The 62,568-nt window shown below is 40.8% G+C and overlaps 4 protein-coding genes across 4 annotated transcripts; 3 read left to right on the top strand and 1 right to left on the bottom strand.

The window, feature by feature from the left end:
* Positions 1-22,808: 22,808 nt before the first annotated feature.
* On the top strand, positions 22,809-27,698 carry MIS12 (minichromosome instability 12 (mis12)-like protein). The gene is made up of 8 exons (XM_087321951.1): positions 22,809-22,969; positions 23,105-23,145; positions 23,267-23,324; positions 23,849-23,965; positions 24,089-24,181; positions 24,606-24,744; positions 26,976-27,080; positions 27,488-27,698. The coding sequence occupies exons 1-8, from the start codon at positions 22,922-22,924 to the stop codon at positions 27,535-27,537; spliced, it is 651 nt and encodes a 216-aa protein (XP_087178077.1). The 5' UTR covers positions 22,809-22,921; the 3' UTR covers positions 27,538-27,698.
* Positions 27,699-30,704: 3,006 nt separating this feature from the next.
* On the top strand, positions 30,705-39,917 carry LOC147861660 (tRNA (guanine(26)-N(2))-dimethyltransferase 2-like). The gene is made up of 12 exons (XM_087322544.1): positions 30,705-30,863; positions 33,015-33,260; positions 33,341-33,428; positions 33,798-33,919; positions 34,182-34,321; positions 34,397-34,469; positions 35,487-35,575; positions 35,718-35,823; positions 35,899-36,111; positions 36,645-36,839; positions 37,178-37,255; positions 39,311-39,917. Exons 1-12 carry the CDS (start codon positions 30,780-30,782, stop codon positions 39,650-39,652), a joined length of 1,776 nt encoding a protein of 591 aa, XP_087178670.1. The 5' UTR covers positions 30,705-30,779; the 3' UTR covers positions 39,653-39,917.
* A 2,322-nt stretch (positions 39,918-42,239) lies between these two features.
* LOC147861659 (amino acid permease 3-like) lies at positions 42,240-46,050 on the bottom strand. The gene is made up of 6 exons (XM_087322529.1): positions 45,602-46,050; positions 44,460-44,553; positions 44,158-44,378; positions 43,936-44,078; positions 43,522-43,749; positions 42,240-42,941 (listed from the first exon to the last, which is right to left on the bottom strand). Exons 1-6 carry the CDS (start codon positions 45,939-45,941, stop codon positions 42,519-42,521), a joined length of 1,449 nt encoding a protein of 482 aa, XP_087178655.1. The 5' UTR covers positions 45,942-46,050; the 3' UTR covers positions 42,240-42,518.
* A 10,462-nt stretch (positions 46,051-56,512) lies between these two features.
* Positions 56,513-58,240, top strand: LOC147861658 (uncharacterized). Its single transcript, XM_087321968.1, has 4 exons — positions 56,513-56,657; positions 56,747-56,848; positions 56,938-57,059; positions 57,834-58,240. The coding sequence occupies exons 1-4, from the start codon at positions 56,524-56,526 to the stop codon at positions 57,944-57,946; spliced, it is 471 nt and encodes a 156-aa protein (XP_087178094.1). The 5' UTR covers positions 56,513-56,523; the 3' UTR covers positions 57,947-58,240.
* Positions 58,241-62,568: the final 4,328 nt, after the last annotated feature.

Below are 62,568 nucleotides of genomic sequence, written 5' to 3'. Positions count from 1 at the left end.
AAATGTGGTTTTCTAGATAGTTTACAATGGAGTAACTTTTTCCACTAAAGAGTCCTTATAGTTCGAGATAGAAACCAACAAAGGGTTCACTAGAAATATTATTTTTATGTACACAAACAACCTATATTAAGTAATGATCAAGAGTCAATCACATATTCTTCTCATTGATTGATCAACTACTTCATGGGAGCGATCAAGGTATAGACTTCATTGGGGTCTCCAACTAAGCTAGCAACTTGCAAATCAGAGAGAGAAACTTGAATACCATCTCCTTGCACGTGTAGGAAGTAACCACGACACGTGCACCTTGGTTGCCACAAGTTACTGCAAGGGTAACATACTCCATAAAAAGATATCTTCCTCGAAGCTCATAATAAACCACTTTCCAATGAAGTGTGTGAGTAGCATTGATTGAGCGTAAACATGGCTCAAAACAATAAAAAATGACTCTAATATTGTATTTGCGTGTATGTAGGGGCCACATGAATGCAACTCCAAGGGATCCCGCGATCTATAACTTTGAGCATCCCTTGAACACCCCAAGAGGCAACACAACTTCCTTAAACATATGAGTGTTAACATGTATGCACACAACACACATCATTTGTGCGTGATATGCGAGTGCACTGAAACAAAGAAGTGACACACACACACACACACACAGTCCAAAGAAAACACACAAACAAACACAAATACAAACATGAGACAAATGCAAAGAGGAGTGATATCAACCCCTAAGCAGTTCAAGAGGCAACACAATTTCCTTGAAACAAATGATTGTTGACATGTATGCACACAACCATGCCATTCATGTGTGATATGTGAATGTGTCTAAAGCAAAGAAGCGAGACACGCACACAAAATGAGCCCAAAGAAAAAATGCACACACAAGAGACGCACAAAGTTTGGAGAGGAGAGAGAGAGAGAGAGAGAGAGAGAGAGAGAGAGAGAGAGAGAGAGAGAGAGAGAGAGAGAGAGAGAGAGAGAGAGAGCAACCCCGAAACACTCTAAGATGCAACAAACTTCCTTGACACACCTAAGCACACTACACACACCATTCGTGCATGATATTCTAGTGTGATCGAAACAAAGAAGTAACACACACACATAGAGAGAGAGAGAGAGAGAGAGAGATTAACGTCTTCTAAGACAAATTTTGGCCTATGAGACAATTGCTTACAACAAAATGGGATGTGTACCCAATCATTGAAATATAAATAAAATAAAACTTAGACAAAGAATTATAGTATCGTAGAAAAGGTGTTATCATGTAACATATTCTATAAAGAAAATGACATTGTGCTAGGCTTAGTTTCATTTCTATCCAAGTCTCTCGAAAAGGAGAGGGAGGTCAAGGGTTTCGACGTGGGTGTGGCTCGTGGTCCTAATGTAAAAGGTGCCATGATCATAGGTTCTAGGTAGTGTAACTCACATTCCCTTATCATCTTTATTGCTCTACACGACGAGTGACATTGAGGCCCCTAATCTGAGGGTGTTTGGGTGTTCTTTGTTTTTATGCTTCAACGAAGGAGAGGTTGAGTGGTGCAAGTGTGTCCATGCTCATTGTCCTCTCCTTCCCTTGAAAAATTTCATTGATTACATGTTGGTGAATATTAGAAAATGGGTAACATTTTGTAGCTTAGTCTCTCTCTCTTGTTTTAGCTCTAAGATATCTAGTAAATAGACGAACTTCCAAGGGTGTCCTGGTACTTTTCCCTACAAAATACAAGTTGAAAAAGTGCTTTTACTAGCATCGAGTGTAAAGTCAAACTCTACTCACGTGGCTCCGTCGATTTGCTTCAGAGTTGACGTGACATCATCATCACTCGTGATCTCTCTAATTGTGCCCACATGAAAGGTGGTAGTCTTGGAGCCCAAACCATTTATGCATACATGACAGAGAGGGTCACTAATAAGTCGAAGAGCAACCCCTTTGTTCGTGGCTCTCGAAAGTATGCATGGTGGCATTGTCTCTCTATGATTGAGAGGGATGCATATCCCCTTGTTAGTCTATCTTTAGGGCTACCTTTGTCATCGAAAATTGACTTGAGCGAGCACTTAAAGTGACTCCAATATATTGTGGTGTCCCTTGGATGCAAATGCATGCCTTCATGTTGGGCGTGCATGTGTTCCTTTGTGCCCCTTTTAGCATACCCTTGTTTAGCATGCATGCCTTCATGCTATGGTGTACATGTGTTCCGTTGAGCCACCCTTTTAGAATACCCTTGTTAGGACGCATGTAGCTAAGTAAAGCCAACCCAAATGGTACCTTTGTACGACTATAAATTGAATAGGAAGTAAGAAGCTAAGCAAGCTGGTTTGGATTCCATTTATGTGCATTTCACATAATTGGTGGAGAAGCGGGGTAAAATTTTAGCCACTATCACCTCGTTCATGGCGTCCCAATTCCTTCCCGTCATCGTTGAAGTCGATACCCCTATGCAATCTGAGTTCCCACAACCTCCTGAGCGGCCACCCCCCTTCCAAATGGAACAAGTTCTACAAGACCTCTCCAATGCCATGCTTCAAATCAACCACACGAACCAAGCTATGCTCTCCTTCCTCTTCGCTACCAATGATCGGTCTCCATATCAGCTAGATTCCAAGGTTCGCCCAAAGTCCTTCTCCGGCTTGCCCTCTGACGACGTCTTAGCATGGTTGGATCACTTTGAGATGATCTCAAGTTACCACAAATGGTTTGACGAGCGCAAGGCTTTGGAAGTTTGCACCTTGGTCAAAAATGTCGTCGCCACTTGGTACGTACAACAAGCCAGCGAAGTGACGGAGAACTAGGTGATCCTCCGGGATCTCCTTGTCAGGAACAGTACTAAGACAGAGAAGGAATTAGTACTAAAAGAAGTATTAGTACTAAGAGAGGTGAAGAACTCTCGAGAGAAGGAAAGAGTGAGTGAGAGGGAGGGAGGAGAGAGAGAGAGAGAGAGAGAGAGAGAGAGAGAGAGAGAGAGAGAGAGAGAGAGAGAGAGAGAGAGATGATAAGAAAAGATATATATTATGTGAAGAGAATGTACAATAGTAGCTATGAGGCTTAAGAATGGCGTTAAACCGATTTGGTTCGAAATAATGCCTCGTGCCTCCTTTTATAGTGTTCTAAGGAATACTCCTGAAGTTTCTAGAATGTTCTAGAGAAATCTGGAATATACATCAATTTTCTATTATAAAATATAAATGAAAATAATATTTTACGTATTACAATGTATAGTCTAATGGTCAAGAGCTCGACCCATGTAGCATAAGGTCATGGGTTCGAGTCTTGCCATATCATGACACTATCCCCCTTTTAAAACGACGAGTGTAACGAGTCGTTTTGGATTGAGGACCCGATTTGTCTGGATATTGATGATGGAAGTCTTCAAGAAGTGCACGAGCATTGGTGACATTCTTTATCGGTTCCCAAGTACGCTCACTGGGACTATATCCTAGCCAATCGACTAGATAGTAGAGCTTGTTGCGAACAATCTTGGAATCAAGGATGGCGGCAACCTCGTACTCAGGTCCATCTTCAAGCTCGATCGGGGGTGGAGGCTATGTAATACGTCCTGGGATGGTGCTCTCTTGATAGGGTTCAAGGAGAGAACTATGAAACACCGGATGTATCCGAAGTTGTGGAGGTAGATGGAGACAAAAAACGACATCATTAATCTTTCCTATGATACCGAAAGGACCTAATCGCTGATAATCCAACTTCTCGCATGGGCGAGTAGTCTTGATGTGTCGTCGGAGTAGCCATACCCGATCTCCAATGTTAAAACTAGATGGGAGTCGATGACGATCCGCATAAACCTTGTGTGTTTGTTGAGCTTGTTGGAGATGAGTAGATAAATCCGCTTGTATCTTGCGTAACCACTCCAAACGATCCTCCACACAAGGATTTGTGAACACCTCTAGGGTTTCAAGTACACACCACCGGGGGTGACATCCCGTATAAGCATAAAATGGCGTAACTTTAGTCGATGCGTGGATAGAGTTATTATAGGCAAATTCGGCGAAGTGGAGAATATCTGCCCAGTCATCCTGATGATAGATGAGAAAGAACCGCAGGTATTGCTCCAGCGTTTGATTTGTTCGTTCGGCTTGGCCGTCGGTTTGTGGGTGGTAGCCGGAGGAGAGGTTACAAGTGACCTTGAGCATTTTAAAAAGGTGCTTTCAGAATTTTGACATGAACTGGGGTCCACGGTCGCTGACGATACTATCGGGAAGTCCATGATGTCGACATACTTCACGCATGACAATTTCGGCGGTGTCTTCACTGGAGATTTCCTTAGTACATGGCAAAAAATGAGCCATCTTCGTATATCGATCTACCACTGTTAGAATCGCATTGAACCCCTTAGAGACTGGAAGATCTGTGATGAAGTCTAGAGCAATGGATTGCCACGGCTTGCTTGGAATTGGTAATGGTTCTAATAAACCATATGGATGATGCCTTGGCATTTTCGCTCTGCAACATGTGTCACAAGTCCGAACAAAATCTTCGACAAATTGTCGCATACGGGGCCACCAGAATGATCGTTGTACTAAATCTAATGTTTTAGTACTACCAAAATGCCCAGATGTATATGTGTCATGATAGTTTTCTACTACTTGAAGGCGGGAAGAACCATTAGGAACATACAAAAGTTCTTTAAAGAAGAGTAATCCATCATGGTATCTGAATTGCCGATAGTCCGTACCTGGTGGTTGCGACTATGAACACGACGCTCGAGAGGGATCAATTTGTGCTAGTATAGCTTGGGCGAAAGCATCTGTCTTTAGGTCCGTACGTATGATATCGATAACGTGGGAATCCATGGGCATGCCAAAGACTTGTGTTGCTTGCAGTCATGCCGGTCCCAAGATTACTTGCTTTTGGTTATCGAAAGTTGGCTCGTCGGGACGCCGTGCTAGGTACGAACGTCGTGATAATGCATCTGCTTTCCCTTGATGTTTCCCAGGTCGATATGTAATCTTGAAGTCGAAACGCGTGAGAAAATGGGCCCACCGAGCTTGACGTCGATTTAATACACGAGCGTCTTGAAAATAGGCGAGGTTTTTGTGGTCACTGAATGCAGTGACTTGATGAGAAGATCCCTCTAGAAAATGCCTCCATTGCATAAAAGAGTCCACTATAGCCAATAGCTCTTTATCATGAATTTCGTAGTTGATTTCGGCGGCGTCAAACTTGCGTGAGTGAAAAGCCACAGGATGTAGCTTTTCATCATTACCTCGTTGTGATAGAATGCTTCCCAATGCAAAATCCGATGCGTCCGCTTCGATGATGAATGGTTTTTCTGGATCAATGTGAGCTAGAATCGGAGCTGATGTAAATGCTTGTTTAAGATTCTCAAAAGCCATGTCTGCTTCTTCAGACCAAACGAACGATTGTCCCTTCCTAGTAAGTTGTGTAAGAGGCAAAACGAGCTTTGAGTAATCCTTTATAAACTTCCGGTAAAAATTGGTAAAGCCTAGAAAGCATTGCACATCCCGCACCGAACGCGGAGTCTGCCATTCTACCACCGTTTTGACCTTAGCTGGGTTCATGGAGATGCCTTCTGAGGAAATGACATAGCCGAGAAATTCCACCTGGTTGCACCCGAAACTACATTTTTCCAGCTTTGCATAGAGACCATGTTCTTGAAGTCATTTTAGTACTAATAGTACATGAGAATCATGCTCTTCTTGGGTCTTCGAGTAAACCAGTAGATCATCCAAATAGATGATTAGACACACATCCAGGAGATCTCGGAAAATATCATTTGCCATGTGGTGGAAGACTGCTGGCGCATTAGTGAGGCCGAACGACATGACCGTATACTCGAAGTGCCCATATCTGGTGCGGAACGCGGTCTTCCATTCATCTCCTGGTCGGATCCGTACGAGGTTATAGGCTCCCCGTAAGTCGATATTCGTGAAGAACCTGGCACCATTGATCCGTTCTAAAAGACTTGAGATAAGGGGGAGTTCATACCTATTTCGGATTGTAACCTTATTCAAGCCACGATAATCTACAACGAGCCGAAGTGAGCCATCCTTTTTCTTGACTAAGAAAATGGGTGCGCCGGCTGGAGATTTCGAATGTCGTATGAAACCATTCTCCAAATTCTCCTCTATATAGGCTCAAAGGACTTCCAGTTCGGTTGGTGACAAATTGTAGATCGGTCCCCAAGGTGGCTCTTTCCCCGGTTGTAAATCGATGGGGCAATCATATGGTCGATGGTGAGGAAGCGTACTGGCTTGTACTTTATCAAACACATCGGCATACTGATGATACTTCTCTGGAAGTTGAACAGTGGAATCCTCTTTAGTGGTGCTGGAGGGGTTTACTGATATTGCGAAGAGGAACATTTCTTCCTTGCATCCTTCCTCACGCAACTGATGTAGTGAAATCGTTGCAATCTCATGAGTAGACCCTCGGGCTTTTCGATGCCGGATTTCTCTTGTCCGCCAATCTATGGCTGGGTTATGTAATTCGAACCATGGTAATCCTAAGACAGTGGGGTGTTCTGGGATGCTAATTATATTAAATGATATGACACATGCTAGATTATCTAGGACAACATTAACGGGCTCCGACTCTTCTATGATATTTCCTGAGGCAATGGGATGACCATCGACGACTACTACAAGGGCATGACACGGGAGTTTTCTGAGAGATATCTGATGAGCTTGGGCAAATTTCCTATCCATGAAGCAAGAATTAGCTCCGGAATCTAGAAGTACTAACTATTACTTGGGCTATGAACACATCACTAACTTGCTTAGAGGGAATGGAACCACTAATGGGCTGCACAGATCTAGGGTTGTCCAACCAAACGACTCGTATTTTGGCTGGACTTAGTCGTTTAACTCTTCTTCTAACTGACTAAGGACATCAAATTTGTTCGCTAGATTTGGGCTATTAGTACTATTAGGACTATCAGATATCCCTACTGAACAAGACTCGGGTTTAGTACAATTAGAACTAGCAACTATTTGGTTTACCTGCCTTCTTGGCCTATGGGGACAGTTTACCGCGATATGCCCTGGTCCACCGCAATAAAGACATGGTCGGTTTGCTCAACGTCGTTGCTTTTCTTCTTTCGATAGCGGTCCATGACGACATGTGGTGTCAATTTCCATCGGAGTTGGAGTACTTGCTGGGGGCGCATTATATGACTCCCTTGGAAAAGGTTTCGCTACCACTGAGGCATAGGTAGGCTCTGATCTTGCCCTCGAAATCTGGAATTGTCCTTCCGAACGTCGTTCGAAGAGGCGGTTGTCGCATCTCACCGCGCGACTAATTGCTTCTGTTAATGACTTTGGCTCTTCGGGGAAGGTCAAGAGTAAATCCTTGACATTGTTGCGTAAGCCATAATGGAATTGCTCCATCAATGCGTTGTTGAGGTATTCCTCGCGGATGCGTGGAATGAGGCGGGACCTCGGGGGTCTTGTACCGAAGAGCAAGAGAGAAAGGAGAAGGGAAGAGACCCACTAGGTGCGAGCGTAGATCCACAGGGACACGACCCTTCGACATGAAGACGCGAGCGGGAAACCAACACAGAGAGACACGAAGGTATGTATGTATATATTAACAGAGACAAACAACAAGAAGCACGAAGTTGGTTACAACCGAACAGGCCGGCGAACAGATGCCGATGCCTGTTCGTAAACGCACAGAAAGGAAAGAGTAGGTTGGAGGTGCTGCCGGAAGCACTCGGGCATTCCTCAGAGCAGCGCGAGCCTCCCGAAACCTGCACAACAAGAAGCTACGGAGTTTGCGAGCGAGAGAGAGAGAGAGAGAGAAGCCTCCGACCCACAAAACCGACAGCACTTCGTCCTCGACTCTCCGCGATCCCCTTCCTCCTCCTCGTCTCCCTCCTTTTATAGGCAAGAAGGGAGCCGTTTCCTATTAACTTCCTACCTACCGAGGATCTTCCATGTCCCTAATTCTCTCTTATGTATATCACAAGGCGTACGTGCATGAAGAGCCGGTTCCTATGCTCCGGCGAACCGATTCCGCTCGTGGACGGTTTTCTTCACGACATCCGCCCCCACCTAACCGCGCATCCACCGGCATGCGCCAAATTGAGTTGGGACGGAGAAAACCGGTCCAGCCTTCATTCCCCGCCCGTCGGTTCTTCCTCGGTTTCGGATCGTTCGTCGTTCCGGTCCAGGTTAACCGGATCCGGCTCATCGTCGTGACGCTTCTTGAACGCTTTGATCCGCTTCCCAGCTACCGGTATTGCCATTCTCGTGCCGTCGAGTTCCGCTAGATGGTACGTCCCGTTGTCGTTGGCGCTTTGGACCACGTAAGGCCCGAACCACCTTCTTGCGAACTTCCGTGTCGCTCGGTGCTGGTTGTCGAGGCTGCTGTCGTAGACTAGCACCCAATCGCCTTCCTTGATCTTCTTTGGTCGGAGCCGGTGCGTTCGGTCGAACCGGGCTTTGTTCCTCGTCCTTGCCACCCGAAGCTTTCCCGCAACCTGCTCCATGTCCTCCAGCCTTCACTCGAGCTGTCATATGCGTGCCGCCAATAGTTCCTCCCGGCTCATCTCGTCTCTCCAGTCCACGGTTGCCCATGAGGAGATCGTACGTTCCATCGGCATGATCGGCTTCTGCCCAAACATGAGCTCTGCCGGCATGAATCCGGTTACCGAACTGTGCGTAGTTCGGTCAGCCCACAACGCGTAAGGCAGCAGCCGCGGCCAGTTCCCGACTTGACCTCCGCATGCCCGAACTAACGCCTTGACGATCGGTCCGTGTCCGCGCTCCACCTTCCCATTCGCCTCCGGATTGTACGCAGTGGTAAGCGAGAGCTTGACTCCTAGCCGGCCGAACAGCTCCTCGGCCTCTTCGGCGTCCAACTCCCCGCGATCAGCCATGATCTTCCCGACGCACCCGTACCAGCATATCATGTCCTGGATCAGGAACCGACATACGGCCGTGGTCGTTTTGTTCTGAAGGGCTCGGCCTTCCACCTGGTTCGTCAGATCTTCCCGAGCCAGGACCAGATACCGCATCTGTCCTACTCCCATCAGCATCGTCACCAGATCTACCATCCATTTGAAGTGGATGGTCGGAGGATACGTAGGGTGAAGCTCGCCCGATGTCGGACTATAGAGTGCATCTGACAGCTCTCGCAAGTTGTCACGAACCGATGCACGTCCCGGTACAGTCCCGGCCACCAGTACTTCCCCTTTATCTTCTCGAACGTGGCCCACGTCCCACGGTGTCCAGCCCAGGGGCTGTCGTGGTAGGCCGTCAGTAGCTCCTCCTGTTTTTCCTTCATCGCCACCACCCGGAGCGGGACGCCGTTCCTCTTCTTCGGGTGCTTCCATAAGTATCCGTCCCAGAGAAAGAATCAGTATGCTTTCTTCCGGATCTGGTTGGCCTCGTCCCTCGTCCATGACGTGTCCGACGTCATTGTCCTCAAAAACCCACCGATCTGTAGCCACTCGCCGTCGTACTTGCTCTCGTCGAAGTCGTTAAGTGTCGGAGTGCTCGTCCCATTGGTCGTCACGTACGCTGCTCCGAAGAAGTCCACGCCGACTTCTTCGTCCTCCGAAACCATGCCGCCCTCGTCATCAAACCTCGCCCTCGAAAGCATGTCGGCCATGGCATTGTCTTTTCCGGAAATGTGTCGTATTTCCGGGTCCAGGGACTTGATGTACGCTATCCACCTGAGCATCGCCAGGTCCGGTGTCGCGCATCCGGAAACCATGCCGAGAATTGGCAGGCAATCCGTCTCGATAATCACTTCTGTCCCAATCAGGTAGTCTTTGTCGGCCTTTACTACCGAAACGATACCCCAGAGTTCGCATTTACCCTGGGCGTACCCTCGCTGTCGCTCACTGAGGACCTTTGCGCCGAATCGGATCGGGAACCGGGTGCCGTCCTCGTCTTCTTGGTTGACGACCCATCCGATCTCGGTCGGGCTCGTATCCACCGTTATGTATATCGGGGTACTCTTCTCGTAGACAGCCTTCCGGAGCGTCGGTGCTGCCACAAGAGCTTCCTTTAGCTTCCGGACCGACTCCGTGTGCTCGTCTCGCCACTCGAATTTTCGCCCCTTTTTCAGCAACCCGTATAGCGGCTCCGCAACGTGGGCGTAATGAGGGATCCATATGTGGTAGAAAGCGCATGCCCCCAGGAACCTCCGAACTTCCGTAACCGAGCTACAGTCGGTCTTCATCGCGGAGATGGCTTCTACCTTTGCCGGAGACGGCTTCCGGCCATATGGTCCACATAGGTGTCCGACCACCAGGATTTCTGATTGCCCGAAGGCTGATTTCTCCTCGGAGAAGGTGAGCCTCGCATCCTCTAGCCTTTGTAGCACCTTCTCGCAGTCGTCGATGTGTGCTGCCATGAATCGCCGACATCCGTCCGGCCCGAGTGTCTCGTCCTTCTCTTCCACCGGGCACCCCTTGATCGGGATGTCGTCTAGAAACGGCATGGTGATGTCCGGGATGCAATCCCTCAGTACCTTGTTCATTGCATTCACCATGTGGGCCACCGAGTTGGTCCCTCCTTGTGGCAGGGTACACATTCGCACTAGGCCGAGGGGAGTTCGCATCGTCGTAATGTCTCTACTCTCCACGGCTAGCTGGAACTGGTCGTACCCCGAGTACAGATCACCGACCGAGTAAATCGACCTTCCGGCGAAGGCCTCCGCGAACTCGTCTATGGTCGGTCCGATTCCTGCGTTCCGAATGGTCACTCTGTTGACCGGCTGCAGGTCTTGAATGAAGCGCAATGTTCCGTTTTTCTTTGGTACGGTAAACCATCGGTTCAAGTATGGGGCACTTGACGGTTCGAGAATGCCCATATCGACTTTCTGCCTCAATAGCTCCATCAATTTCGGGATGTGAGCTCTCGGTACCGGAATCGGCTTGAGATTCCACGGCACATGCGGTACCGTGAATATCACCATCGGCTCCACGATTGTCGGGTCTACGCACCCGATCTCTTCCGGCGAGAATGCGAAGGCTTTCCCGTGCCTTCCGAGCATTCTCCGAAACCGGTCTTCCTCCGCCGGCAGTAGGAACCCGCCCCCATCGATTTTGAGCTCCCGGAGCGTCCCGTCAGTGAAGGTGTGTCCTATGCAGACCGGATCTCGCAAACTGGGGTCCGATGCAACCCCTCTGATTCGGGACTCGCTGCCCTCCGGCAAGGGTGCCGCGACGGGCCTTACCTTCCGGACCACAGACTTGTACTTCGTGCTAACTCGGGCCGTCTGGTCCGACCCGAGCCCCTGACTGAAGCTCGCGATGACTTCGTACATCTCTTCGGAACATACCGGTATCGTCCGGTCTTCGTTAAGGTCTTCTCTGGCTACCTTCCTCAGCATCCCCAAGGTGTCGTCGAAGGAAACCGCCTCCACGGCTCCGCTAATTTCCTCGTCTGGGCCGAGAACTCCGCACGCTCGAAGTCGCTCCTCCGCCCTTGCCTTTTCTCGGCCAACGATGCCGACTATCATACACCCTCCTTTGTTGGAGAAGCAAAATTTTCTTCCTACTGTACAGGGTTTCTTCGGTTTCGGTTCTATCGTACAGCTGTGGGGTCTTTCCCGAGTGTCCGAACTGTCTCGGCCCCACGCCTTGGCAGCCCTCTCTAAAAATCCTCCTGGTTCTCGCCACCAAGGGATTCGCAGTTTCGCTCGTGGTTCGGCTGCACCGTCAAAAATTGGACCGAATGGCGCCCGTCCTGGCTTTTGACCCTCGCGTAGGCCGAACTGTTGTCCAGCACTTTGGTCTCCATTCTCGCCGCCGTGATGTATGGTTCCCCTAAAATGACCGGATGCGAGGACGTCTCCTGTACGAAGAAGTGTTGGTCAATCTCGACGTCGCCGATCTTGACTCGCACATTCGGGCAGGCCCCGTGCAGTTCCTCGGTGGCGCGCGTCGTCGCCCGTATCTTCCACCCGTGCTTGGTGTTGATCGGCCATTTTCCCTTCTTATAGAAGTCCACGGACATCAGGTTTATTTCCGAACCGTGGTCCACCAGTGCTACCACCGGTTCTTGAACCTCTTCGATCTTTATCGGGGTCTCCGTGGTCGCTTGGGCCCAGTGTGGCCTCGAATAGTGGCTCTCCGCCCACTCATCTTCCAGCGCTAAGTCGTCGATGTGTGTCGTCCGCACCTCCACCGGTCTTTCCGGTTCCGTCTCCGTCGACAACCTCTTTCGTTTCACCAAGTCTACAATGGAGTCGTGGAACTCCTTCTTGGCGATCCCTAGCACCTCCCGCAATAACAACTCCACTTTGCTGTCGAGGAGCCGTTCTTCTAGGACCTTTTGTAGGTCCGTGGTTCTTTCTATTTCCGTCCCCAGTCGGTATCCGCCCTTCCTGGGGTTATCTTGCGAGCTGGACCCACCGACATCGTTCCGTCGTTGCCCGAATCGGGTCTCGTACCGCTGTGAGGGCCCGACCGCTCCGGCTTTCCCCACTCATTTGTCTTCTACCAGAGCCTCGTAGTTCCGGTAGGCGACTTCTACGAAGCCCGTCTTCTCCTCGACCGGATCGCTCCACCCGGTTATTTCCCGGACCTGTCTCTCAGCGCAATCCGTTTCATCTTTCCTCAACCGTGCGCCGGCGAGGCCTTTACAGCATTGCCGACCAGAATCCATCTTTGCTCTCCTTTCGGGCCTCGTTGCCCCCGACCCGAATACCGGCCGACGCCGAGTAGTGGATGGCCTCCACGTGTCGGGCCGCTGCCTCTTCCATCAGTCTCTTCATATCTCCTCGCCCGTCGTTTCGGTTTAGGGCCCTTCTGGTATCGCTGGCATGCATCCAGCCTTCCCATAGGTACACCACCTGCTTCGTCAACACCTCTGCGAAATCGCCGCAGTCCTTCCGAATGTGGCCAACCTTGTCGCACCACATGCACCTGTTCCCTGCTTCCGGTCGTCGGTCACGAGTCGGTTTGCCGCCTTCCCTTCAAGTCTGGGCGATCTGGAGATACTTTATCGCCCGCGTCAACTCCTCTTGCGTTGCTCCTCCGGACGAGCCACTGACCATGCCGGTCGAAGCCGGATCGGTTTTGAGCCATTCCCGGGTTTCTTCCCTTCGCCCTTGCGGTGCCGGTTCAAGCCTCTTTGTTGTGACAGAGCCCGCACCAGCCGCCCCGTTGTCAGCCCATTCTCGCCGTTTGTCGAAACGGCCACAGACTCTCTTAACCGCAGCCTAGTCGGTCATCATCCCGTCTTCGGTTTCCAGCAAGGAGCCGACTTGATCCCGGTCCCGCTCGTCCACCGACTTGACGAACAGTAGGACCCGGCTAGTATCCAGAACAGTTCGGTCAAGCGCCGAAAGGCGCACAAAGCGTTCTTCGAACTCCCGGAGGAGTGCCGATGCATTTCTTCCCTTGCCGAGGGACTCCACCCATTCCATGAAGTCTCGTTTCGAAAGCTGAAGTGCGTCGTCCAGCCCGTATTTTTCTAGGAGTCGGCCTTCGAACTCCTCCCAGGTACGGCTCTCCGCCCGCACCTCGAGCACCTCCGCATGGATGCTCGGCATCGCCACTCGAGGAAACCCGGCAAGACGCCTCTCTTCCGGAATGTCCCGCATCATCATTTTTGCCCCGTAGGACGCCAAATACTTCGTGCCATCCTTTCCGCTGAACCGGCCGATCGTACCGACGACCACCTCAATGGCTCTGTCGAGGGCGCCGGTGCCCTCGCGTGCGCTCAATATCCGATCCACGGCCGAAGCCATGGCCTCCGCAAGATCCGACCCCTTCATCTTCTGCTCTTCTGCCACCTCCTTCACGTCGGGTTCACCAAGATGTCGAGTTATTCCTCGCGGATGCGTGGAATGAGGCGGGACCTCGGGGGTCTTGTACCGAAGAGCAAGAGAGAAAGGAGAAGGGAAGAGACCCACTAGGTGCGAGCGTAGATCCACAGGGACACGGCCCTTCGACACGAAGACGCGAGCGGGAAACCAACACAGAGAGACACGAAGGTATGTATGTATATATTAACAGAGACAAACAACAAGAAGCACGAAGTTGGTTACAACCGAACAGGCCGGCGAACAGATGCCGATGCCTGTTCGTAAACGCACAGAAAGGAAAGAGTAGGTTGGAGGTGCTGCCGGAAGCACTCGGGCATTCCTCAGAGCAACGCGAGCCTCCCGAAACCTGCACAGCAAGAAGCTACGGAGTTTGCGAGCGAGAGAGAGAGAGAGAAGCCTCCGACCCACAAAACCGACAGCACTTCGTCCTCAACTCTCCGCGATCCCCTTCCTCCTCCTCTCCCTCCTTTTATAGGCAAGAAGGGAGCCGTTTCCTATTAACTTCCTACCTACCGAGGATCTTCCATGTCCCTAATTCTCTCTTATGTATATCACAAGGCGTACGTGCATGAAGAGCCGATTCCGCTCGTGGACAGTTTTCTTCACGACAGCGTGATCATCCCAAGGGATATCGGCAGCGAGTAGGCGGAAATCTACAACGTATGCGGAAGCTGGACAATCACCTTGGCGTAATCGCCGGATTTTGTTGATTGCAGTCCTTATTCTGTCAGTATCTCCAAAACAGGCCTTAAACTCACTTATAAATTCTTCAAAATTGTTTAATAATGGAGAATCCTTTTCCAACAATGGAGCAAACCATGCTAACGCTGAGCCACTAAGGAGAGTGCCTACTAGTCCCACTCGTGATGCATCGGTGGGATATCGAGAAGGATGCATTTGTATCACTAAACATACCTGATTCAAAAACCCTCTAAACTGTGATCGGGTCCCATCAAATTTTGCAGGAAGACCGATCTTGGGTTCTTTGTGAATCCCTTGAGTGCTTGATCCTTGTTGTTGTGATGATATGATAGTCGCTTCGAGTTGTTGTACACGTAGTGTCAGCTCCCCGTGTTGTTGTTGTTTTTCCAACGCTATTTGTTGAAGATCCCCCAACAAGCGATGATTTTCTTGTTCTAGTGCTACAAATTTCTCTTTTAAGCACTGGAGCTCCGAGAAAACAGATTGGTATTCCTGAGCGCTAACAGTTTCCATTTTACTAGGGAGGATAAAAGGATTAATAAGAAGATAAAAGGAAAAGGAGGAAAGGAAGATCGACCAAAATGGGTTCAAATTGTCAGGAACAGTACTAAGACAGAGAAGGAATTAGTACTAAAAGAAGTATTAGTACTAAGAGAGGTGAAGAACTCTCGAGAGAAGGAAAGAGTGAGTGAGAGGGAGGGGGAGAGAGAGAGAGAGAGAGAGAGAGAGAGAGAGAGAGAGATGATAAGAAAAGATATATATTATGTGAAGAGAATGTACAGTAGTAGCTAGGAGGCTTAAGACTGGCGTTGAACCGATTTGGTTCGAAATAATGCCTCGTGCCTCCTTTTATAGTGTTCTAAGGAATACTCCTGAAGTTTCTAGAATGTTCTAGAGAAATCTGGAATATACATCAATTTTCTATAATAAAACATAAATGAAAATAATATTCTACGTATTACAATGTATAGTCTAATGGTCAAGAGCTCGACCCATGTAGCATAAGGTCATGGGTTCGAGTCTTGCCATATCATGACACTCTTCGTGCAAAACTTCACCCATCAAAATTCAGCCCAAACGGCATTGCAACAACTTGAGACGTTGCAACAGTAAGCACACGAACCAGTACGCCAATTTAGTGTTCGCCTAAATCAGCTCCTCGTCCGTGCCGATCCAACCATGCCCGAGCATGTCAAGCTTTTCTTCGTATGGCCCTGTCTACGCCCTGACATCACACGTCGTGCCCGGGACCAAGGTCCCAAGACCTTCAACGATGTGATCCTCATTGCCCAACATATCGAAGCTTGTATGCTATCTGACTCCCAACCACAATGGCCCCCTCCACCATCGATCGACTTGCGCGCGCAGTACCAAGGAGCGACCCTCATGAACATTGATATCCAAAACGTGCAGATGTAAACTCGTCGAAACCTTCCTAATCGCGATGCCCAAGGACGCCCGAAGTGTTTTTACATCCACAATTATGGACACGTCTGACGTTATTGCCGGAAATTGCAACAACAATCTCATAAGCAAAAAGCCCAGATAACCATGGATGATGCAACATCGTTGGCTGAGCTTCCGGGAAACTAACTTCCGGGGTACTGATGGAAGAGCCAGCCCCCCACGTCCAAGCGTCCGCCTCTTCTAGTTCACAGGTATGCACCGCTCTCACCACCATTAATCACTCCACATACACCATCCTATTAGACGCTGGTAGTAGTATCTCTTCAATTAGCACCGCCTTAGTTCACCAATTAGGCCTCCCCACAACCGCCGCTCCTTCCATCCAAGTCCTTTTTAGCGATCACCAACATCTATACCACTCTCGCACGCAAGCCCACTGCACCGTTACCTTAGGCACTCTCACATTCTCACACCACTTTTATGTCTTGCCCCACCAACTCTTCCCCCTCACCTTAGGTTGCGATTGGCTCCTCAAGCGTCGCGCTATGATTGATTTCGATGCTCACAAACTTATTGTCCCACAAGCTCCCCCTATCCCCCTCCTACACGATAGCCCCCATGTCCCCCACCTCAGCCAAGTCCAGGTGGCCCTCAATCCCAAGGAGCGGTTAATCTCCGTCCGCCAATTGTTAGCTCGTTTTTCGTCACTAGCCCCCCAACCCACGCATGCCGCTACTATCTCTTTCCCGGTACAACATGTCATTCGTACTGGGGACGCCGCTCCCATCCGCATGACTACCCGCAAGCATTCCCCCCTCGACCATGATCACATCGATGCTGCCGTCATTGATATGCTCACCAAATGTATTATCATTCCTTCCACCAACGATTGGGATTCGGAACCCCACCTCATCAAGAAGGATGATGGCACCTTCCGCTTCTGCATCGACTTTAGGCCTCTCAACAAAGTGACGATCCATGACCTCTACCCCCTCCCTCGCGTGGACGACCTCTTGGACGACCTCGGGGGCTCCCGTTATTTCACCTCCCTTGACTTAGCCTCGAGATATTGGTAGATCCCCTTAAAGTCGTCTGAGGCCCACAAGATCGCATTCCGCTCACGACGCGGGTTGTTCCAGTTCACCCGCATGCCATTTGCCCTGTCTGATGCCGACAACACATTCCAATGCATGGCAAACTCCATCTTTTCCAGCCTTATCAGTAAAGGCGTCCTCCTCGTTTATCTCGACGACATCCTTATCCACACTACCACTTCGGAGGATCATCTACAAACGCTTGCTGAAGTCCTCGCTTGCATAACTAAGCATAACTTGCAACTCTAATGGAAGAAGTGTTGATGGGGAAGCACCAACCTCCGTTTTCTTGGCTTCATCATCTCTGGCAATGGAATCCGTATGGACCCTGCAAAGGTAGCTTCCATCACCGACTACCCCCGCCCCACCTCAATAAAAACATTGCAACATTTTTTGGGCATGATCACCTTTTCCCTACGCTTCATCCCGAACCTCGCCTTGGTCACTTTCCCCCTCCGTCATCTCCTGAAGAAAGGTATGTCATTCATTTGGGATCCTACTTGTGAAGACAACTTTCATCGCCTCAAAACAATAGTCCAGGAATCAGGGTTGCTCGCCCATCCTAACTTTGACCAACCGTTTACGTTGCAGACAGATGCCTCTAACCATGGGTTAGGAGCCGTCCTCTTGCAAACCGATTGCCATGGGCAAGAGAAGGCGGTCTCCTTCATTAGCCGAACTCTCACATCGGCTGAACGGAACTACTCAACCACTGAGAAGGAACTACTTGCGATCGTCTGGTCTTTCCAACGATGTCACCCATACCTTCATGGCGGGCAAGTTCCGATTGAGACTGACCACCAACGCTTACTTTCTCTTATTCATTGACCTCACCCCCGGGCCGCTTGTTGCGATGGATGTTGGCACTTCAAGATTATCAGTTTACCCTCTCCTATCGAAAAGGTGTAACCAATTTGGTCGCCGATAGTCTCTCTCGCACCGATTTCCAAGCTGTCCAATTTCTACCCGCGACGTCTGACCTTCCACTGCCACTACCACAACTCGCTACACTTCAGCAACACGACCCCGCCATCCGAGAGATAACCCATCAATTGCGCTCCCTCCAACCATTTCCCTCACAACGACGGTTCATGCTCCGCGATAACTTAATGTTCTTCATTCAGGCACATCACAAGCCGCGTCTCTGCATCCCTCATGCCCTACAACAGACGTATCTCCAATTTTATCACGACCACCCATTGTCGGCGCTCCCTCCAACCATTTCCCTCACAACGACGGTTCATGCTCCGCGATAACTTAATGTTCTTCATTCAGGCACATCACAAGCCGCGTCTCTGCATCCCTCATGCCCTACAACAGACGTATCTCCAATTTTATCACGACCACCCATTGTCGGGTCACTTGGGTTTCCACAAGGCTCTTGAAAAATTACGTCTCAAGTATTATTGGCCGAACATGCGACACTCTGTCTCTACCTACATCAACCAATGTGCTTTGTGTCAACACATCAACACGCTAGCAAGCCCGCTGGAACGCTCCAACCCATCACCGTCACATCGCCTTTCGAGCTCATTGGATGGGATTTCATGGGACCTTTTCCCGAAACCCCTAGTGGCAACAAGTATATCCTAGTCATAACAGAAAACCTCACAAGATGGGCTGAAACTATTGCCATCCTTGACATCATTGCGTTAACAATCGCATCCCAACTTTTGCACAAGTTTATAGAGATAGAGGCTAGTGGATAGTCACATTGACTTCTAGCTAGAGGTGTATGGTTCAAATCTAGTCTTACACTGCAGTGTGATTTAAGGAATTTTATTCCTTTTTCATTGAAGACAAAATTGGCGACCCCCCCTTCTTTTTTTCCTATAAAAGGAGGTCAAGGGGGGCTCATTTGAGGACGACGTTTGGGAGGAGATGGTTCAAATCTAGTCTTACACTGCAGTGTGATTTAAGGAATTTTATTCCTTTTTCATTGAAGACAAAATTGGCGACCCCCCCTTCTTTTTTTCCTATAAAAGGAGGTCAAGGGGGGCTCATTTGAGGACGACGTTTGGGAGGAGATGGTTCAAATCTAGTCTTACACTGCAGTGTGATTTAAGGAATTTTATTCCTTTTTCATTGAAGACAAAATTGGCGACTCCCCCTTCTTTTTTTCCTATAAAAGGAGGTCAAGGGGGGCTCATTTGGGAGACTATTGCTATTTTTCCTTTAGAGCTCTTCATCTTCTTCTTCACCACTTCTCTTCATCTCATACCCCTTCATCCCCCCATCACCTCATGCTCGTCTTCTTCACGTCGGCACTCGAAGTGCTCGTGAGCCCAAGCTTCGTTGGTTCGATGTTGCAAGCCCCGTTCGTCATTGCGAGCCCGTGTGCTCGCCGTTCGGGTGGTCATGGTTCGTTGGGGTTGGCATTTTGGTGGTGCTCGTGTGTTCATCTTCGCCGTGTTCGGATTTGCTCTTGTCTCTAAGGGCATTTAGTATTTATGTTTTGATTGAGCTCGTGGTTAACTATAAGTTGCCATTGTAATCAAACCCTATTTTATAAAGGGTCCTCTTGCATTGGAATCGAACACGTATTTATTTCTTTGGCCGATATCATTCGTGTTTCTTTCTTTCTTTCTTTCTTTGTTCGTGTCTTCCTTGTACGTTTGGCCGTCTTGTGATGAGGGAGCGTTTCGGGCGTGCCCATGCACCTCTCCTCCTCATAAAGATGTACGAGCATTTGTGCATGTGTTTGTGTCTTCCTTGTACGTTCGGCCGTCTTGTGACGAGGGAGCGTTTTGGGCATGCCCATGCACCTCACCTTGTCATAAAGACGTACAAGCATTTGTGCGTGTGTTTGTGTCTTCCTTGTACGTTCGGTCGTCTTGTGATGAGGGAGCGTTTCGGGCGTGCCCATGCACCTCACCTCCTCATTCTCCTTGTCATAAAGACGTACAAGCATTTGTGTGTGTGTTTGTGTCTTCCTTGTACGTTCGGTCGTCTTGTGATGAGGGAGCGTTTCGGGCGTGCCCATGCACCTCACCTCCTCATAAAGACGTACGAGCATTTGTGTCTTCCTTGTACGTTCGGCCGTCTTGTGATGAGGGAGGGTTTCGGGCGTGCCCATGCACCTCTCCTCCTCATAAAGGCGTACAAGCATTTTGTGCGTGTGTTTGTGTCTTCCTTGTACGCTCGGTCGTCTCGTAACGAGGGAGCATTCGGGCTTGCCCATGCACCTCTCCTCCTCATAAAGGCGTACAAACATTTTGTGTGTGTGTTTGTGTCTTCCTTGTACGTTCGGTCATCTCGTGACAAGGGAGCATTTGGGCTTGCCCATGCACCTCTCCTCCTCATAAAGGCGTACGAGCATTTTGTGTGTGTGTTTGTGTCTTCCTTGTACGTTTGGTCATCTTGTGACGAGGGAGCGTTTCGAGCGTGCCCATGCACCTCTCCTCCTCATAAAGACGTACAAGCATTTGTGCGTGTGTTTGTGACTTCCTTGTATGTTCTGTCATCTTGTGACGAGGGAGCGTTCGGGCTTGCCCATGCACCTCTCCTCCTCATAAAGGCGTATGAGCATTTGTGCGTGTGTTTTGTGTCTTCCTCGTATGTTCGACGTCTTGTGATGAGGGAGCGTTCGAGCGTGCCCATGCACCTCTCCTCCTCATAAAGACGTACGGGCATTCGTGTGTTTGGGTTATTTTCCCCTTGTGCGTTCATCTTGCGTGCTCATCTTGCTTGTACCCGCTTGATCACTTGGCTCGTGCGGTGATCTCGAAAGGTCGACGAGTCGTGATCAACGAAAGCCATCGGCCTCACAAAACAAAGGACAACAAGCCCTTGCTCGGGAAGGGGTCGGGAAGTAGTATTGTCATAAAGCAAACCTCGGGTCTTCTCTATCCCTTGAGTACTTCCTAGTCCAAGACCCCCTGTGGTCCCGCCCAAGTAACACACGCACGTGAAACTTCGTGACAACGGTCTCAGCGAATCACTCATGCACTGATGGATCGGCCCATTCACCGTGGTTTGTGCAATCAAATCCATGACTCACTTGCTCCAACGCGATTCCAATGGTCGATTCACCTCCGACCATGTTGCCCGCATCAAGCCCTATGCTACCCCAAGCCCATCTTCTAGTACGACATTTTAGATGGGAGTGGCTCTAGTGGGGTGATCCATTTATACCGAGTATAAATTTGCCATATTTCTTGGCGTATTACTTTATTACGGTCCTCATGAGAGATTAAAGTGTTATCACTTGTGTGGTCGTACTTAAGGGGGGGGGGGGGAGGTTATTAATGTCTAGACCGTTGGCAAGAAGCCAACTCACCATCATGCCATACCATGAGCTAGTATAGCCAGACTCATACAGTGCTCGAGAAGCCTTAAAGGCTTGATGGGATATTCTATCAAGTGGTTGGTTATGTATCCTGTGGATAAAGACTACAAGTTGAAAAAGTGCTTCTACTAACATAGGGGGTAGAGTGAACTCAGCCCTAATAATGTCATGTGGGACCGACGATTTGCTTCGGAGTTGGCGTGATAACATCATCACCAGTGGTCTCTCTAATTGCGTCCACATGAGAGATGGTAGTCCTGGAGCCCAAACCGCTGATGCATACATGAGAGAGGGAGTCACTAATGAGTCAAAGAGCCACCCTTTAGTTCGTGGCTCTTGGAAGTATGCTTGGTGGCATTGTCTCTCGAGGAGTGAGAGGGATGCATGTCCTCTTGTAAGTCTATCCTTCACTGCTTGTGTCATCGAAAATTTACCTGAGCGGGCACTGAAAGTGACTCCGAGACAGACATATGATCCAACCTCCTCAACTGGGCTATGGGAGATAGTTAGGTGACACTTAGCTCTAACTTGGGCCGACGTGCGGAAGATAAGGACTTTAGTTTTCCCTAGATTCAGTACCAATCCTCGTTGTGTGCAAAAGTCATCTAAGGCATTAAGGTGCCTTTGTAGGTCGTGTTCGGATTCAGAGAGCAAAACTATGTCGTCTGCATAGAGCAAGATACGCACCTGCGCATCCCCAAGGACTACTCCATTGCCTCCCTTATGAGCAATAAAATCTGTGATCTCATCAATGTAGATCCCAAAAAGAGTCGAAGATAAGGGGCAACCTTGTTTTACACCAATAGTGCTAGTGAAACTATCGGATATGCCACTTGGGCATCGAACACACCCGGACACTTGTTCATATAGTGCGTAGATGGCCCAAACCATGTCATCTGGTATCCTCAAGCTCTTAAGCCTATCAAACAACCGCTCTCTAGGGACCATGTCAAAGGCTTTGCGGAGGTCCACAAAACAACAATATAGTTTCTTCTTGCGAGCCTTAGTCTGGTCAATTAAGCATCTAAGTGTGAAGATATGATCAATAGTGGAGAAGGCTCGTCTAAAGCCAGCCTGTTCAGGTGCACGAAGATTTAAGGTCTCCATATAATCGCTAAGCTCTGTCTCCATTACTGCACCATATAATTTAGCAAGGGTATGACCTATCATAATGGTCCTATAAGTATTTGGGTCCATGGGGTCCCCCCCTTTATGTATGGGGGCCACTGTGTTCATGGTCCATTGTGGTGGAAAACCCTCTGCAAGGGCGCGATTGAAGATGAGAGAGAGAGAGAGAGAAAGAAGAATTGGTAAGGTTGCCCAATGGAGACCAGGTGGTCATGGGTTCAACCCCTACATTTCACAGTGGCATCTAGTGAAATAGAGATATGAAGTATATATAATAGAGAGGTGAGGAAATTGGGTTTTGAACCCAAGACACAATGCTTGTAGTGTTATCAACATACCACTAGGGTAAGCTAATTACGATAAAAAGGAGAGAAGAATTGGGTCTCATAGTATGAACACGAGGTTCTTCTATTTTATTTTATTTATTAGTTTTTGAAAATTCGGGTAGTAGCGGGAATCGATCCTTCGATCGATCGATTCCACGAAGATTCAAGATACACACACAAATTCAGATAGACAGATAGACAGACAGAAGAGATGGGTTCCTTCGATTCTGATCTCTTCTTCGACCATGTCTATAACGCAGTAAATTTCATCTTGTCCTTTTTCTTTTGTACATTACATTCCTCTCACAAGTTTGAATTCCCTGTTTATGTCTTTATTTCTTTCTTCTCTTCACTATTGCTTCTCCCCTCCACTCGTTTCAATCTGTTTTTGCAGGCCTATGACATATTTGAAGACGCCTTCGACACTCTTGAAGAGTAAGCAAAATAAATAACAAAATATGCATTTTTCTTCATTTTTAGCTTTGATTTTTGCGCTTTTCTTTTTAATTATTTGAATTGAGCTTTTTACTCCTTACATTCGCTTCGATTTCGACAGAAATGTGCCCTTTGTTCTGCGAAATCCTTCTGGAGAGGTTATGAAGGCTACTACCGTGGTTAGTATAAATTTGAAGTTATTTATGTATATATACGTATGATTGTATGTAATGTGTGTAGTATAAGTACTTAATGTATGCATGTGAGTGTAATTGTAATTATAATTGTATGAGATATATATGTATATATATATGTATGTATGTGTGATTGTATGTAGTATATATGCAACATATGCATTGCTGCATTCTTCTAATTGTTTGTTGTTGAAGTTCTTTGTGAATCCATCCTTAACTCAGTACATATATACTGATTGATTGGACATGAAAAGAATGCAAATTCTATAAGCTTAGATCTTCATTATATAATTATAACTGTTGCATATATTACATGAACTTATAACTCATCTCAAAAGGAGTTTTCTTCTTTTTTACACTAGTTATAAACAATATTCTGTGCACTATCATTTGGATTGTTGAAATTTAGGAAATTGTGTCAAATATTAGTTGTATGTGTTTTATGCTCCGTTTGCATGCATATGTATGAGCACTGTGTTAAACTAATATATAAATTACTTGTTTTGAAGGGCTTTGATGCCGTGTTTAACTCTATTCAAGAGAAGCTGGAGAAGAATTTGAACCGATGGGAAGAATATTCTCGCATCAATTGCTTCATTACTAGAGAACCACAAAAGCATGAAGAGGTGAAAAACAACTCTAATAATATAAAAGATTTGCTATTTATGAAAGATTGAAACACAATTCAAAACAAAAAAAATGCTAAATATTAATTGTGTGACTAAGTCTTTAAGTCTTCTTCATAAAAGGATTGTAGTGAAGCGGATTCAGATTTATCACTTCAAATAGAAGAAGATCAGTTGGATGCTGAATTAGAATCGGTCAGGGCTGAACTACATGCAGTAAGTGAATAAGTGCTTCTAAACGTGATACGATGATTGCATTATTATTATTATTATTATTTTCTTGTATTTGCTTTTATATTAGCATTGCCTTAATGGCAATGGAATTGTGGTTTCAACCCTTGGGCTGTGGGTAGTGATTTTGCTGTAAAGTCAGGGTTTTAACAGCAACCAGGTTGTATGCACTGATCTTAGACTTAAAACTATGAAGAAAATTTTAAATACGAACCCTGAAAATCCAACCCCATCGTCCAAGATTTCACCACTTCACAATTACATTTAAGTGTTTATTTTTTTTAAACAATTTTGGTAAGGTAAGCAAGGTCTCATGTTTCTTATATATGCATATGATTAAACATAACATATAAATTGGTGACAATGCTTTTTATTAATTTGTTTATTGCTGTATATATAACGTGGTTAGGCTGGAAAAGAATCAACTAGAATACGAAGAGAGGTACGTAATTTGGAAAGGCGTTTGGCGGTGAAGAAAAAGCATGAGTTGGCTTTGCAAGAGGCAGTGACACAGATTCAAGTTGAAGATCAACAAGGCACGCTTGAAGGTTCGTCTTTCCTTCGTTCTTGTATATCTGACCTTAAAGGACAATGATAAAATGAATCTGTATCATTACCAGTGTATTGTACTAAGCTTTTATTCTATCTTGTTTGATAATCTATCCCACCATAGCCAAAGACACTCTTTTATTTTGAATGTATAAGATCGAATAGATGTTAAAACATCTATGTGGGCACAGATTTTCTTCCTGGTTTTTAAGCTTTAGACAAGTTTTAGGTGTGGAGTTGGATGCTATCCTTGTCAGTATATTTCCTTGCTATTATAATATTTACAATCTAATTTAAGTTTCAAGCCAAGGTAATTAAGCAGTAATAAATGGGTATGAGTGAGAGAACATAATTAAGACAAAGAAGAAAATGGGTTTGAAGATATACCTTTGTATCATAGTTTGGGATTGTATCGTCCATTTACAACAAGAGAAGTCTTGCAATTGCAAGAACTCCCAAAGCTTGAGCATTGATTGGTCCAAAGGTAGAGGAAAATATTCTTTTTGATAAGAAAACATTTTTGCCATTTCATTTGGGAAATTGTCTTCCACTTTTTGCAACAGTCGCATGTCTTTTCAATATACTTAAACATTAACATCTCTAGAAACAAGGTACCCATGTTATGCTATTGCCTCAGTAATGAGATTTTAGAAACCGATCATAGAGAGGCAAATTTAACAATATATTACTATAAATATTGACAAGTACATTTTATAAACATCATGATTCATGTCATCTTCCTAAAGAAAGAGTTATTAGAATAGGAATTGTGAAAGATTACTGCGTTAAATAGCTTTTAGTTTCCCACATTGCATAATACTTTTCAAGCTTGGCTCTAAAACATGATAGATTGTGTTGTTGAGATGCAGTGTCAATAAATACTTATAGACCTCCTTTATGAGTGATCCTAGGTTGAATTTGGTAATTTGGTACAGCTCTGATTGTGGACAAGCCTATTATCACATCTTAAATCTGATAGAAACTTGTTTCTTTTGTTCTCCAGACTTTTCTCATGGGCCTTAAAAAATGATAATTTACTGTGCGTTTTAAAATGTAGGATAGCTTAGCTATTGGGATTATCTTCAAATGCTAAGAAAATGTGCCTGCCTATTCTTTTTGCCACGTGAAAAGATTCTCTATGCTTTTCACATCATGAGGAAAAAACTCTGGTAGTCAAGAGCAATGCCAAATGTCATTGAAAACATCAGGTTATCACTATCTAGTCGAGAAATAGAAGGAAAAATTACGAGGGCTAAGTATTGTCCTAGGGCTATGTTTCAAGAATTTTAAAAAAGCTTTCCAATATTTTTATGATGTAGAATTTTGAATGAATTTTTACAGTAAATGAAAGCAAACGCTAGTAATATTTCCCAAGAAATATTAAATGTTTAAAGATTTGGCCCTCTTTTCTGCACTTGCAGGGCTTTAGAAAATAGAAGCACATGAGCACATGTGAAAAGGTGACCCAGTGAAATTTTGCATATTATAGTGTAAGTTATGCAAAATAACAAGAATTCTGTGGATTTGAACCCAGATGGAAAAAAGTAAGTTGGTTCTGGACCAAGATTTTTAAAACAATCCCAGCACTGAAGTGGAAAGATGTTTTTGCATCTTTCTTTTTCAAACAAAAAGAAAAAGACGGTAATATATCTATGTCCATTATACAGGTATATATACTAGGTTTTGTACAGAATATAAGGCCTACTTTCTTTAAGAAAATCATAAAAGGGTTGTGCAAATTGGTAAAGAAAAGGCTGAAAAATAAATCCCACTGAAGTTATGGCTTAACCTCAGAAACATAAGAAGAAAGAATCATGAAAGTTGTTCTCTGAATTTAGGTCTTTATGGGAATTAATCTTATTTCTTGAGGATTTTTATCACTTCTTTTTATGTAAATTTGTATTGTTTGGATAATTATTTTCTTCTTAGAAAGATATATGTACCTCAATTGAATTTAACAAACTAGCATCCGACTTTTTATCAATTAGATTAGATTAGATCGTTGTTGCTACAATATATTATTTCTGACTACCACTTTGTGAGAGTTTTGGGCATTTTAGATGCCAATCTGATACTTTCCTATGCTGTAAATTCTGCTGTAGAATAATTATTTGTGTTAGAAAGGTTTATATCTTCCCTCATTGTTGTTGAAATAAGTAATCTAATCTATGGCTATATGTTAAGATCATATAGTTTCATGAATTTGATGTAATATAAAAAACATCACCAGAACTTGTGAGAGTTGCGGGTCTACTACAACAAAAGCTGAACAAAGTGAAACGAGAAAGGATGCAAAGCCCAAGAGGCGTTCGTTGGACGGTTTCAACTAGACCAGGTTAAGTCAATCTTTCTATCTGTGTAGGTGTACATTTTGTTTGTGTTTGTGTATATGATTGTATATAATATACATATACGTGTGTATGGGTAAATTTCTGAAATACTCCCAAGTTTTTTCTCTATTTCCGCAAAATGTGCGTAGCTTTTTTATATTTCCCGAAGTGCCTTTGGTCAACCCCTGGAGGAGCAAGTATATGTGCTATCTGAGAAAACATTTTTATGCTCAATTCATGCCCAAGGTGGGAGGTTGACGGAGGGCATTTCTGTTATAGCAAAAACTCAGGGACATTGGGGAAATAAGCAAGAACTCATGTCTCTTGGCATATATTCAGATCATATACCCATATCGCTTGGCATAAGTATTTGACCAAAGAATTTCTCTTTTTTTACCATAATAATGCACAGACCTTGAAATGACCAGCTTGGAGAGCATTGCGAAGACCTTGAATTTGTAGGTATGGAGAGCAGAGCATTTGTTTTCAATGTAATACAAGACATAATTAAGACTTCTTGTAAGGTAAAAAGAAAACACTTCTTATAATGTATAATTATCATTTGTTGAAAACTCAAGAATTTGCTGAAGAGCACCAACTTAAAAGAATGTAATGTTTCTGCATTTGAGTTTGATGCTTGTTAAACCTCATAATTATTTATGTGGCATTTTTTGTTATACCTTCTTTCATTGTAGTGTATTTTTTACTAGGTAAAAGAAATATGTGAAAGAAACTGCATTTCGAAAAGTTTTGCCTGTTAAAACTAGTAAATGTTCTATGTGCTTCTCTACAAATCAAGTACATTTTCTTTCTTAAATTGATGTATATCCAAAATGGGGGGACAAATAGCGCTTTCCTATATATATATATATATAAGAAAGATAAGTGGGATTTATTCATGACTTCTATATCTATGATTTTAGAATTGCAATGTATATCCATGGAATATGTGGATTGCCATAGATATGGGCGAACTAATAAATATAATGTTATAATTGTGGAAATGTGGGAGCATGATAGATTATAGTCGAAGGAATCAAAGTTTGGGTGAATACAACACATGGTCTTTTAGATGGACAAAAAATCCAAGACAATGAGGAGATGTCATTTTTAATTCACTGGGAGTTGGGAATTATGTTTCTATACTTGAATATAATAAGCGTATGATTACTTGTGGCCGAAAGTAATGCCACCAAATGTCTTTCCTCGCATTCAATTTGGAAACTACTTTCCTTCTTCATGATTCCAACTTTTAAGCTTCTATTGATAGAGATCACCATTCCTCAATCTTGAATGCATGTTTAAGGATTTTATGTGCTCCAAAGACAAGGGAAATATTATTGTTTTTTATGACATGAATGCACCTACAATGTTGAAACTAAATGCGCAACAATCCATCATGAAAAATCTCGATGATATGAAAGGATATACACATGTATTATCGAAGTTCTCTACATGAAAAAGAGTTGTGTAGAATATGAAGCTATTTCTACACACAAATGTTATAGAAATGTTCATCACAAATGGTATATTTTTGTCAAGTGATATTGGTGAATGTGCATTTAGAAAACAATATCATGATTGAGGAGATTTCACAAAATATGGTATTCTAGAATCCATTGTCCAAGCAAATATGTAAGACGTGATACAAGATTAAGGGGATTTTAGAAAATATGGTATTCTAAAACCCATAGTTCAAGCAAGTATTTATGGATGCAATACCTTCTAAGAATAACATATAGTCTATTGTAGTATTCCCATGATGTTTTTTACATGTAAAATCATATGTCCCATTCCATAGAATATACCGCTTGTAGTAAGCAGTTTGGTACTATTGCACATTTGTGGAATAACTTTCCGCATTTGTAAATATCTTTTTTATCCATAGAAGAGCAACCATACATGTGTATATCCTCTTGAAGCTTTCAAGTAAGTTAATGACTTATAATGGACAATGATGAATGCATGTCAATGTGTGTATGTGCACCAAGGGGGAGAGTTTGGTTTCCCATATCATGGTTAGCAAAGAAAGGTGTTCTCAACATTTTCCACTTCATAACATAGGACAAACAAGGTTGTCCAAACGAAGCCCATCATTGAGATAGGACTTTGTTTTTTACTGTTTACTGTCAACAATAATTCACCATTCTATGGGTTTGTGGTAGAGCATCTTGGAATCCATAAAGTGGCACCCCCCCATAAAAAAAGGGAAGACATAAACTCTTTGCAATTGAAAGTGTCGAAACATTTTTTCTATTTTCATGGGAGGAACCCTAGTCTTTTCGAGCTTTGTTTCTTTATATACGGCACACTTGGGCTTGATCAACGTACATGATTCCATGTTGAATCTCAAAATAAGAAATGTGACTATTTCAACAACTACGACAAGGTCATGCATTCCTACAAATTACCAAGCTATGTTATTGGTCGCAAGAAATGTGTGTTGCTTGAACATACCAGCAAGTGATAAAACCCTTGTCAAAGTAAAAACAAACAACACATATCACCAAATAATCTGTGAGCACACTTTGATTGTAGCATTGGGGATTGTGGCATTATTGTTGTATATGGAACCTTTTACCGTTGATGCTAAAAACGGGGATTTATTGGTTTTTAATATTTATGTTTGGTCCATGTGATATTCGTTCATCGTAGCTGTACATTTTGTGATTCATACATTGCTATGCAAGAGAAAGAGGTATTTTTAGAGATTCTATAAGTGAGGAGTAATTTCCATGGAGCGTTAAGTAAGGAGGATATATAATTAGTTTAGAAGATGGGGGGTGGACCAAATTTATCGGTGGAGCACATAGGAGGAGGATATATATAGATAGGCGAGATTTTGTTTGGTGTGTCCATGGTGGAGGGCAAATAATGGGGATATGAGGCCAAAAGCAAAGCGAGTTATCGTGTGTAGCATGCATGCATTGTGTGTGTAGATTGTGGGAAAAGGAAAAACAAGATAAGTACGAATCTTTCTCCTAAATGGGCATTTGTTTGCGGCGTGTGCACACACGCATCTTGTTACGGCCCATCTTGACCCACAACTCGTATTGGTCTCGACCCACGACTCATCTTGGTCCGACCCCGGTCATGGCCCGCGATCTGTCTTGGCTTGGTTGGGCCTTGTCTCGGACCACGGGCCACGACTCGTCCTGGTCCTTGGTTTTGGCCTCGTGCCGACCCATTGCGCGTGTCCTAGTTCTCTGTCCATGGTCCGTCTTGGCCCATGGCGCACCCTTGGCCATCCCATGACTCGTCTTGGTTCTTGGTTCGGCCCCTATCCCGGGCCTGAAATGGTCCGCGGCCCGGGCCATCGTGAGCCGAGAGAGAGAGAGAGAGACACACACACACACACACAGGCCATAATATTGTTTGGAGAAGAGAGAGAGGAGAGGGAGCATGAAACCAGAGAGAGAGAGAGAGAGAGAGAGAGAGAGAGAGAGAGAGAGAGGGAAACCCTAGAGAGAGAGATAGAGGGAAACCCTAGAGAGAGAGAGAGAGAGAGAGAGAGAGAGAGAGATAAGAGGGAAACCCTAGAGGGAGAGAGAGAGCAGAAAACCCTAGAGAGAGAGAGAGAGAGAGAGAGAGAGAGAGGAGTAACTCAAACACAGACACATCCACACACACAAGAGTAGCTCAAAAATACACAGAGAAAGAGAGAGAGAGAGAGAGAGAGAGAGAGAGAGAAGAGAGAGAGAGATATGGAGGAAGGCTACAGCATCCTCAGAGAAGGTGATGCCGAGATCCTGATGCGCGGGAATGATGTCTTCTACAACAAAGCTCAGGTAAATGCCCTACCTCTTACCTTACTACACACACATTTCCTTGTTCCTCGTACTCTTTTTTTTTTTTTTTGTATGTATACGTTTCCTGAATTCCTTCTGCTCTTTCATGATTGGCCTCCTCAATTCTTCTTGTTCTTCTTCCCTTTTTCTTCATTCATGCCGGTTCTCGATTCTTTACTCTTCTCTTTAGGTCCATCTTCTCGATTCTTCTTCGAAGGAAAATTTTGAGTTTCATTGTGCTATATAAAATCGATCCTTTTAATCCTTTGTATGAATTTCTCTTTTGGTCTTGAGTTTAGTATGCTCAATTATTTTCGACTTCATTTTCCTTGGTGAGTATTTAGATCATTGTGTAGTTTTGCTTATCTCTCTGCATATATGTACGTTATTCTGCATTTCTTCCCTCTGCATCAACACCAAACCTACATGTAGATATATATTGATTTATATCTGACTTGCTTCATTTCTGTTTATTGAAGTTTCTTTCGCTTTCTTGGTGCAGTAGAAAGAATTCTTTTGTCAATTTCTTCATTTTTTCGATCTGATTTGGGGAAGAAATCATAATTTTCTCGGAATCCTTTTTTCGTACATAAATTCTATAGTCTGTGAATGTGTTCTGCAACAAATGCAGGTAAATACTTACTGCTTTCCTTACTTCTGCCATTTCTTTGAAGCATAAGCCTCTTTCTCCTTCCCATGGGTTGGGTAGAATCCATCTTCTTTGTCAGTATTTCGTTTCACTTTCTGTGCATCTAATTGTATAGATTATGTATCCACAAGAATCTGCCAATTAAGTCTTCATTTATGGTTCCATTCCTCCAAATATAGCCAACGATTTAAGCTTTTTTTGACAACGAAAACCTGTGTGCTGATCTCCTGATTTCCTTTCCTCTGTCAATAATAGACTTGTAATTTCCAAATTGCTAAAATGTCCTACCATTAGCGCTAAAGCTGAATTTTGACTTCTACGTCAAAAGGGGTTTGTTTGAGTAAGTCAAGTGCTTGCTCATGCTGCTAAGTGCTACTTTGTCAAAAATATATCTTAGCCCACTCATTTATCCCCTCAATTGTAGATTTGTTGTAGACTAACGTAAATTGATTTTGTAAGGCTCATCTTTCTCCACACATGTAGGAATGCATAGCTAACTGGGACTGACCACATGCCGATGCTAAGGTCTGTTGGCCTTATTTTGTAGAGCCTAAACTAAAGTAATATTATAAGGGACACCTTTCCACTCACTTATAACTTTTATTTACCAATTGAAATTTCTAACCAAAAGTGACCTTATGAGGCATAACTTTATGATTGGATGCAAGCACTTCCACACACATCAGAACACAATGCAAATTGGATGAACCACATGCTGATTTTGAGGCCTGTGACAGCCTTTTTTTGTTGTGGATCAAAGACATCATGCTCTCTTCTAGACTGTGATTTGTACTGGAATGCTCATGCTTGCTCTAAAAGTCTCACCCGTAGAGAGCTTGTCTGATCAAAGCACAAATCAAGCAAATGAAAAAACTATCATTGCATTAATAAATAGAAGTTCTTACATGGAAGAGGAAAAAATCAAATTATGATAGAAATGTTTAAATTGTAGAGGACAGAGAAAGGTTAGAATGATTAATAGATGGAAAAGATACATTGATATTTGACAAGAAGAATTTCATTTAGAAAAAATGCTGCGCCAACTAATGCACTGCCCCTTGGGCAAGCCAAAAAACAGGAATGATTCTCCCATCCTCATTGTGGTAGTTGTTGGCTGGTTCAAACTGATAATTTGAGAATGCTAGGTGCATTGTCAATGATTTCTAAATGTTTGTCAGAGATTATGAAGTTCTTGATTCTCATGAAGAGTCCAAGTTATTTTATACATGATTTTCCTTTGTTTCTAATCTTTTCTTCAATAGCATATATTCATATATTGGAGACTGTTAAAAAGATCTAAAATCAAGCTGACCAGTGGTCATTAGAGAGAGCCATTCATAAGACATGTGTAAGATCAAGTTCATTTCCATCTGATGGTTTGTGCTGCAATGGACATGTATTTGCATGTTATGATTGATTTTCTCTGAAACGGTCAAGATCTACAAATGACCGGGTGATCCGAATTTCACATATTTTGAAATGGTAAATGATTTGATGTGCAGATTGTTAATAGAGATTTATCTATAGCGGTGTTGAGAGCTTTCCAAAAAAAACGTCAAGAGGAGTTTACAAATGAGAGAAAAAAGAAGATGGAGGACAAACAAAAACCTAAAGCTGATGATGTGCAATCGCCCGTTGAAGATGTTCTGACCAATGAATGTGACCAAGAAAAAGAAAAAAACTCTGAAAATGGTGCAACAGCGGAGATCATCAAACCAATGCAGATCAAACCTATGCGTATACTTGAGGCATGCATATTAAATATGTATACTACATGCATGAGTCTTGCAATATTTCTAATTAGTCGTTAAAATTTATTATTATGTAGGCATTAGCAGCCTCAGGATTGAGAGCACTTCGTTATGCAAAAGAAATTGAAGGTGTTGGATCAGTCATAGCTCTTGATAACGATGAAGGTGTGTATACTTTGTGTGGGAAAGTTTCGAAATTCTCTTGAGTGTTTATTTCTTAAATGCCCCAGAGTTCTCATTAATTCCCCACTCACCCTTGGGCTGCCCTGAAATAAAGTATAAGGGATGGATTGACCATATAATTACTCAAATAGTACATATAATTGACAAAGGGGATGAATTGTCCATATAATCTCTCAAATAGCACATAATATTGCTCTCTTGGGGTCGGAAAAGGGAAGCTGGGGAAATACAGAAAACATAGGGGCATTTGGATACTAAAGAAGAAAACAGGGGTATTTTGAAGTTTTAAGTACTACTCTGCAATATTTTCCATTGATATCCTGAATTTCGTTCTATGATCTATGCTTATAGTTGCCGTTCAGGCATGCAAGCGTAATATAAAGTTAAATGGATCTGCCGCTGATGCAAAAGTGCAAGCTGTACATTCTGATGCAAGGATCTATATGATGACTCATGAAAAACAGTTTGATGCAGTATGTGCCAAATGTTTGATATCTTTTTGTTATCCAAATTATAGCACCAAACTCTTGATTATTTCTGTATTAATATTTTTTATGTTGAAAAACATATGCAATTTGGGGTATATTGTTAAGAATCAAAAGAGAATTAAGGTTAAAGGTTTACTTGGTTGGGTATTTATCATAAATCCGAGAACCCAAAAGTTGATGCCCTCTGGATTCTAGTTTCTAATTTTTTTTTTAATGCTAAATCTCTGGTTTCTCTTTTATTTTTCAGGTGGATATTGACCCTTATGGTTCTCCGTCTATTTTTCTTGATTCAGCAGTACAAACTGTTGTTGATGGTGGTCTTATTTTATGTACTGCTACTGATATGGCTGTCCTGTGTGGAAACAATGGAGAAGTTTGCTATAGCAAGTATATCTCTACATATTTTTGTAAACTATTAGTCTTATTTTAAGCTTTCTTTATTTAATTTTAGAGTGAAAACAGGTATGGAGCTTACCCAGTACGTGGCAAGTATTGCCATGAGATGGCGCTTCGAATATTGCTCGCTTCGATTGAAGTATTTACAAGACTTTATTTCTCTTTATTGGTTTCATAGACACTTCAATACAATATTGCAATGAATGTTTATTTTATTTTCTTTCAATGAACAATTCATTCAACCCATTTCTCTTGAACTGGGTTTCTGGCATATAAGTTAAATGTAAAATTGTCTTGCATGACCATGAATGATGGTTCAAGGTTTACAGACAGTACTTTTTAACTCTTTATTGGTTAGCTGTGTTCCTACTTTCTAGTACAATTTTGCATGCATGTTTCAATGTTCTAACACATTATTTATCATATATATTTCTCTTGTGTGGGGTTTCCAACGTGATATAATGTGAATGTAAGCATATATAATCTTGAATCAAAATTCAAGATGTTTATACACTACTGCTCTAGATTTTCTCATACACTCTGTAATACAACATTGCAATACAAGTGTATTTTATATTCTAATTTAACTTTGAATGCATGTTTGTATGTTAGAACACTTTATTTATCGCATATATTTCTCTTGTATGGGGTTTCCAATGTGATGTAATGTGAATGTAAGCGTATATAATCTTGGGCCAAACAAAATTCAAGATGTTTGTTCATACTTTCTAATGCCCTCTTGTATGGGGTTTTCAACGTGATGTAATGTGAATGTAAGCATATACAAACTTGAGCCAAACTTCAAGATGTTTCTACACTACTGCTGTAGTTTGCTTATACACACTCTAATACCATCGGAATACAAGCTTATTTCATGTTCTGTCAATGCTTTATGTAGTTTATATAGGTAATTTTGTCCTTCTATGAGGGTTATCGGTTGTGATATCTGCTTGTGACCTTTACTACATTATGCATTTTTGTCCACACTCTGAATGTTTTATCATGAGGACTGGGCTGTAGATTTTTCCAATGTATAGTTTTGTTATAGCTTGCAATCTTCTGTTATATATTTGAGTTCTGTCAAAGTTTAGTAATTTCAACAATCCTGTACCTTATCTTGCAATATCTACTGATTCTATTTGTTTATTTGATGTAGAGTCATGCAAATCGTTACAAGAGGCATATAGTACCGGTGCTCTCAGTTTCTGTGGATTTTTATGTTAGGGTGTTTGTGCGCATCTACACGTACGTTTCTATACTTCTTTTCGTGATTTCTGAAAAGATTCAGAAAACAGTCTATGACATGCGTGCTTGAAATATTTTTTTAAAAGACAGGAGAAAGATGATATCTGATCGTTTATTTGCTGAGCTACATTTTTTTGAACAGATCAGCGAAGGCTGTCAAACAAACTCCTAGCAAGTTGTCCTACCTGTATCAATGTGTTGGTTGTGATGCATTTCATCTCCAACCTGTTGGGCGTATCATCCAGAAGGTATGGATCTCTAGAATGGCTGCATTTTAGGGAGAGTTGGAAGATCTGAGAGTGATTCCTTGTTATTGATTGTAGAATGATGTTGTTCGTTACTTACCTGGAGGTGGTCCAGTGATTCTTCCTGAATGCGAGCATTGCGGAAAGCGCTTCAATATGGGTGGTCCAATATGGTCCGAACCAATCCATGATTCAGAATGGATATCTTTGGTTTTGCAACAATTTAAGTCAGCTGAGAAAAGGTACCCTGCGTTTGAGAAAGTACAAGGGTTCCTGACAGCTATTTCTGAGGTATATAAATGTTATCCAGCTCTTTATTGGCCATACTATGCATAAATGTGACTCAAAATGTGCACTGCATTAATGATATTAACCAACCGTCCTAGATTAACATTTCTGTCTTTACTCAATAATCTTAGAAACTGAATTAAAGGTTTGTCCTGTGGCGCCATAAAATCTGGGAACATCTCATGCATATCCGAAAATCTTAATATCTATATACCACCTAACATAAATTTCTTTAGACATCGCTTATTGAACTGTCTCATTATTCCGGCGAACTCTGAACTACTACTGGGATATATTAGCGTTTCCAACTTGGGCATTCTCTATTTTGGTGGTTATAACTGCCATGTACTGTATGATCCTCAATAAGAATTCATTTCTTATGATTATCCCCTACCTATATCTTCACTCCTGTGGCTTGGATACAGTAACGCACAACTCACAAATAATTGTTAATAGTTAAAGAAATTAATTTGATTCTCACTTTGCGCATCTAATTGGTGATACATCATGTAACTTGTGCATCTAATTGGTGGCAGGAATTGCTGGATGTACCTCTATATTTGAGTTTGCATTCACTGTGTTCAACTTTGAAATGCACATCTCCTTCTGCAAGTCTTTTTCGCTATGCAGTTGTAAATGCTGGATATAGAATATCTGGATCTCATGCATCTCGATTGGGTCTTAAAACGGATGCTCCAATGGATGTTGTGTGGGATATAATGCGATGCTGGGTATGTTTTCATAATATATGAATGTGTTGCTAGCTATAAATTAGGGAAAAATTGTGAAATACTCCTGAGTCTCTGTTTATTTCCATTTATGCTCCTGGTCAGTCCCTGAAAGACAGAGAAAGGGAATGATGGATTGACCATATCGTTGATCAATTAGCATATATGATCGAGAAAAAGGAGCTAAGTTGACCATATAATTGCTCAAGAGATGACTTGACCAAGGACGTTTTGGGAAATAACAAAAACTTTTAGGTTATTGGGCCAAATATAGAAAAATCTATAAATTGTGCTATACAAATTTGTATGCTGAAATAAGTTTATCTGCATTTATGTTTCAGGTGAAGGATCATCCTGTGAAGGCGCAGCCTGCAGACATGGCTGCAAGTATAATTCTTAGCAAAGAACCAATTCTTAAGGTTTGTCTCTTTTTTTTATATGTTTTTCCAATGTCTTATCCTGGTTTGATAGGAATTGGCTATGGTTCAGTTTTGGCTTAACTGCTTTGTCCAAACCAATTAAGCCTTAACCGATTTGACCCAAACTGGTTCGGTTCGTCTTGAGCCTTGCCAAACCAAGCTCAAACCGTTAAGGAAGCTCAAGCCTGAATTGAGCTGCCAAACTGCCAAACGATTTAAAAATGGTTTAAAGGCTCAGTTCAGGCTTGAGCCGAGCCATTGCTGACTCCTACTGGTTGATAATGTAAATTTCTGTCATTGTCTTTGAAGTTTCCATTGTGTGGTCTTATTTGAGAATGTTTACACTAATTATACTAAATTATCCCTTATTTCTAGTACCTTGTTTCAAGATCACTTATTGGAGTTTACATATTGCTAGAGTGAAACAACTTTGGATCTTTGTACTCCATTCTAATATTTTATCTACTTTGCCTTGTACTTGAATAGTGCATTGATCTTGCATTTTGCTACCATCATTACTTTTTCTTTAACATTCAACATGATCCTCACATTGTTTGACCCTACAAAGGAAAGGAAAATTGGATGAATTGGCCATATAACTGCTTAAATAGCACGCAATTGACAAATTGACTGCCCAAATAAAACATATAATTGCTCGTGGGGGCTGACCAAGAAAATCTGGGGAAATAAAGAGAACATGGGTGTTTCAGAGCTATTCCCTCATGTCTGCATGTTTTTACGAATTATTCCTGATGCTTTCTTTTGTACTTTTTTTAAACTAATGGGTCATATTTCAAGCTCAATTAACATAGTGTGGACAGCATCTTGTGGCTTGAAACCTATCTTTTTTCCTTTTGCTCCATCCTAATTCACGGAGAAGTTGGAATTCTTGCTTTTATTCCGATGGTCAGCATGTATCAAAGATTCTTCCCATTTATATGTCGTGCTTTCTTTTTGCCTGATAAGGGTGAGGAAAGGGAGGAGGTGCGAGAGAGAGTCCGGTCACTTTTAGTAGCTCAGTTGGTATGGCTATGGAGACAAGAAGGTTATGTCTGCAATCCCCTACATTCCACACGGGCATCTAGTAAAGTAGTGCATAGTGAGACTTGAACTGGGTGCAAAATATGATCGGCCACCCTTAAGAAAAAACAATATAAGAAAATTGTTTTTGCTTTCATATTGAATTGGTGACTTCATTTTTCCTTTTTTCTTCTTTTCTTTCCATTTCAATCTATGGGGTGGTTGAAATGTTTGCATGCATTATTATGTAACATAATCCACATCTCAGAGATTCTCCCCATCTATGTTATGCTTTCTTTTGTGTTAAAATGGACAGCATGAAGGAGCCTTAGATGGTTCTCACTCATTCATTATGGTTCTACACTGGAGACTAGAAGGTCATGCATTCAAGCTCTACATTTTGTGGTGGCATTGCAGAAAGTAGCGCATATATTGTGAGATTTTGCCCTGGGTGTATGGGTTATTAAAAACCTGGCTTACTACTATAGAAAGAGAGAATAGATGTTTTAACTTCCATGGTGAGGCCAAATTTGACCTATGGAACCAAATCAACATATTGTCGTTCATGTGCTCCTTGCTAAAAAGGGGGCTTATACTCTAGTAAAGACTTTTGATGTGAAAATAATGCATGACACATGTGCTCACCTTTCTTGGTGGACATTATCATGCCTGTCTGACAAGTCATACTGGGTGAGGGAGGGAGAGAGAGAGAGATGATGCCATGGGTTCAAGCTGTACATTCCACAGTGGCATCTAGTAAATTAAGAGAATATGTATGTAGTAGAGAGATGAGATAGTGGGGTTTCGAACCCGAGACATAGTGCTAGTAGTTTGACAAGGGCCCACTGGGGAAAGATAATTGAGAGAGAAGTGAGTGAGATATTGCATTTCAAGTATTGTTCTCTTTGAGAACAAATCAAAATAAATGTTACTTAAATAAAAGCAAAAGAAGTAAATAAGATAAAAAGTGACTATAAGAATATTGTTTTCAGTACATGATAGCTTCTTGAGAGAGAGAGAGAGATTTATTTTCAGGCAAATTTCTCGAAAGTGAATTGTGCCTTAAGCAAGGCACGGGAAAAAGGTGTTGCAAGATTTCTTCCCAATCCAGAAGAATGCTGGGGACCTAAGCCAAGAGCTGGCCGACGCATCACAAGCAAACACACACCTTCACATGGTGATATGAAACTGAATGGTACTCACTCACCTAAAGTAGTAGATGGTGATAATACTTCCATGGAGTGTGAAAAGGAGACTGAGAAGATGATGGAAAGTGATGTTGAGAATGAAGCAAATGCTGATATTGAACATGATCCTCATGTTGGAAGAGAGACTGAAACAAAGCGTCGAAAAGTAGACTCAACTGTCATGAGCTAAAAGTATTTTGTGCACTTATCATTTTTATATTATTAGTTTCCCTCGGGTTATTTTCAATGGAGTGTACAGGTTTCGCTATATACCCATTTTTAGACACTAATAAAAAGATTTTAGAAGCTTAGCCAACAATGGCACTATATTTTTGGCAATTTTGGTAAGTTATATTCTTGTAGAGGAGGTCGACCATTCTATTGTAAGCAAGAGTGTTGGGATATAATAGGAAATTCTTTTATAACCTTGTGGATATAATGATGTGATGGGTAAGTCCCAATATTGCAATACCTTTAGCGTCAATTGAGACTTTCCCCATCTTCTTGTAGAATTTATAACAAGAGACTATGTTTTTTGTGGAATCAAATTTATCTTCCAAAACAATTAAGGATTCTATTTGGGTGGGGTAATGTGTCTGAATTATTTTTGATCAAGAAAGCAAACAGAAGATGCTTATTCAATCTCAGCCGTAACTTCTCCATACATGCCCTTGCTTGTGTCAAACATGGTTCTTTGTTCATCATTTATTCTTGCATCGAAGTCTTCTGATAGCATTGTATGCCCTATACTAGAAAATCTTATGATGTCATTGTATAATAGTAGATATGGTGAATTCTTGAGTAGGTAGGTGGAAAGTAGCAAATTGCTATACATGGGTCTAAGATGCCTTTCCTTGATTCATATCCACATGTAATGAGGATCCACATCTGTAACACACAACAATCATTGTATCATGGAGACAAAGTATTAGTCTTCTTCTCAAAGGAGAAATAATGGGCTTTCATCTTTGAGGGAGTTGAATTGTGGAAACCAACATTATTTGTTTTTTTTTTTTCACGTAGATCTTATAGGTAAATGATTAATACATGTATAATTCTATGGAGAATCACATGTTAACACACAATATAATCCTTGATGGTTTATGCATTTGTAGAGCATGCATTGTTTTGAACTAAGCATTTCTTATGAGAATATGACTTTGAATTTATCAGCAATTTCTTTTGAAAATAGATACCATGGTTCAGTTCTTCTTATGAAACAATATGAACCTTGATGGTTTATTCATAGTGAATGGACTGTTTTGAGCTAAGCATTCCTTAGGAGATCATGACGAAATTTGATCATGAATTTGTAAGCAATGCTTTTTGAAAAGATAAATGAAGTTGAGTTCTTATAATGCATGCAACATCTAGCCCCTATTCAAGACTTAACCGATGTTCTTGATTTGTAGAGCACAATCTTCTCCCCTTAACATTATGTTTACTTATTTTAAATTGTAAAACATGATGCATTATGTCTAAAGGTAAATACATGGGGAAATAACAAACGTAATTGTTGACTAAAACAACATGGTTGCATGAATAAACTAAGAGTATCCCAAATTCAATCATAATCAGCCCTCATTAGTGCTTTGACGAAAACTTGAATACCAAAAACAAACCTACATATGAGTTTCTCAATCCTGTCATTTCTCAAGCACTCTAGGTCAACAATTGGAATTCATTTTGGAATGTGACATCAAATTGAGGATTGACTCAACTACAATGTCATTGAGCCTTTCATAGCTCTAAACATGCTTTTGATCGTGGAATTATACCTACCTATGACATTTAATACCCACATTTACCTACTTTATCACAAACCATTTAGCCTAGACAAGCCTTAATCAAAGTTGGAGATATAGCTCATGGGTACTATACTATACTTGAACAATATCCTCCATTAGATTAAATAAAAGGGAAAAGATTGCATCTTGACACCAACTAACACAATGATATAGGAATATGCAATTTCTCTCTCTCTCTTAAACCTCATTGTCATGTACTTTGTTTATTCATCAAATCCTTTAAAACTCTTTAAGAGTCAAATTGCATGTCAAAACCTCACAACTGGTAATGCTCGTTTTGAGTTTCCCTTACTCTTTGGTTTCGTTATGTAAACTTTTGAGGAAGACTTCATTGATTTCACCTTAGATAATCATTGCATTGTAAGGGGTTCAATTATTTAATTTGTCGCCACTATAAAAGCAAGGACGATGTTGCTTTGGCTCTAAATATATTTACAAGTACAATTGTCACAACTAACTTCATTATAAAGAGATTGGAGAAGGTTTTCTTTTCTATTTGTATAGGTATGCCCATTCTTTCACTCATTCGAGTGATAGTTTGCATATTTTTTATTATAACCTATCTAGGGGTATTTAGAAACATAAACCCTAAACCTCATCAAACACTGGTCGAAAGCTAACTAATGCACTTCTAAATTGCTTAATGTGTTGGTTGGCACTTCACTCTCTAGACTAAAGTACTGAGTCCACATTTTTCCTAATGATTTGAATGGTGATGTTATTGATTTTGAATTCCATTAGACAAATTGTGAATTGTCCTTTTAAACAAACTTTCATTGTCGATGATGTGATTTGTATTTTTTGATATGGATACAAAATGTATAGTTGTTTTGTATTTTGATAGTGCTTTCGCGAGGTCGTATCTAGTGATAGACAAACATGACACATTGAGCTTCACTATTCGATGGAACACTGATACAAACACAAGGAGACCCAATAGAGTTTTAAACTAATGTCGAAAGACAAGGATGAAATTGTAAGTGATGGATTTTCTCGTCTTAAAAAGGTTTTTCCATTAAGGTGACTAGGTTGTCATAATAGGAAATGTAACAAAATAGGGAACTCCCTTTTGGACAGATTGTTCTATCAAAGAGAGTCCATGTTATGGTTAAAGAGAAATGAGATTAGAGATGAGTAGGCATTATGATGCATACATATTATAGGATGTCATTTTCCTTGCTTTTGGTTTTCTGAATAACCTAGCAATGATGACATCAAATTCTCATGTTTGTTTGAGAACTTGGTCCTTTACAAGGTGAAGGGTTTATATGTTTGAAGATCCACTATTACACCTTGTATGGATCCAACAAGAGATGCTAAGGATATCAAAAGGCAAAAGAGACTAAGGCCTTGTAGAAGCGACCATTTACGACTCCATCTTTGTATCTTGCATCGAGAAATGTGCATCTCAATAGGAAAGTAAACTGTGAGAGGCCAAAATGCCAAGGCTCCTAGTACCCCCAATATGTCGTTGAAAAATGGAAGGAGCATGGATACAAGTGTGGTGCAAATTACAAATGTTGTTCTCCATATCAACCTCAACAAATTGAGCTCAAATGTTGTTTTGGAAAATGGTAGCTTTATCATGTAGTTCTTTTGGACAAAATCACTCTTAGGGAATGCACTCATTGCCCAATCCTCGACAAATGCAAATAGTGGTTGGGAAAATACCTAAACATAAAATAAAACATTAGTATATAGCTAAGCAATGGGCATGTGCATTTTAAAGATGAGATAGGTTTGCATGGGTTAAAGATGTTAGTTAATCCATCTATAGTGGTAGTCTGGTAGAGTATCACATTTCCCTGTTTAATGTGGAAAACTTTGAAATATCCATGTGTTTTTCCTTATTTCTCTAAATCCCTTGAGTTTTCATTGTCTCCTCATGTGCTCTTGGTCAATCTTTGAAAGAAAAACATTATATGCTAGTTGTGCAATTATGTAGTGAGATTCATCTCCTTTCACTTTATTGTGGTATTTACGCAATATATGATTAACTTGTGTCCTTTTTGCATTTGATTTGGGTTGTTTGGGGAAAAAAATGAAAACATGGGTGGTGTTGGAAAAATAAAGAAACTCTCAAGGGGATTAGAGAGGTTTTCTCGCTAGGTTAAAACTAGTATAGAGGATGTAAAAAACATGAAAATGTCATTAGCATTAAAACAATCATAAAACATATAACTTTGAAAGACAATATTGGGGGTAAACAACATAAAAGTGTGACGAAGTTTAAAAGAATAAAGCATTGAACCTGGAATGCTCCTAGAAGGTGAATAACAACACATGCATTTGCTATGTCCAAAAGCCAATAGGGTTCATAGAATCCAAATCCTGTAAGAAGGTTTCCTGGTGCGCTTTCCCCAAACACAGCATAACCAATGCATCCACAAAGTACATAGAATAGAGTTGTTGTTGACACCCCAACAAAGTTCGCCTTCTTCATGGTGTCACTTTCTGAAGGATTTGATTTGAGGGTATCCTAGAAAATGTAGTTAGTTCTTTAAAACATGTCATAATCGTAATGCTAGTTGTGCACATAACATTAGTATTCAAAATTATCAATATTTCATATAAAAGACAAGGCTACCATATGATAACAATTGGTAGTGGGAAAACATTATAATAAATTAAAGTAAAATTTTTTCCACTAGAATAAATAGGATACCTGGATTTCAATAAGGATCATGGAATATGAGTAAGCAAATGCGATGTTTCCAAGGGCTTGGAAGACAAGCCATACATCATGCATTTGAAAACCATCACTATCATAAACCATCCCACCAAGAGTACCATGAAAGTGGTCCTTATCTGTGAATGAAACATTCCTTTGTTTGTCATGACTAAAATGTTTGTAGGTTTTTCTAAAGATGAAGATATTGAAATTTACTTGAAATGACGAGGTTCCCTATTCCCAATCCAACTCCAATTGAAGAGTAAGCAAACGACATAACTGCTGCAACTATGGAGAGCCACCATAACTTGCTAAATGTTGGGATTTGGGAGAGAAAAACTTGTACTCCACCAAAGAAAAGCATATAAGGATTTGTCGAAGTATCACATGGTGCATCATGGCCTTCTTTATGGAAGCAATTTGACCTTACAATTGCACTTTAAGAAAGAAAAATAACTCATATGAGAATGAATCATTTTATCATGTCCTATTGGAAGGTTGATGAATATAACACTTACACCATGCTAATGGAGGCAGTGATTGTGTAGCCAATTGCAACTCCGGCAAAGTTTGTGTATTGTACAATGGCACATAAATTAGTTTGTGTCCTTCCTGTGTAAATGAAGACAATTTGTAAAATATCTCTACGCACTTCATATGGTATATACACATTTATGTGTGACCGTGTGTTGGGGAGCATGCAACTACACATAATTTTCTACACCTATGATATTATTGTTTGCTTCTTAATACTATGACAATATGCATGGTTAGTTATTTGTGAGGAAAGATGAAGTCGAGTTTTGCAGCAAAAACAAATTTCACTCATCTCAGGCACAAATTTCCTCTCGTTCACCAAAACTTAGAAAATAAGGACAAATTCAACTATATTGATGTATTGAAAGCGTTTGTCACTTAATCACTAGTATTCTCCTATCACATTTATAATTAGATGGGGGATCAATTTGTTAGTTTACTTGTTTTTATGTATTTATATGAGTTTGTTTGTTATCTAGAGATTTATAAGCTTATATGAAAATGATCATATTATTCTTGTATTATAATTTTTTTAGATTTTGATTAATGTATTTGTCTAAAAATATGCCTCAGACTAAGGTTATTCCAAGGGAAATATGACATTTGGAGCTTCTATATGTCCATTGTCAATTGCATTGTGTTTATAAACTATGCATGAGAAGGGTGGCACACACATATGCATCAAACACATAGACACTATATCTAGGTAGGCTAAAGGTATCAATAATTAGATGAGGTCAAAGATGACATATTGATATGTATATTGCTATTGCACCTTTTTGTCATAGGTTGATATCCCCTACTGTGCACTTTGTGTGAACTAAAAGGCCATTTGACCTAACCTCTCTTTCTAGGGAGATGTTTTTTAGGAACAACGTTTCTCTTCTCTAGGAGCACAAAATGGGCTTCTTGTCAAATGTTGACTTCACATGATGTAAACATGGCTACCTTTACCCCTTTGGCAATGAATATCACTAGTAAGTTTAGGTTCATTAACACATTACAAGCATTGTAGATGATATAAAGACTTGTGCTAGGGAATTTAGAAAAGCTAATATTGTAATGTGTGGATTTGTATGTGTGTGTAAGTGAATCATAGAAGGGACGTGGTAAAGTTACCCACCCAAATAAGCGCGAACGGCATCCATGTAAGTGTAGTTCCGATTGGTTCCGCAACGATAACAATCCGCCAATAGAAGGGATGTGTAGAAGGTGATGAGGGCAAACACGAGGAGTGCAAAGGGGCCAATGACCCACCCTAACTTCGCCATGCTCCATGCCAATGAAAGCACACCTGACCCTATTACTGCCGTTACAATGTGGGCGGTGGCTTCCCAAAACCCCCCCTTCCTCTTTGGTCGCCCGTCCTCATCCAATGCTTCTCCCCATGCTATAGTTGGCGGGACGTTTTTCACATTGATATAATTCTCCTTTAACATTCCACTTTCCATATTTACTTCCATAAAGTTCTCCTTGCAACAACTTCTACCACTAATTAACTTACACTTAGAATACACACCCACCCTCTCTCTCTCTCTCTCTCTCTCTCTCTCTCTCTCTCTCTCTCTCTCTCTCTATTGTTGGGTTTTCATTGCTTTGTTGGTGTTGGTTTGTATTTATACCTAACCATCAAAGTGTCTTTCATGTCTTAGCCATCCACGTGGATTAGCATCAATCCTCCTTCCACCTCCCCTCACTTTTCATACACATCATTTGTTTATGTTTACCTTTAGACCCTGTCCACTCTCTCACCCTCAATATTATACATTTAAACTCTTTCCCACTTGTGGCTTTAACACTAAGAAATCTTATCAAGTGAGGCACTATACATCTAGCTTGAGAAAAGGCTCTCATGACATCCTTAACTTGGCATGCTTAGGGGACAACAAACATCATGATGTGTGGTAAATTATATAAATTAAATAACCCATTTTTTCAATGCAAGGAAAATTTTCAGTTCTTGTCACATTTAGCTAGGTTTGTGATGGAAATTGTAGGTTGACATCCCTTGGCCTCCGTCCCCACCTAGCTAAGTTGTACAAAAGCTCAAGACTAGGGAACCATAAATCAAACTAGCACAAGGGAATTTGTCCAAAATGTTTGTGTCTAAGTTTTTGGTGGAAGCATCTTTAGGAGATACAAGACATCATATACATTGATGTGTCAACATACTTGGATTGAAAGAATGAAATTACCATGGATTTTTCCCAATTGTAAGTTCATATTATGGTGGCATGCACCCTTGCCACACAAACACATGTTAAAGACACGCGGAAGAGGTTGCAAACACATACAAACATCAAGAGAACATGCAATTCTATGTTGTACCAAAGGAGAGTAATACAAGGCTATCGTCATTTTCATATTCTAAGGGCACATGCAAACATGTGAAATATATTCAAATAAATATTGGACTAATAGGTTTCAACCCACAACATCATCATTTTAAACTTTTGATTTAGAACTTAGCCCAACATTATCATTGGACATTATAAAGGATACTTAAATACACCATATGGTGTTGGTGAAACATACAATTGTAATGGCAATGTTTGTTTTCCATTATATTTGCAAATTATAGATGCAACACTTTGTTCATTAGCATTTAGTATCTTCTTTGGCACTTACATTTGTCACAATAGCACATTTTTAAAACCGTCATATCAATCCAATCTCAAACTCAATCCTTGGTTTAGCCTCTATCATTCTCAAAGGTTTAAATAACAACATGCTATGGTTAGATGCCCCCAACATTCTTGATAGCCTTTGAAATTCGCCTTAGTGCACTTATACATAGGTCACTATGGTTCAAAATGTCATGTTATGAGTGCACTTAAGTGATAGCTCATCTAAAATTGACATATTGGCACAAATATAACACTTTAATGTTATCTTTCCAAGAAATATAAAAGGATACTTCTCACAAGATGGTGCTATTCAACATGCGGGTAAGGAAAAAGCAATGGTCGAAATCGATTAATCCTTATTCGATCGTTTTGAGACCTTAGATGTAAAAGACATTGACATAATCCCCGACACATCTCAAATTATATTATGTTTCTATGTAATGGCACTGCTAAACCCATTCATTGAAACTATCATTGTTACACATTTTCCCAAGTTTATTAATTTGATATTTGAGAGGATGTCAAAATCTCATAAGACCACGAAATCGTGAAAGAAAACATCTTTTGGCGACATAATAAAGGACATTCAAAGGTGACCAACCATTCATATGCCATACATATAATCATTACCATGTTATAATGACCGGAGAAAGGAGATGTGAGTTGTACCTCATTATTTACTGCTTATGATTAAATATACAAACCTTTGGATAATCACTGGTTGATTAATGAGCATTCCATGACGATTTCAACTAAAGCCGACATTGTAATGGAATCCTCATCATCAGCTTGAATGAGTGGTCTTAGACTATAAATAAGGGTTAAGGCCACGAGTCGTACAAAACTTGAATTTAATATAGTTCAAAGAAAGTGTACAAGCGACATTAAGATCAACATTGTTGAAGTCTCTGGCGTTTGTATTTTACAATAGTTGAGGAGAACAATATTTTTCTTTTATAAAGAAATCATGAAAAGATGATTTAGGTTATAATTTTATGTTCTAGTTCTGAATACAATATGCACCACCTTAACATGTTTTGAATTGCAAATTGCAAAGAAAATAATAATCATAGGAAATTATGCCATATCAACTCAAACACTAGAATCATATTCTCTTTTTGTCGATATTATCCCATATTACTTAGGAATCACCATAATCTATTGGCATGTATAACATCACAAAGGTCAACCTTGTTTGTGAAAATATCTATTATAATTTATATTACAACTTACATTGACAACATTGAAGAATGATTAAGTCTATAAATGAACTAGATTCATAATATTGTTATAATTGCTACTTTACAAAAAGTTTAATTATCTATCTACATGTGAATGTATGCAAAGTGGAACAAGTCGTAAGTATTGAATCATAATCCTATTTTGTTTAGTGTCAAGGTTAAACATGTACAAATGGTCAATCACTTTTAGGTACCTTGGGGTTTTCCTTTTAGCACGTTCACAAACAATGATGGGATAGTGAATGTAGGTGATGCGTATGAAAGAATGGCTAGAGACATATGTGGAAGTGTAAGATAAATAAGCGAGATCTCTTATGTAGGATAGGATAGTCTTGGCACAACCTACCTGAGAAAGGGATCGAGTTTGCGTATATTTTAACTAATGGAGTATATTCTATTTTGGGGAAAAAAATACCATGAAGTCTATAACATGCATAATATTGAAGTTTTTCCATGGTACGTTTTTCTATCACATTGTGAAGTAGGTGACTCAACTTGAGTCTACTTAACCTGAATCGGCTTTAGGAATGTACCTCAATTGAGCAACACCAGCTTAACCAAGAAACACTAACGGCAAAGCCAAGAAGTTGCAACATGCCACTGTCTAATAAAATCACAAATAATATAAACATAATCGCCCAATGAAGAAGACTAAAGTTAGTCCCATTCCACGTATTTCACATTGGTGGAGATGATGTGCAATATCAAATTGTTATCACGACAACCATGCACGTGGCTTCAATCATTGCAAGTCATCACATCCCATTTTCTGCTACAAATTACCACACCAACTGCATGAACAATGTTAAGCCTCGTGCACACCATAACTTACATAAAAACATCCAACTATAGAAGAGCATACATTATCTTTTTCATATCTCCTTGCCTTTTCTCATTTGTAGGACATTGTTTAGAACTAAGTTTAAAGTGATTTGCAACTGGAGTGTTGACTGCCTTAACACGACCATGTTGAATATCTCAAGAACTTTTTCAATGTATTTTTCTTGCAATAACCAAAGTTTTCTGTTTGCCTTGTCCATGATTTATCTTCATTCTAAGGATTTGCATAGCTAGTCCCACATCATTCATAGCAAATTTAGTATTGTTGAGATCTCTTTCTCAGTTTCTCAATCTTCTTGGTATCTTGAACAACAATCAACATATCACCTACATACAAGGTAGAATTTGACGATATCGACATTAGAGGATTCCTTCAAGAACACAATGATTTCAGCTAGCCCTGCTATACCCGTTGTCGAACATGAATGAGTCAAATTTCTTGTACTAATGTTTGGGAGCTTGATTCAGATCGTCCAAACTCTTCTTTGACCGAACACATGAGGTTTTCTTTTCCTTCGACCGTCTAATGATAAAATAGGTGCCTCTTTCATCTATAAAAAGGAAAGGAGAGGGCTCATTTGGGAGTCACTCATTTTGATAGAGAGGAGTGCGCCACTTAGGCTTTCGATCTTCTTCTTCCTCTTGGTTAGGGTTTGAGGTGCTTTCTTCTTCTTCTTGCTTGGGGTTGGGGTGCCTCTCTTTTCTTGTTAGTACCTCTTTTTCCAAGGTTAGGGTTTGGGAGCTTCTTTGTGCTTCTTCTTCTTGACTTAGGATTCAACTATTTACGAATGTTTCAGAGGTTTGGCCATCTTACCTGTGGTAATGAGAGCTACACGTCGACGATTTGAAGAAAGGAATCAACTACCTTGCACACGTTGGAGGAAGGTTGACGCGGCACAGAACACTACGCTGTTGTTCGGGCGCCATAGCCAACGGTGATAGTCGCGGTCCTAGCGGCTCGCTAGACTCACCTTTTTTGTTCAATCATTTCGTTTTCGTTGTAATAGAATCAAATGACTATTTGTAAAAGCACGTGTTATTTAACTTAATCATGCCAATACTTGCTTTACAACCCTATTTGTAACCTATCTCGTGTATGTTTGCTCACATTTGTCTTAACTATATGTCTTTACCCTTAAAAGTATGAAATAAATTGTTTGTTCTCGTCCTTCCCTTATGTGTTCGGTCGTCTTATGTTGAGGGAGCGTTTCGGGCGTGCCCATGCAACTCCCCTCCTCATAACGGAGTTCAGACATTCGTGTGTGTGTTCTTGTTCTTTCCTGGTGTGTTCGATCGTTTTATATCGAGGGAGCATTTTGGGTGTGCTCATGCACCTCTCCTCATAAAGGCGTTCAGACATTCATGTGTGTGTTCTTGTTCTTTCCTTGTGTGTTCGATCGTCTTGTGACAAGGGAGCGTTTTGGCATGCCTATGCACCTCTCCTCCTCATAAAGATGCTTAGACATTCGTGTGTATGTTCTTGTTCCTTCCTTGTGCGTTCATTCGTTTTGTAATGAGGAAGCGTTTCGGGCGTGCCCATGCACCTCCCCTCCTCATAAAGGCGTTCAAACATTCGTGTGTGTGTGTGTTATTGTTCTTTCCTTGTATGTTCGGTCGTCTTGTGATGAGGGAGCATTTCAGGCGTCCCCATGCACCTCTCCTCCTCAGAAAGGCATTCAGACATTTGTGTGTGTGTTCTTGTTCCTTCCTTGTGTGTTTGGTCATCTTGTGGCGAGGAAGCGTTTCAGGTGTGCCCATGCACCTCTCCTCATAAAGGTGTTCGGACATTTGTGTGTGTGTTCCTGTCCTTCCCTTGTGCGTTTGGTCATCTTGTGACGAGGGAGCATTTCGGGCATGCCCATGCACCTCTTCTCCTCATAAAGGTGTTCAGACATTCGTGTGTGCGCTCTTGTCCTTTCCTTGTGCATTCGGTCGCCTTATGACGAAGGAGCGTTTTGGGTGTGCCCATGCACCTCTCCTCATCAAGGTGTTTAAGCATTGGTGAATGTGTGCTCTTCCTTTTCTTTTGCTTTTGCCTTGTGTGCTCATCTTTCGTTGTGGGCCTTGTCCTTTCGCTTGTGTGAAGAGCCCAACGGTTGAGAAGACAAGTAGAAGAGCATGAAAAGGGACGACAAGTTTGGTGAAAAGCAAGGAAGAAAGCGATGATCTCCCACCTTCCTCTCCGACTCCCCCGTCCACGATCCCTGTGGTTCCGCTCGAGTAGCACACACGCACGCATATCCTCGCAACATTGTGTCTGTCACCAAAATGACATTCCTTGTGCCAAGAACCTCTGTCATACATTGGTTGGCCATTTTGACTCTATCAAAGTTACCACTTGCATATGATGTGAACATAGAACCCAATACGATGTAATATAATACGAGGCTCCTGAGTCAATAATCCAATAAGTTTATTGAAATGCTAAACTGACACAAGCATCAACACAAACAATGATAATTTCACCACACTATTGTATAATTGTAAATTTTCTTGTTGTCAATGGTTTAATTTTTTTGGTTTCTCTTCTTCTTTCCGTAGTCTCTCTTATAGAGATTTCGACGATCACAATATGATCATAAAAAACTTTCTTATTTCTGGACTTAGACCTCCCCTTGGAATTATTTCTATTATTTTGTGGACCCCTAGTATTGCATCTTCCTCTATTTGAGGTTGTTTTTTGTGACTAGTGCTTTATGTTTAAAGCACATTGGAATCATGCTCCTTTTGTCTTGCTTCTTTATTAAGTAGACTAGAATTAAGCATATCCAATGTCAGCTTTCCTTGTGGTATTGAATTCCCAAGTGCCTCCCATTTGTTTGGGAGGGAGCCTAACAACAATAAAGCCAAAACCTCATACCGATGCTATGTCTAGAGAGAGAGTTTTATTGATCAACCCTTGAAATACATTCAAGTTCCACGCCATACTAGAGTCATCCAATATCTCAATGGTACTATCTTTCAAAATACAAAAACTCTATTCACAACATACTTAATTTTGAACATAACCTCAATTTTCTTCCACAACACATCCACTTTAATTTCATCATCAAAGTTATTCTATAAACACATGTCAATAAAACATCGTATACATGATGTTGTTTTTCAATGCATGACTTCCCAAGTTCTCGCACCTACATTTTCTAATTTTGCGATACCACATTGTATGTAGGCAACCACGAAACCTTACACCGTAATAAATCACTCATTTTGGGCTTCCATAATTGGGCTCAATTAGTGTAAGCATCGAACTAAAGGATTCATCCATATGCTAATATTAAAGAGGATATGAGCCTCGACTCTAATACCACTTGCTAGGAAAAGGGGTGTCAAAATTCGAATAAACAAGCACACACAATGAAATGAAATCGTTTTATTTTTCCCTTAATTTTTGTTAATTATAAATATGGGAATAAAAATAAAAATACTCTATGAGACATCCCCCCACCGTCCTTGGATTGTAGACGGATCACTCTAGGCTTCACGTTTTTAGCGTTAATCGAAGCCGCGGAGCCCTTGTAATATTGTACCTCATGTATTTCTTCCTTAACTAATGGGTAGCAATTTTTTTGAAAATAAATAAATAAATACAAATACTCTCTATTGCATTTAGGGCATACTAGTCTTACAAATTAAATGACAATGTCGATATCAAAAGTTTCATCACTATCACTGTGGAATCATGAAACCGTCAAGTTTACGACAAACTTGGTACCAAGTGGAACATGATCATCATCGGTGGATGTCTAGATCATGTCTCCTTGAGATTACATTAGAATTAAACCACCGTTGATATCGCTATTTGTTGTCCTACTTCCACCCACACTAATAAGAAGGTGGAAATGTTTGCATGTGTAAGTGAGCATTGAGTAGTTGGTGTAAGTTGAGATCAACGTTTTCTCAAGATTCTTTGTTCACCTTCAATCTCTCTTCGTCTTTTTTGTTTTTGATCTCTCACACACACTTGGTTATTGTCACTCTATTTTTCTGATCTCCATTTTCTCACTTGGGTTTTTTTATCTCTGTTTTCTCACTTTGTTTTTCTAATCTCCAACATTTTTTTTCTTTTTATGCTACCCCTCTAGTGAAGTCATGCAACTTCTAACACATCAGTTAGGCACACAATTTAGAAGTGAAGTCATGCAACTTCTAACACATCACTTAGGCTTGCAAAAAGTGTTTGCATCTCCTTACTACCCCAAAACCAATGTCCTAATTGAGTGACTGAATAAAATAACGAAACATGTCATTGTCTCCGATGTCGACCCTCTACACTACAATTAGATAATTTACTCCCTTATATGGTGCACACATACAAACACCACACCACACAGTTCTACCAAGGTAAAGCCTTTTAAGGCACTATATAATGGCCACAACCCTTAGTTTCCCCTAGAGCTTTTGACAATCTCTTTGAATCCAAAATGCAAGATTCTATCAATTAGTGGTTACATCTACTCAAGCATTTGCCCTTCCTTAGAATAATTGTGGAATATAACCTCTCAGTCACCCAATAGTGGTTGAAATGCATTTATGACCTTGGGATCCACTATAATGTAGATTATACAACTTACTTAATGGTGTAGCGACAATATGTTCAAAGGGCCTCAGTGAATCATTTATGTGCAAATGGTTAGGATTGTGCCACATTGTCACCTAAGTCTAGAAGAATACTTACTAGCTCCAATGCTTATCCAACAATTGCATTGCACTCACACATGTCATTTGGATGAACATCCAATGTCAACCCTTAGGGGCCCAACAAATGAAAAAATCCTTACCTCCTTAACATCTCCACCACCACCAATTGGTGACAATTCCACCATGGTATGATATGCAACTACAACCCTCACTTCACAACCACCCCATTACCACCAATCACAACGACATAGATTACAAAACTGACTCGATGGTGTGGCGGCAATATGCCAAAAGGGCCTCAATGAATCATTAAGAACAAATAACAGTGTCATTATTATTATTAAGGTATCTTGTAGTTTGTACTTTACATGGCCATAAAGGCTTTAATGCTATTTGTGCGAATGATTTGGTCAATATAATTGTCCCTCCCCAAATTTTGTTATAAAGTTGGGAGATGGATAAAAAGGAAGAGGTGGAATAGTTGATAATTAGTAGAGTATCACCATCCTTACTCAACCTGTCATCAAAGGGACCCTTGCTCTTCTTGTAACTACCATTAATAGAGTTGTGGTCCTGATTGACCGCAATGATCTCTATGCACTATTTCACCATTGTACTCCTAGGTATTAATTGACCCTTTCGACATCTATTTTTTGTTGATTTTATTTCATCTTGTGTTGTTTAATTCTTTGTTAAACCTCTTTCCCCTATTGATTGTAAGTAACTAAGTACCTTATCCATAACGATTGTTTTAATTATGAACCGTTAGCTAAATGTTGTTGACATCCATCGACTAGCCATCAATACTAGCAATACACCCTTGATATGGTGTTTGATTGAGGTTGTTTGGCGGAAGGCATTGCTGACTAGGACAACATCAATAATTGGTTTAGAGCAAAGATTGATGAAACAATATTGGTCTTAGGATGGCATCTAGTTATATAACTTTTGTGAACTTGATAATGATGTCTCTCTTCCTTTTTTTGTAGCCTATGTGAGATCCCCATGACCTAAAAATGAATTTCGCGTGGATAGCCACTTGTCCTTTGATGTTTGGTTTTCACCTCTTTCTTCGAGTGACGATTTATGCAGATCCTCAATTTATCGTCAAGCCTTAACTTTAACATGTGTCTCCTCAAATCTTTGTTGGATCCATAGAGATTCCTCCTTATTGGGCTTTGTGGGGCACTTTGGTCATCGAGCACTCTCACTCACTCCGAGTACTCCTCTTCATGTCCACATTTTTCTAGATTGCTTTTTTGAGCTTGAACTTAATCTATATTATGTGTGCATATTCCCTCCCTCCCTCCCTCCCTCTATGATCAAAATGTCCAAAAACATTTTCTTACAAAGTTTCTACAAGTTAAGAAACAAACGCCCTACACCGTCCTCGTCCTTGAGATGGGATCGCTTCCTATTGAGATCATGGCCATGGAAAGGGTTGTTGAATACATGCTTAAGGTTCAAAAAAGTCCCTCACATTGACTTCCTAGAATTGCATGGGAATCAAGCAAAAAGATCCAAAAGACGCATAAAAGCAATTTTTTGTGTTCCGGTTGGATGCAAGATATAGAAAAATGGTTTGGTAGATGGGATGCGAGACACTTGCTTCATGATGCATCACTAGATTCCTTTGTAAATGAGGCATTTTTGCAATGCCAATGTATCATGGCATGGGACAAATGTGGAGGCTCACGCTTTCACACATTATACTACACATATTGCACCTAACTACAAAACCATATTCTTTGCGGAATGGGGAAACCGCACACATCGATACATGTTAGAGCCCACACCGCTATTTGTCATTCGAACCATTGCTTCCATGCGACTTAGCTCACATGCATTGCGATGTGAGACATGGCGTTGGGGTACAAGCGATGAGAGTGGTCGGCTATGCACACTTTGCCCTAAATAAGTTCGCAAGTCTGAGTATCACACTTCGATACAATGCTCTGCCTTTGATCATATTCGACCATGCTTTCCACATCTCTTTGACCAAGCCCAATCCTTGCATGAATTCCTCTCACAACCACAATGTGCACTCTCGATTGCAACATTCATTGGTAAAATTCTTGAACATCGAGAGTCACTACTCACTTTCACACATATCACGTGAAATGTAATATTTTTGGTCTCATAGGTCATATTTGACCTCCGAAGACGATAATATAATCTAGGGAAAAGTACCAAGATACCCTTGGAAGTTCGTCTATTTAACAGAATGCCCCTGGAAGTTCCAAATTTACCAAACTACCCCTTTGTCCAAAAAAATACACTTTATAAAGTAAGTACAAAGGACCCAAAGAATCTCTTAAGTAACGAAATTTATGTTTGAAGGGTATTCTAGTAAATAGGACTTGTAGATTTGAGTGTATAATTACTTTATAAAGTGTATTTTGTTGGACATAGGGGTAGTTTGGTAAATTTGGAATTTTCAGGGGCATTCTGGTAAATAGACGAACTTCCAAGGGTATCTTGGTACTTTTCCCTATAATCTATCTATCTATCTCTTTCTATACACATACATACATACAAAGCCACACACTTATATACATATGTATGTGCTTATATGCATATGTATGTGTATTTGTATGTATTATACAGTATTTGTATGTATAATGTATAATGTATAAGTATATGTATAAGAGTAATAAGACTATCAATGTATGTATGTGGGCGAATTTCTACCCTCCATGGCAACAACCGCAGGACTCTCTTCTGCAGTGAGTCTAGTCACTCTGAAGGCCTCCATAGCTCATCCCCCCATCACATCCCTTCCCCATCAATCCATCAGAAGAAGTAGAAGAAGAAGACACAGACCCCTCAGGTAATGATCTCCTCATCTCTCTGCACTCTCTGATCAGAATCCCATTTTGATGTAGATAGATAATAATTATGGTGTGTTCTTGCCTGCAGAGGAATTCGTTCAAATTTAGATGATGAGAACATGGATGAGGAGCCTTCTGTTTCTGACTTTAAATCTGCCCTTGGTATAAACAGAGAAGATGAAACCCTTAGGTATTTTCTATTCTCTCTTCTCTCTTCTCTCTTCATCTTCTTTCTCTTTCTTCCTGGATGGAAGAGCAACTTCCCTCTGTTTTCTGCAGGTCTAGGTTTTCACCATTCCAGAGCAATGGCAGCAATGAGAATGTGAAGAAAGAGAATAATTTCATGGACTCTATTGAGAAAGCTTCTGAGGGACTCTCAGATATAACTGAAGGAGATGAATGTAAGTCTCTCCCAACATTAACATTCTTACACAAATCGAACCCCCTTCTGAAATTAGTTTTTTCTTCATATCTGATTTAGAGTAAATGATGCATTTAAGTGCAATGCAGGCGAATTAGAACTTATCATTTAAGGAATGCACCATCTGGCTATGGAAAAAAAAACATAGCTACATACTGATTTCTAAGAACATAAGAGACCTATTTATGATGATCTCCATGTCCGTGGATCCTTATAACATACCTAGGGCAAAACATGTGGAATGAGGAAGCATCTGGTCTAGAGACTACTTAGCTGCACACACATAAATGGATATATTTGTCGTAAGCTCGAGATCAACATATCCATACAATATTTGCTCGCGCAAAACTCATAATCTCATCGAATGATTTTGGAATACTTAGATTTTTCATTGCAATTCAAGAGATGGAACATTATCATTATTATTCAAAAGGACAAAAGTGGTCTAGGTTCTAGTTATCACAAGGGACACAAGGGACTAAATTCCCAAGCTCAATGATCTCTAGTGCCTCTCATAAGGTAATCTGATCAAAGGAGTGCAAATCTATGTACTTGAAGAAGCTTGTGGGCCTTTCTTTAATGATTGCATACGAAACATTAAAACAATTCCACGATCAACGGTTTTTGCAAAGTGAGGTTGTATAGAAGTTTAGAACTTTGTGTTTTGCGATGTTTTAGAGTAGTTGCTTTCTCACAAAATAGCCGTATCATTCTGAAACATGGACATGTGATCTTTGATTTTTTGAAATTGCAGATCAAATAGGTGCCTTGCAATTAGTTCTTTCATTGTTTCCGATATGGGTGTTGTATGTGCTAGTGGCCGCAGACTTTATTCACTTGCCTTTCCCATTGCCTTTTCTGGGGTAATTATGTACACCTTTCACTCATTTCAGTTATCTAGTTTGCTTCATATATTCAAAGAGGAACAATTTAGTGACTATTTTGTATATCCACAACATTTCAATGATAGTCATTCATTATACTAAATTGTAGTATTCCTCAAGAGTATCATTTTAGTGTTTTTGTATAGTAAGGACAGTTTGAATTATTTATGTGCACATTTTCTCATCGATATACAAAGCTTGATTTTTATAGACAGATATTTCATTCATTCATTGTTGTAACATTTTTAATGAAGCGACCTTGATCAACTCCTTGGAATTCAGCCTCCTGTTATACCATTTGCAAAATTATTGAATAAAATTCTGAAGATAATATGCCCTTCACTTGGCTCCATCAGAATCAAATGAATAAAATCACACGGTAATTGTAACTTCACTTAGTGTTTAAGTTGCATCCAGTAACTACAGTTGTACATGGTTAGTACAAGGCTCAATAATATCAAATCCCTAGGCATTACTAGGATAGAAGAGGAAATTATGTTATGTATTACTGTTGATGGATGCTACAAGATGGTTGTGGAAATAAGTTGAATTTTATATAACCATTGAATTTTTTGCTCGAATAGCACAACCTTGGCATCGGCAATTTTCTAGTGATTATTGTGTTCCAACATCATTTCATACATGACTTCCTCATGCATTATAGTGACTTGCCTCTTGTCATAGTCGATCTCTCAACACTATTGTGAGGAGACTTTTTAGTAAAGAGGCATTATGATCCTAGGATTGTACTTGGAGCAATAGCTGATTCTTGCAAGGTTCCATAGTAATTGTTACTTACAGTAGTTATGTGTCTTAAATTGTAGTCCTGTTGTTCTCACCGATCGAAGATGAGGATGTATCAAAACATGTGTAAAATGCATGAAATTGCAAAGATGTAGTTGTTAATGAACATTTGGATTGTTATCTTTAAAAAAAACTAAATTACATTGCTTAACACGACAATTAGGAACATGAGTATACCAAATGTGTCAAGGTTTTACACATAGAAGATGCATTCAAAAAAGAAAGATATATCATGTGTCGATGTCCATAAGCATTAAATTAAAATGAAAAGTGATAGTTGAATAATGAAAATGTTATCATAGATATGAATGTTTTGAAATTATAAGGTCAGAAAACTTCGAGAAAAAATTACAATAATAGAAATTACTCAGATATGCTTATATGTATTGTAAATCTCTAAATATATGGCTGCTTCTTGTTTTCGAAAATACCAGATATATGCAGATGGTCTAAGTTAAGGCTCTAAAATGCCAAATTAAGCTGGTAATTATATTAAGTGAAGCTTAATTTGGTAAGAATGGTCCTAGTTAGGAAGTGGGTATTGTGCTAATGAGAGAAATTAACATTTAATGTGTCAAATTTTCTTCTCATGGCACATCGAATTTGTTAAATAAATTTGAGATTGTCGGGAGATTAAGTGAATTGTTTTTCCTTTAGTGTGGTGATTCAAGGTATATTCAAAATATTTAACGTTATTTATGGTCATTCTTAATCAGTATATGTCAACCTTAATTTTCGTATCATTTGGAGCTACAACTTCCATTGAGCATAGTAAGTGTAATTTAAAAAATAAATGAACACACTTTTCAAAATTGGCAATTACTTGTTAACCTTCATCCACTTTGTAATTCAGCTAACAAGCGGATAACGGACCATTACGGTATACTTCTAATGAACCCTTCTAACTATCAAGATTCAAGAATGGCTTTGGATTTCCTCACATTAAAAAATATAAGATAGTTTGAATGGTTGTACCCTTTGGGCAAGCAAAAACAATGATGATCCCTTGATGCCTTGAGGGTCTCTTTTCTTGAAACATACCATCGCCCTCTCTTGATTTGATACTATTGGCCAAAAACATTGATTTGAATTGGACTAAAATTGGTGCCATTAAGGAAGCACATTTGCATTTTTGGGCCCATACGTAGGTAGGTTCTCCATGTTTTGCATGATAGTGCTTAGTCGTTGAGTTTTTATTAGTGCATCCAGAGACATGACACATTGTTTGCGTGGTCGGAGTTAAAATGGAAGCATACATGACCTATTTCATAATCAAATGTGTTGCGCACTTGATGACATATTAAGGAACTATAAAAGAAATAGCCTCTAAAATTGTGCTCCTTTTCTTCATTATGTCAAATTTGATAGTGAAGTCTGTGTTTGTTGGCATTGCCTTACATCCGATTGTCATGCTGAAGAATCATGTAAAAAAATGCTATCGTTTTCATTCCTTTTGTTGTGGATGTTGTAAAGACATTCTTTTTGAAGGAGACAATTAGTATGCATGATCCCAAATTAAAAAGTATGAAGAGTTTCTATAATGAATGCAACATTGAGCTGCCTTTAATTGCCCTTAACTTGACCCCAAAACCTTTATGTTGCAAAGGAAAAGTTGTTGTCGTTTTTTATACTTGAATTTTAGAATTTACGTAAGTTAACCTCATGAATATAGCAACTGATAATATGTGGTGACATCTAACGATTCTGATATGTTGTATAAAGGCAATGTTTTCACATTGCAATTTAGCACGCAATGTCTTATTTCTTTCTACTTCAATGACATAACAGATGTTTTGTCGTAAGCGTGTGCTATTCTTACCCTTCCATGGATTGAAGACTCACACAATCGCAAGCTTTTGTATCACTCTCTTTTATATATTTCTTCACTATCTTGTTTTCTCTCAAAAATTTGAAGATATTCTAAATTGCTTGTTCATGGGCAAGGACTCGACCATAACATGTAATTCTCCATGATTTGTGAATCGTGATGTGTATAAAAGTTCTAGCTCATTCTCCTTTACTAATCCATAATTTGAAGGCTTGCGTAATATAAATGTCAAGTGCTTAATATAAAGGAAAGTGCTTCTCCATTCCATACATTGGCATGCGTAAAGTACTCTCTTTATGTGCAAGAAATTATAACATGGATTAATCTTACACATTGACACACATAACTATTGCATATTAAACAAATTGGGTAATGTTGTACTCGATGACATACATAATTGCTATATCTTAAACAACTTGTGTAATGCTACACTTGATTGAACATTTGCAACCTAGTTGCAATATTGAGGGAAAAAATGTTTTTGTCTTTGTTGTATTTTGATTTTGAATCCGAGTTCCTAAGTTTGTTGGAACCGATGATTTTTATTGCCTTTGTTTTGTTGCACCCAATGATTTTGTTCGACACCAACACACAAGTACTACTATCTCAACATGTCACACAAGTTGTCAACTCCACTACAAAATATTCTTACATGCCATGCCGAAATAAAGAAGCAACCCTCACCATTTTCTTGAGGACGAAAATTTTGGCTTGTATCATATTGGATTTTGATCGCTTCAACATTAGCCATGATCTTTAGCCACATAAATGTGTCATGGGGTAAGCCTATTATCATAAGGATGTGCATGCCATGATCTTTGTCCACATCAACATGGATTTTCGATCAAGGTGCGAGGACGTGTAAATGCATTTACTTGTCAATACATAATTTCAAAGATTTTAGAATGGTAGGTAGCCATTGGTTTTTAACATTGGATGCGTCGACATCCCAATAAAGATGCTACCCTTGTCGCTTCCTCAAGGGCCAATGAGTTTGGTCCTTGTTATACTAGATTTTGGTCAATGCTTTCAGACTCGGTGGATGACCATCAAATAATAAATTCACACAACAAACATGTCAATGATTATGGCAAGAAGTCATTGAACCCTTTACACATTTTCTTGCAAGCATATGACTATTGCCATGAGAGCATGCATTTCAAGTCAAAGTGTAAGGACTCATGATTTCCTTCACATGGCAAGGAAGGGTAGGTGGAGATGGGACATTAGCTTCGCATTTGTTAACGTGGGACATTAACCTTGCATTCATAAACAATCCCCCAAATAAAGACGTTGGTGCGCTTGCCACTTTCTTGAGAGAACCAATGAGGTTTAGAGCATTCTTGAGAGAACCAATGAGGTTTAGCTCTCATTATACTAAAGTTTAGTCACTAAATTCAAGCTTGGGTGGACCGTGGATAGACATCAAAGTTAAGTAATGGACATTGTCGATAGCTGCGAATGAGAGAAGCACGAGTAGTGGATGCGTCAAAACATCATGGACAACTAGTGGAGCCTGGAGGGGACATTTTTGGGAAGGAAGGACATTTGTGTGTGTACATGTCGATCCATTGAAGCATATAGTAAGGACGGGTTAATATGGCGAGTAAATCGGGATCGCACACCATATTGGGACACATTGGGGGTTTCTTGATAAACGATACATAATGTCGGGACACGCCACATGGTAATATGTATGTATGATGCGACATGAGCCCCCGAGACATAGTTGTTAAGGGCCTACACATACACACAAACTCCCTCTTGTTATATGCATATCATTCCTTCAAAAGTTTGTTATATGCATATCATTCCATTACTTTTTGCTTCTTTTTTATTTTTTATTTCTTTTTCCAAAACTATGCTTTCTTTTATTTATTTTTCTTTTAAAAAATCTCATCTAACTCTATGACTCTGAAATTAATGCTTGTTTTGAAATTTGGTCTTCCTTCCTTCCTTCCTTCTTCTTCTCT

This window comes from Azolla caroliniana, unplaced genomic scaffold, assembly GCF_043228905.1.
Source record: "Azolla caroliniana isolate FFs.n. ecotype wild unplaced genomic scaffold, voAzoCaro1.0.p SCAF_7, whole genome shotgun sequence".
Classification (NCBI taxonomy): domain Eukaryota; kingdom Viridiplantae; phylum Streptophyta; class Polypodiopsida; order Salviniales; family Salviniaceae; genus Azolla; species Azolla caroliniana.
This window is presented reverse-complemented; position numbering and strand designations above follow the sequence as displayed.

Excerpts from the sequence above, each read along its gene's own strand:
- LOC147861658 (XM_087321968.1), top strand. The coding sequence starts at position 56,524 with ATGGCAACAACCGCAGGACTCTCTTCTGCAGTGAGTCTAGTCACTCTG. Across the intron at positions 56,658-56,746 it reads AGAAGACACAGACCCCTCAG|AGGAATTCGTTCAAATTTAG; the intron begins GTAATGATCTCC and ends TCTTGCCTGCAG. Across the intron at positions 57,060-57,833 it reads TATAACTGAAGGAGATGAAT|ATCAAATAGGTGCCTTGCAA; the intron begins GTAAGTCTCTCC and ends TTGAAATTGCAG.
- MIS12 (XM_087321951.1), top strand. The coding sequence starts at position 22,922 with ATGGGTTCCTTCGATTCTGATCTCTTCTTCGACCATGTCTATAACGCA. Across the intron at positions 23,146-23,266 it reads GCCTTCGACACTCTTGAAGA|AAATGTGCCCTTTGTTCTGC; the intron begins GTAAGCAAAATA and ends CGATTTCGACAG. Across the intron at positions 23,325-23,848 it reads TTATGAAGGCTACTACCGTG|GGCTTTGATGCCGTGTTTAA; the intron begins GTTAGTATAAAT and ends CTTGTTTTGAAG.
- LOC147861659 (XM_087322529.1), bottom strand. The coding sequence starts at position 45,941 with ATGGAAGTAAATATGGAAAGTGGAATGTTAAAGGAGAATTATATCAAT. Across the intron at positions 43,750-43,935 it reads TGATCCTTATTGAAATCCAG|GATACCCTCAAATCAAATCC; the intron begins GTATCCTATTTA and ends TACATTTTCTAG. Across the intron at positions 42,942-43,521 it reads ACCTTCTAGGAGCATTCCAG|GTATTTTCCCAACCACTATT; the intron begins GTTCAATGCTTT and ends TTTTATGTTTAG.
- LOC147861660 (XM_087322544.1), top strand. The coding sequence starts at position 30,780 with ATGGAGGAAGGCTACAGCATCCTCAGAGAAGGTGATGCCGAGATCCTG. Across the intron at positions 33,920-34,181 it reads ATGAAAAACAGTTTGATGCA|GTGGATATTGACCCTTATGG; the intron begins GTATGTGCCAAA and ends TTTATTTTTCAG. Across the intron at positions 35,824-35,898 it reads TTGGGCGTATCATCCAGAAG|AATGATGTTGTTCGTTACTT; the intron begins GTATGGATCTCT and ends TATTGATTGTAG.